The sequence below is a fragment of the Jatropha curcas genome, chromosome 11 (genome assembly GCF_041381405.1).
Source record: "Jatropha curcas cultivar XTBG-Jc1 chromosome 11, XTBG_Jcur_1.0, whole genome shotgun sequence".
NCBI lineage: Eukaryota > Viridiplantae > Streptophyta > Magnoliopsida > Malpighiales > Euphorbiaceae > Jatropha > Jatropha curcas.
In genome coordinates this window covers 24138695-24210783 of record NC_143161.1, presented here as the reverse complement: position 1 = coordinate 24210783, position 72089 = coordinate 24138695, and the positions used below count along the sequence as shown (strand labels likewise).

Genomic DNA, 72089 nt, shown 5'->3' with positions numbered 1-72089 from the left:
TAAAACTTAAGGGCTGCCTCACGAGCCAGCTCGCGAACTAATGAGCCAAGCTCGAGCCCAGCTCATTAAGCTTATTGAAAGAGCTTTTTCCAAGCTGGGCCAAGCCTCCCTTGAGTAGGTCACGAGCAGATTGGCTCATCTACAGCCCAAAAGGTGAGAAAGACATGATATACACAAATGTAGTCAAAACAAATTAACTTTACCAAAGAAAGAAGCTCCGATACTTGAATAAAGAATAACATATGCTCATCTTTAGAAAAATAAAGAATGTCAACAGTTATTTTAGAAAGAAAAGAGAAGTCCAAGTTACCAGAGATGAATTTGATCTTTGTGTCTTTGCTGCTTTCGCAAGATGTGTTTTCCCTTGCGCAGTAGCAGCTTGTGCATTTTCAATATGGGTGCCAATATCATCTGCAATATACAAGAAAAGAGAGTAAGGGGAAGTTAGAGCAGGGAAAAAGAAATTACCCAAAAAGATTAAGCCGTAAATAAAAACAGAGTTCAACCAAAAAAAAAAAAAAAAAGAGAGAGAATGGAATTACCAATCATAGTTCCTTGCTCATGAACGAGGACAGCAAGATCTTTAAAAATTTCATTCACCTCTCCAATTTGCTGCTGAATTTCTTGTATTCCCTGCTCTCTTTCCTCAATGATTGCCTCATTAAAAGCAATCTCATTGTCCAATAGCAGGACCTCCTGTCTGCAACAAAATTCACTTGATGCTAAGTGTATATTGATCATGCAACATATAAACTCATGTTTAATTCAAGAACTGTAAAGATGATCACAATTGTACAAACTCATTCAAACCATCAATTAAATGCATCAGCTATTAAACAAATCTACCAAACAGTATATTCAATAAAGTGTTTCCCAATGCATGAGGTTTCTCCCATTGCAATCTCTAGGACAGATAGGGTTAGATGAATAACACATACCCCTCACATTGCAAGAGAATTTTTGTGTTTGAGTTTTGTGTTTTTTATTTTTTAGGCAGTGACATTTTTAGCAGTGACAACAGTTTTTTTCGGTGTGATCCCTTTGGCAGCAAAACTTTTATTCAGATTAGTTAATATGTGAGCAAGCTAGTTCATGGGTTTAGGTAGAAAGTTAGCTTACTCATAAGTTAGAAAAAGCTAAGTTGTTTTGTATGGTTACAAGTGGTCGCATATGTATGGGCCTGTATTAAGGCCATCCTTTGTGCCTATTCCGAGTAAGCTCTCCTGTATAAGAGTTATAGTAACCAATGAAAATTGGCAGCCTCCGGTTCAATTCCAGAACCTGTTCTGTTTGTAATGTGGCTAGCCTTTTAAATTTCATTTTATAGAGCCTGTGTTTCTCTGTGTGAGAGAGCTGTGCAAGATAGTTTCCTGCCCCACCATTTCTCAACAGTTTTGAACCCATGACCTTAAACTAAGATTAGTTGAATCATATAGCATCATTTTAATACTGAGGAGAAAATATGAATCAATGCTTAAACCCAAATCTTTGCTATACATTTACAGATCCTATTAGGAACTTTCAAGCAAGTATTTACATACATGCTTGTACAATCCCTAAATAAATTGTCTCACTGAGGCCCTGAGAATTTTTCATCTGAAGATGGAATAATAAGTTGCAAACAAAAGAACTTGGGGTGTGTTCACTTGTAAAAAACTGGAGTAATTTTCTCAAAAAGTTTTTCAAGAAAACTGGAAAACAGAGTTTTGTGTTCAAACCAATCAGTTTTCTATTTAGAAAACTAGAAAATAATTTTCCAGTTTTCCAAAATTTTACTAATGTTTGAAAAACAGTTTTAAGTTGTTTTTCATCATTTTCCTTTATAACAAAAGACATGTTTTCCAACTGTTTTTCATTTTTATAAAATGACATTTTCATAATTGAAGTTATAATATATATAAATAATTTTTTTATAAAAATATTTAAATAATATAAAAAATTATATTATGCTTTAATAAGGAATTTTATTATTACAAAATTTTACAAAATGATAAAAATTGATATTATTATTATAAATAATCAATAATAAAAATTCAAAAAATTTAAAAAAAAAATTCTAAAATTATTTTATAATATTTTATTTTAATTATGAAAGTTATGAATAATGTTTGTGAAGTTTTTAAATTAAAATATAACTTTTTTATTGTTACCAAGTGAATGCATTTTCCGTTTTCTGTTTTTTAATTTCCATTTTCGTAGAAAACATAAAATTGTTTTCTGTAAGTAAACACAACCTTAACAACTTTTTGAAAACCAACAAGCAATCCAGGATTTAGAATCTAAGCAACTATTGAATAGTTCCTAATACTATTATTAGTACATAACAGTAAGCAGCACTCACCGTCTTGATTCCACAAGGAGAGCACGTTGCTCTAGATTCCTATCAGCACTTATGTCTAACTCGCTAGCTGTGTAGCTGCAGATATCATAAACAAACAAAAAAATTAGTTGATGTAATGTGAGTACAATTATTCTTATAAACTACAATGTCCTAATGACCAAAAAACCCCAAAAATTTTCAAAATGGGTACAATTGTAACTACTGGTAAAGGTTAGCATAAAATAACCCAGTTCGAGAGATTTGGGTACAGTGGCAATTTTCTGCAAAGGTTTAAGATTTTTTGTGATTAGGCAAACTGTAATGTACACAAAAATACAGATGCTAAGGAAACTTATCTGCAGACAAAAGGGGATGACCAAATCATGGCAAGGACAAAATCATAAGACATGCTAATTCTAGTACTGATATTGCTTTTATTAAGTAGGCCCTTCTTGACATTAGTGCGGACTTGATTACGAATAGAGCAGAATGAAACAAAGGATTCATATATCCGACCTAACTAGTTGGGATTAAGACTTAATAGTTGTTGTTGTATTGTTTATGAAATACCTAATTATAATAGTTAATATGTTATTGATTACACTGTGATTCTACTAATAAACACATCACCTAAAAATTAAAATCTTACTCATAGTTGTGCAAGTGTCATTATAAGTTTTTTAAGTTAAAGATTTACAAATTTTTGGAATTTATTCAAAGTCCATTTACAGACTTAAATAATACATTTGAAAAAACTATTGGGATGAGGAAATAAAAGGTGGAGATCGAAAATAGTAAAAGCAAACTGATTGGGAAGGGAATAACTTATGAGTGGAAAAAGGAATTTTCCCTTCTGAATTGAAAGAATAATAATACTTACAATTCTATCCTTCACATAACTGATATCGGTAAATGGATAAAAGTAGAAAGAATCTTCCACATAAAGGGTTAAGAAAGTAATTTGAGGCACAAAATTACCTTTTCTCCTGCTTTGGAGAGTGAATTTTTTGTGTGCTGGAATGATTAGTTCATAGTGCATATTCAATTCCATAAGTCCGCCAAACAGAAGTAAAGTCCACTCCCCACTCCCGTTTCACTCCCTTCCATTTCATCCCCTAGGCTTTCCACCCTTCCCAAATAAAGGCTAAAGGACAAACAATTATGTGAATTTTATGTACATCAATAAGCAATTTCATTCCACTTAATTGCATTAAATAGCAATCCTGCTTGATATTTCACTATCAATTTAAGTAACTGATGATATTATAAAACAGCCAGCCAATTTAATACCCCAGTTCATCACAAACTCATTTACGAATTGCTAATACCATGACCTCATACAAATAGTATTATTTTGTAATGTGTTTATACTGTGTGTAAAATGGGAGGGGTGGGGGAAAGGGACTTTACCAAGTGTGTTTAATTCATTATTACTAAATTAAGTATTTGTGTGTTGTCTATCATTAAGGATTGTCTGGCAATTCGCAGCACAGATGGCTGGTTAGGGCATGATAAGGTGAATGTGCAACCAGTATATTGAACAATTATTAATTGCTCCAACATCATTTTTTAAGTAACTTCATTAATGAAAAATTATAAATTTGCTTTTGACGAACATGTGAAGGAGCTCTGAAATTTAACTGTACAATTTGAAGTTTGAGAACAATCACCTTGAAGGAAGAACAGCCTGGGGAATAAAAGGGGTATATGCCGTTTCCCTCTCTGCTGCAAGCCGTTGAGCCTTTTGAAATTCTTTTAGAACTGCTTGAAAATCTTTTGCAAGTTTAGCATCAGCAATTTTTTTGCTTTGCTGCAGTAACATTCAAGGAAAGAGACGAATGTAAGATACTAATTATCCAACAAGGTAAGTCTAACACGCACATCCACAATGCAAAAGTAAGCAATTGAACAAAAAGAAATCTAACAAGCATATCAATCAACACTAGAAAATGTTGGAAATTTATGCTCCCTCTTCACAAAATAATAGTCCACATTACTAATAAGGAATATCCTAAATTAATTGTCCACTTTCCAATTTTAGTTAAAATCAACCAGTCCAAAGGTTATTTTTAAAGGTTATTTTGTCAATAATACCCTATAATGACTCATTGATTTCTGTGCCCCTTCCCATTAAAGAAGAAAATTGGTAAACTAACAAAAATTACTCCATGGAAAAGACTCTTCTTAATCTATGTGCCAGAGTCAAACTAGACCATTATTATGGGATGGAAGGAGTTATTTAAGACAGGTCACTGCAAAATTGACTACTAATATAAATGGTACGGACAAGAGCAAACTTACGCTAACTCCAGCATGATGATCTATTTCACTGGCTTGCTTAAGTTTTGCTGAAGTATCCTTCACCAACTGACCTGTATGTAGCCTTGTCTTATGCCTGAAATGCCAGAAAAAAAAAATTTCAGTCTAAGGTCCACAGAGAATATGTATTTACATGACCAATCAATAAGGGAACAAGGGAGAAGGCAAGCAAATGGCCAATTAGTAATCGCCAACACCATGTGGCCTACATCTAGTTTCAAGTTAATCAATAATGTGCTATAAAGCACAAAACCGTTCAATTCAAAAATAAAACAGAACTAGCTAGCTAACCAAACACAATATTAAAAAGGCTGATAGCTACCAAGACACCTATGGAGGATATACAACTACATCATCACTTATTTTCTGCTTGCTTCATTCAGTGCATATAAAAGCTCAAAGTAGCAGTCTCTTATCATTACACAGGAATAACACTGGCAATCACATATAAAAAGGAATCGTAATGTTTCTTTTTCATTTGTAACATATTGTTTGGCGCCAATTATGAATAAAACCTCCAAAATGTCAACACTTCTTTCTACAAGCAAATCCTAAAAGCCATCTAATTTTGGGCATGGGTTTGCCAATGCAAATATAATTACAGCCACAATCAGAATCATTGGTAACTACAAATATTTTCTCTGCAGCTCTATGAGAGAAGAGAGCTACAATATTACACAGAGGACAGTGCAGTTTCGAAACTGAAAACTCCCCAAATCATCAATACCATGACAAATTGAAATTTTTAACAATTAAGCAATTCAATAAAACCAATCCACCATATCCAAATTGAACAATTTCAACGACATTACAAGCAAAATAAATCATCAAAACGACAAACCAACAAAATGAATTAAACTCACAACTTCTCCCGGAGCTCAGGGGTATCCTTGGGAGTACCAAGGGTATTAACGAGTCGCTGAAACGTGGAAACGGCGGTGGTTATCTGGAAGATTCCAGAAACAACAGATTGCGTGGCATCTTTCTTGCCGTTGATCAGGTCTCTCCTTGAAGCCGCCAAAGGTCGTCCGGCCTCGAGATCTTGAAAGCTCATACCTATATTAATATTATTATATAATAATTAACTAAAAAAGCTACAATAAAATTATCAAGTGTCGAAAATCGATCTCCAACCTCCTAGATACTTTCTCGAGAAAATCAACGAGAAAGGAATGGAAAGCGGGTGTTGGATACAAAGGATCAGAGAAGCAAAGGAATCGTAAAACGTTCAATTAGGGTTAAAGAAACGAATGAACAGGCGTGAGAATTCTGACGGGTTAAAGAGAGAGAAAGAAAAAGACGTAATGATTATTGGGGTGTGGTTTGTTTTTTGGGTTTTGAGCTGTGGAGGTTAGAAGGGAAGGTCTGAATGAACTGTCTGCCGGCACGTTGATGTGGACGACAGGTGAAATGGACGCGTGGAAGGTAGCAATTGGATGAAGTTAGCAACCGCGCTTGGAATCCCACGGATAAAATCCCATTTTTGCCCCTAAACTTTGACAGTTTAGTAAATTGAATACTATTTTATTCATTTGTCTGTTTGTTTTTTAAAGGAAGCATCACAGTGAATGAAGGGATTGTTGAAACCGTTCTCCACATGAAAATGAGTAATAAATGATGAACAATTGCTTTGTTAAGATTCATATAAGGAGAACAATTGCTTTGTTAAGATTATTTTGTTCTTTAGAATAAGTTAAATCAATGGTAAATTATATTTTAGTGATATATTAGAAAAAGTGTTTCGAATATTGAACTCAGAAAAGGAAAAATAACATAATGAATAATGGAAAATTAATGCTAAGCGTTTTTACATTGATTGACTAACTAAAGATTAGTTGTCACTTTGATATTGCGTAAATAACCTCACAATTACATATATTTACATATACTTATAGATCTCGATTGTAGTTTTCTTTAATAACAGACTTCACTGATTAAAGGTAAGGATTCATTGAGCCGAAGAGTTCAACTGAATTTTTATATATAACATTTTTAAATATATTTATTAAATAAAATTGAAAGTATATGGAAAAAACTTTAATATCAAATAAAAAAAAACATTGCTTTTATAAAAAGCATTAAAAAGTTAGTAAATAATTTTAAACAAAAAGAATAAAATATGACATAATTTAATACTAAAAAAAGAATTAATTACAATAAAATAAAATATTAATATTTAATAAATATATTAAGAGGCCCACAATTTTAAAAACACTCACAATTTGATAAAAAACCTAGATTTTGAATCGAACCAATTTTTAATCAATTTGGTTCACTGGTTTCTAACCGAATTTCATCTTATTTAGGCCGGTTTTTAAAGTTTCCCGTTTTTCTATGTAATTCAGACTGGACCACTATCTGATTTCCGGTTAAACTAATCAAACCGGCCAATTCGGTCCGATTTTTTGAACCATGCTTTTTATACACAAAAAATTAAAAGAAAGAAATGATAAAATTCACAAATGGACTTTTAATTAGTTCACTCATAATCATCATTAGAACTATAAGTTAATACCTTAACTTTTATCTGCATGATTTTGACTCTCATTTGTAAAGTTGAAATGTGATAAATGCTCTTGAAGTCTTACAAATTCTCTTTTCTAAATGAATTAATTTTAAAAGATTTAATTGACATGTTAACAATAATTGATTATATACACTCTTTATTGTTAGATAGCCACATGCTATTTTTCATAATTTCTTCTACCAAATGCATATTTTGGACCCTGTATTTTTCCAAAAAAATCTTGCAGCCCTCTGCACTTTGCGGGAGCCCCATTAGTTACCTCTATTTTCTTTTTTATATTTAATAAGTACCTTGATTGAGCAAACTAAGAGCGTGAAGTGTAAACAAAATGATGTGGCAAAAAAGCTAACGACATGGCAAAAAAACTAATGACACTGGCAGTCCTCTTCCTACAAGGAAATAATTTTTGACTACGCTATAACAATAAAAAAAATTAAAGAAACCAAAAGATTACCTTCTTGAGTTTTAAAATGACATTTTTCCTCTTTTCTTCCTCTTCAACAGACGGTACTAGTTAGAAAAAAGCTCCTCCATCAGAATAAAGAAAGAAAGACTAAAAACAAAGCCAAGACCAAGAGGAGAAATCACTAAGGGTTTCAACTGATGGGTCTACAATCCTAGAGAAAGGATTAACAAAGGAAGAATCAACGAAAAGATAGCGAGGGACGACGTTTCTATGGTTTTGGTAAGCATTTGCTGCCATGCACACCACACGTCTTTTCCAATGGATGATTTCTGATGGTTATTATTTTTGGAAACATGGAAAAGTGATGAAAGTGTTTGTACTTTGGATAGATCTATAGATCTTAAGCTCCCTTCACGTGAGCAGGAGAAACTATATAGATCTAGGTGCCAACATGGCAATGAAACAAACTTTCACTCCTTTTAAACTCGCGTGGATATTCACACACCACTTCCAGCATGGCGAGGTACTTATTACATACAAAAAATAAAATAAAGGTACCTAATGGGTCTCCCATAAAGTACAAGAGGTCACAAGATTTTTTTTAAAAAGTACAGGATCTAAAATATGCATTTGGCCTAATTTCTACTAATCTATCATAAAAGTTAAATTTGGCTATGTTTTTTTTTTAAAATATTCAATCAGATTTAAAATCTTGGATCAAATTACAATTTAATATTTAAATTTTAAAGTTAGTTAAACATAAGCTGTGAGGAAAAAAAAAAATCATCGCCATTGAAATCAAATTGCCTTTAGCTTTGAATGCGACTCTTATAATAACTGATAGCATAAAGCCCATTAACAAAGCATTATTGTTGGTTCTCATTATATTACTCTCATAAAGAAAATAAAATTTACATTCACCAGGATGTATGAACACTTTACATTTATTATTATTTTTTTATACTCTCACATATTTTGGTCTATAGATTTATTTTCTACTTATAAAATAATCAATTTGGATTTTCATTTTTTATTATGCATTAAAAGTTTTTTAAAAAAAATAGTGGAGAGGTGTTAATATCATTTTTAATGAAAAGAAACATAAGCAAGAAAACTAATAAATTTAAATAAGAAAATATTTTTATTAGGAAAAATGTTCAATTTACCCCTTTAACTTGAGTCAAATGTTCAAATACCCAAAAATTAACTTTTTGATTAATTTACTCCACAACTTAGCAAAAATGGTTCGATTTGCTTATTGTTTAGGTTGATCATGAAGTGTGGTGCACGCATGGTCGATGAAAGATAAATGAAGTAACATATATATATATATATATATATATATATATATATATATATATATATATATATTGACTGTAACGGTTAGTTGGAAGAGTATTATGTTTCTAACCAGTTGATCATTTTGTAATTTTACAAGTACAGTTTAAAAACGCCTTGTAAAACTCTATTGTCCATTCCATATGCTTTTCCATGAAGTTGTTGCTAGATGCTTTTTGCTGGAAAGGCTTATGAGAGCAAGAGACTAAAAATGGAGGAGGATAATACCTATACACATTTTTTGGAAAAGAAAAGTAGAAATAGTTCTTAAAGATAATTATTTCCCTTTCTATGAGCATAAAGATAATTACATAGATATGAAAATTACTAAGATAAAAAGGAATTTAGGCCCCTAATGAATAAAAAAATTATTATTCTCGCTTGATTAGATTTCTTCCCTAGAGCTTGGACTGTTATCCTAATTTATCTTGATAATGTTGGAATTTGAAATCTCTACACACAAAATCTCAATACTTGGTATTTGGGCGTGTTGTGAATTCAGAGATTGACACATCTAAAATGTAATTGTTGCATATATTACAACTTATTATCTTCCTTACATAAGTAGGATCTCATAAGTGAAATTGTGTGTGATAAATCTTTTAACATAAAAAATCTCATAAAAATGTTTTCTGTTTTCAGTTTTGAATTCACCTAAATGGAATCATCATACTATCCCATTCTTCTATATCTCTTTATCTTTGCAGAGAACAAGCTCAGAGGTTCGAGTTCTCAAATGCACTATCATTTGTGAATCTAGTAGAAAATTTTTGTTCTGATTTTCATTGCCTGATGCAAGTTTCATTAGGTAAAAAATATTGAAATAAGAGAATGCGAAAAGACATAATCTATTCCAATGGAAGTGGAAAATCCAGTAAATGTAACATGGGTTAGTGTTAGATGAAATGCTTGTATCATAGTACAATTCATGCTGCAAATAAGGTCTTACTCGCTTATGTCCTTTCCATAGGACCACGCGCGTTAACCAACCCAAATAATGAGCAAATTGAGCCTCTTTTGCTAAATTGTAGAGTAAATTAATCAAAAAGTTAAAATTTGAACATCTGACTCAAGTTAAAGGGACAAGTTGAACCTTTTTCCTTTTTATTAAAATTAAAAAAAATATACAAATTTTTTAACAATATTTTTAGGAACGTCCATTTATTACCTTTGTGAATTTCTCAATAATTGGTTTTGATGCTATAAATCCAGCTCAAAAGAATTTGTTGCCTAAGATATATGTATATAATAAATGGAGAAATGTACTTGAATCGATAATTAATTTTTTGAATAAATAATTAATTCTTAAATGATATTTTATTTCGAGAGCAAAACAAAAGATAAATAATTAAATAACATAAAAAACATAGTATTACCTTTCAAATAAACATACAAAATATTCTCATTGGCATCTTTTTAAACAGTTAGTGGGCAATGGCCGTTTAGGCATCTATTAAAACTTCAATCTTTAGGACTTATATTCTATTATAGGATGCAACAAGGACTTAGAATTTGGCAACTTCGAAATCAATGTTAAGATTATTATTGTTCATTCCCATCTCTTTTGGTGTCTTCACCAATATTTTCGGTCCCCCTCAACATACCTAGCAGTCTCTCTCAAAGTTGTAGTCTCAGTGGAATGAAATTGCAATTGGAATTGGAAAAAAAGATTGGAAAAGGTGAAATTAAACGATAAAAACAGAAGGTAAAAGATGACATTAAATGATGAAAACAAACAATTCAATAATATAAAAAAGGAATTTCCTTTAAGATTGTAAAATAATGATATTTCTAATAAGAAACTAATTCTCAGTTATAAACCTCAACTGTTTGTTTTGGAATGTATATGATTGCCTAATGATAATGACCTATTAATTTCAATTCATAATATGTGAAACTAACTTGAATTCATTCCATGTATAAACAATATGAGTCGCTTGATTCATTAGAAAGGAGTCGATTAAATTTATATCGAAGGCTTTACTCGACAATAACTTTTGAGCTAGCTTTTAGCGTTTTGACTAAGTTGATACTTTATCTCTATTAATTGTAGCATTTGGTAACATAACTTTTAAAGGTTGAGTGAGCTTTTTATAAAACGTTAACCACTCTAACGTTTAGGGTTTAACTTTTAATTAAATTTTTTTGACAATTATATATATATTTTTTTTCGAATTCAGCTAATTAAACTACTAACGTTCTTTTTTGTCATTTTAAGTTAAACAACTAATTAAACATCTATTTTTATTGAACACTTCTAATTTAAATCGTTGTATAAGTATCTATCAGCTTAAAGCTAATAATTAACAGCTAACAACTACTACAATAGCTAATAACTACTAAAATAGTTAACACTGTTGAACATACCCAAAGACTCTCTATAAGAATATGAAACACATGAGTATTAATGAGGAATATAAAACAAAAGGGTTATTAGAATTATGTTGTTTCTCTTTACAAATGAATCTGCAAGTGACCTGAAGAATAAGTTGACAAAATAAAATAGAAAAATATTTTAATCCAAGTTAGCATTTTAAAAATATGAAACTGTAATATGTCAGCAAATTTGCTTTTGTTTTTATAGTTTACATAATCTATATTTTGAATTTCTTTAGCAAGAGGTTTGCAATTATCAATAACCAACTCAAAAAAAAAAAAAAATATATATATATATATATATATAAAGTAATAGACGTTCATCCTTAATAGCATAGATTATATTCAAAGCATCATATTTAATAATTACTTTTTCTCCAACTTTTATATCTGACCCAAATTAGAGCCTCTCTAATGCCAACTGCTTTAACCACTTTTAGAGAAAAGATGTCAATTGTCTTCTTTTGAATTTTCATATCTACCTTAATAAAAGCCTCAAGTGACTTTGTGTGGGCAACTAGCAACGATACTTGTAGTAGCCATCTTTTGCTTTGTACTTCCTTTTCTTTCCTTTCCACTTCTCTTTTTTTGTTTTTGCAGTTTTTTATGTCCTTCAAGGTTGTATCCAGGGTCTCATCACTTTTTGAATAAGATGGATTTATAAATCTACTCTTGTTTTGTATAGATTTGTGCATGGGATATTAACTCGAGCAGTTCTTGTTCATATATTTTTATATGGAGTTCTAGATTTCACTCCCAACGACCAAGAGGTTGTTATAACAACATTGAAAACTGGTGTTTTGGAGAAGTTTCTTTTCTCTTCCTCTATTTATAAATTGCTTAGATAATATTTTCTTCTCTGATTGTTAGCTCTAATCTGAGTTTCATAATTACCTCCTAAGATCTGATCTCCAAATCTAGCAGTGACTAGCGAATAGACCAAAATTTTTCTTAGAGGGGCTAAAATATATTTATCATTTTATGTGATGAACTTATTTATGTTTGCAGCTCATTATATAAAATCATCAATTGCAATCATATAAATATAGGCATTAATTATAACATTATCAATTAATAATTTCAAGTTTCAAGTACAAGCAAAATAAAAGTAAGATAAAAAATAGACTTGATTAAAAATAAATATTTTAAGTTGCCATATTAGTGTCATATATCTTTTCTTAATATAATATTTGTACCAATAAAATTACTTTATAGCATAAGCAAAAGGAAATAACATTTCATAAAGAAATTGTTAAAACTAATATCATAAAATTTATTCAAATGCTTACTTAACTTAAAACATGCATTTTTCATTGCTATACATAAATTTTGCTTGACGTTCTTTTATTGTGCTTAAGTCATCTATGCTTGAATCAATACTAAACTTTATTATAATTTCTTTTTCAATGTAAATAGTTAAACGATCATTTAAGAAATTATCTTCCATTTTGTTGCGAAGTTTTGTCTTCACTTTCTTCATTACTGAAAATGCTTATCCTATAGTTGTTGTTGATACAGGAAGAGTAAGACAAGTTTGATCAATCTATTAATGAGAGGATAAATCAAAGATTTTCTAGTTTTCGTAAGCCCTTGACTCAATTCTTGAAGACTATCTAATCTTTGCATTTCAATATGTTTTGGAACATCAAGTTTAAAGTGTTCAAGTTTTATCCTTAAATGTATCAAATTCTTGCTTTGTGAAATCATTAGGATAGAACTTCAATGAAATCTTGCTAATATCATCAATGTTAAAAGCCTTTAATCCATCTCTAGGCTTTAAAGCATAATTGAGAATAAATAACTCTATTGTATGATAATTGAACCTGTTATTCAATTCTTGCAACTAATAATCAATTGCAGCAATAACCACATCACCTCAATAATAACGTTCAATGTTAATCTCATCTTGTTGGTTTTTAAATCAACCACAACTTGCAATACATCGAGCATTGAAATCCGAGATATCAACTTGGTGTTTCTCACAAATGAACAACAGTACATGGGTTACATGGCTACTCTCCTCATCAAATATCATGCATCATGGAATTTTTTAATTTGTTATTTAAATTTTGTTCACCTAGTCTTTAGTGTTTATTATGATTAGTCCTAGTCTATAGGAGTTATGTTGTGATCTATGTTACATAAGTGTTGGCTAGCAAAGTGGGAAACATGTCATATTCCTTGTCGTGATCCATACCTATGTAAAGGTTGTATTTTGCTTTAAATATATCATTCCAATTTTCAATATATTAATAAAAATTTTCCACTATCTCTTCTAGTGCTCTGTGTCCTCTTTATATATATACACTTTATCTTTTTTTTTTTTTGCCAAGTTTATTCTATAAGGTGTTAACATAAAGCTGTCTACGTGTTCAACAATTTTGGTATCAAAGTCTGGTCTTTCTTTGGGATAATATATTTTTAGTTTTATGTACTTGATAATAGACCTACAAGTTATCGATGAAATAAAGAAGCTCAATAATAGCAACTACAATACATGGTCAACTTGCACGATGTCTTATATGCAAGGACAAGACATGTGGGAGGTTGTTTATAGTAATGAAGTGACACAGTTAGAGGCTGACGATACAAATGGGATGCTACAAAAATGGAAGATAAAAGCATGCAAACCAATATTCGCATTGAAGACAATGGTTGAAGAGGATGAGCTGGAGCACATTCGAGAGAGGCTTGGGATACTTTCTTTAAGATTTTTCAAAGAAAAATGATATGAGGCTCCAACTTTTAGAGAGTGAATTGCTTTCAGTTGTACACACAATATGATGATAGCACAATACTTTCATAAAATGAAGATGCTATGCGGGGAGATTTCAGAGTTACTTTCACAAGCATCAATTGGCGAGACTAAGATGAAAAGGATTATCATTTATGGATTGATGCATGAATACAAGGCTTTATTATTGTCATACAAGGATGGTAGAATAAACTATCTTTCATTGAGTTTAAAGAATGATGACAAGAAAAAAATTCGTCAAAGCGAAGGGAGTACTCATTCGGGGGAGGTTTGAAAGGTCATACCGTGGCAAAAAGTTTGTAGGCAATGCCTCAATTGCAAGAAGAGTGGACAAATGGAAAAAGACTGCAAATCGAAAAAAAAAACTGTGAAAAGTTATGTTGTAACTTTTAAAGTTGCAGAAGAAAGGGATGATGAGGCATTCCTTATTAGAGAAGAAGAAGAATTAGCCTTTATACCTACGATAGAGAATCAAATTAATTATGAAAAAGATTGGACTATTGATTCAGGATGCTAAAATCACATGACAGGTGTAACATCCCTTCCCGGTCCACCCGTAAACCCGAATGAACCGGACCGAGATGCTACAAACTGGTTGACTGTATGGCCTGACATGCTGAAATCATAATGTATATTGAATATAATAGCATGCTGATATTGTTTACAAAAATAATGTAATTTATATTTACATTAACATGATACTAGTGTCAAAATGAAATGGGCCCAACTGAGTGCCCTGTACATGCCATAAAAAGGGTAGACAAAAATACATATCCAGATGAGTAGCTACCCTGAAGACTGAGTCTTCTACAGATGAACTGCAGCAGTTGTAAGCCGACTCTCTATGGTCCAAACTCAAAACCTGCGAGTTAAACAGGTAACTCGCTGAACAAATAAAGCTCAGTGGATATCTCAACATATAAAGAAACAATTAAACACATACATGTATAGAAAGAACCATGTAAACACATATGGCACATATAAGCACACACATCATGATACTTTCATGATACCTTGATTATCTTTTGTACTCTTTATAATACTGTATAATTCATGAAATGTTATGTCAAGATATCGGTATGGCTCCATAAGGTTATAGTGAAACCGAAGTGATAAGAAAAACTGTATGAAACTGGATGAATACTGTATGCTTGGCTGCTATGGCCCATATATAATCATATCCACTCAACGGCCTGTAGCCGGAGTATCAAACTGTATGAGGTGCAGATCTGCTATCCTATGTCGCGACATAGCCTTATCTACATGGTTTCTACCTAACCTCAATGGAGCATAATGTTGGTATGTCAATAATATAACACAACATCGTATTAATAGTTCATAACTTCATAATTCATAATGTATATTTGATTTCACATCATTTGCATGCTTGAATGTTGTTTTGATACATGTTCAAATATTGTATTTGATGTTAAAATGATTGGAGGCATATAAGTGAAGCAAAGGAATACAATTGCATTGAAAAAGAAGTCAAAAAATGCATGAAAACACAAGTCGCGAGCGCGCCTTGCAAGGTCGCGAGCGCGTAAAGCACCAGATGAGAGACAGTGAGTTATCGGGCACAAGTCGCGAGCGTGTACTTGAAAGTCGCGAGCGCGAGAAGTGCCAAATGAGAGACAGTGAGTTTCCAGGCCAAATTCGCGAGCGCACGATGAAGGTCGCGAGCGCTTACAGGCCAAGGGCCAAGTACGCGAGCACGCACTTCAAAGTCGCGAGCGCGAGATGTGCCAAATGAAAGTCAGAGAGTTTTCGTGCACAAGTCGCGAGCGCGTACTTGAAAGTCGCGAGCACGAGATGTGCCAAATGAGAGTCAGAGAGTTTCAGGTGAAAGTCGCGAGCGCGTAGTTCAAATTCGCGAGCGCGAGAAGGCAACGCGAACTCGTCATGCAATTCGCGCGCGCGCTTCCAGCCTGCACTGTCTGTACTCTTTTGGTCATATCTCTCAATATACAACTCCGATTTGAATGATTAAAAAACCCATGTAAAGCTAACACATAGAGGAACAAATAACTCTTCTATGACACTTCCTAATTCCATCATTAAATGGGGTCAAAATCAAGATGAAGTTACTGGTAAAATTTCCAGCAAAACCTGTTTCAACATAAACTCAATATTCACTTCATTTATTCAATACCTCCCCTGTTCTCCCCTGTTTCTCACCATTACCAGTCCTCCCACTCAACATGAAGCAATATATCATCTCACTAGCAACACACCACACAATTCTCATGCAAAGAAAATGGAACATAACAAGAGATATCAAACCTTTACTCCAAAAGCTTGAGCTCCTCTTTAACTTCTTTTGTCTACACTCTTTGAACTCCCTTCACCTATAAATAAGAATTCTTATGAATTCTAAAATAATAGCACCAAATGATTCAATTATGAACTTCAAGAAGGTTTACTTACTTGGATAAAAGAGAAGTTGAAGTTAAGGCTTAAATACCATTAAAATTGAAAGGAAGGTGGAAGAGGAAAGGAAGAAGATGAAGATAAACATGAAAATGGGAAAGTGAAAATGAGTATTACGGGTAGGCCATCAAAAATCAAGGGATTTTATGTAAAACTTCCTAACTGATACCTCAATTGTAAACAGGCTACAACTTAATACCCAAGCTCAATCTTTTAATGCAAATCAATCCTCACCCATGTGCTTTAATCTTTTTCTCTCAATCAAGTAACTCCACTTAATAACCCCTTCTACCCCAACCGGGTTTGGTTCAACTCGACTCAACTCGACTACTCAACTCTATGCTAAGACTCGACTCAGTAGGATGTCACAATTCTCCCCTCCTAAATAAAACTTCGTCCCGAAGTTTACCTGTTGTGAACAATTGCGGATACTGTTGTCGCATGGTGTCTTCAGATTCCCAAGTTGCTTCTTCTGTCTTATGATTCCTCCAAAGAACTTTTACCAATGCTATCTTCTTGTTCCGCAATTCCTTAGTTTCTCTGGCTAAGATCTGAACTGGTTCTTCTTCATAAGTGAGATCCGGCTGAATTTCAATCTCTTCTGCTGATAACACATGTGATGGGTCTGATCTGTATCTCCTTAACATGGATACGTGAAAGACATTATGAATTCGATCTAAGGTTGAAGGTAACGCTAGGCGATAGGCCAATGGTCCTACACGTTCAACAAGCTCATATGGACCAATGAACCTAGGGCTAAGCTTACCCTTTCGTCCAAACCTTAGGATCTTTTTCCATGGTGAAACTTTCAGAAATACCTTATCACCCACTGAGTACTCAATATCCTTTCTCTTTAAATCAGCATAAGACTTCTGTCGATCACTTGCTTCTTTCAGCCGTTTTCTGATGATTTCCACTTTCTCTTCTGTTTCTCTAACCAAATCTGGACCCAAAATCTTCTTCTCACTCAGTTCTGTCCAACACACAGGTGTCCTACATGGTCTACCATACAATGCTTCATATGGTGCCATCTTAATGCTTGATTGGTAGCTGTTGTTGTAGGCAAACTCCATGAGAGATACATATCTGTCCCAACTGCCTTCAAATTCTATGACACATGATCTCATCATGTCTTCTAGAATTTGAATGACTCTCTCTGATTGGCCATCTGTTTGAGGATGAAATGCAGTGCTGAAATGCAATCTCGTTCCTAATGCTTCCTGCAGTTTACCCCAAAATTTCGATGTAAACCTTGGATCACGATCAGATATAATGGATGATGGAACTCCATGTAGTCGGACTATTTCGCTAACATAAATGTCTGCTAACTTGTCCAGAGAATAGTCCATCCTGACTGGTAGAAAGTGTGCGGACTTAGTTAATCTGTCCACGATCACCCATACTGCATCATGCTTCCGCTGCGTCTGAGGTAATCCAGTAACAAAATCCATTGTGATCTGATCCCACTTCCATGTTGGCACTGTTATTGGATGAAGTAACCCAGCTGGCAGTTGATGTTCTGCTTTTACTTGTTGACATGTTAAACATCTTGTTACAATATGTCCGATATCTTTCTTCATGCCCGGCCACCAATAGCCTTTCTTCAAATCTTGATACATCTTGGTACTACCTGGATGCATTGTATATGGACTGTTATGAGCTTCATGCAGAATCTTTTGTCTAAGCTCCCCTATCTGTGGTACAACAACTCTGTCTTCATAGAATAAGACTCCACTGTTATCCAATCTGAATTTCCCACCATGATCTTCTTGTACTTGTTTCACCCATAGTGCTATTTGTGCATCTTTCTTCTGTGCCTCTGCAACTTCCTGAACCCAAGATGGCTGTACTTGCATCTGTGCTAGAATAACTCCCTGTTGTTGCAACTCCATGCTAATTCTCATGGCTCTCAAAGCAAACAATGATTTGCGGCTAAGGGCATCAGCTACCACGTTAGCTTTGCCCGGATGGTAATTAATGACATAATCATAATTAGCCAGAATCTGCATCCACTTCCGTTGTCTTGAATTCAAATCTTTCTGTGTTGGTAAATACTTTAAACTCTGATGATCTGTGTAAATGTAACACTTTTCACTGTACAGATAATGCCGCCATACTTTGAATGCTAGAACAATGGCTGCCAGTTCTAAATCATGGGTTGGATAATTCAATTCATGTGGCTTCAACTGTCTGGAGACATAAGCTACCACTTTCCTGTCTTGCATGAGTACACATCCTAACCCAATATGTGAGGCATCACTGTAAATCTCAAAGTCTTTACCTGACACTGGCTGAGTTAACACTGTTGCTTCAGTCAACTTTTTCTTCAAAGTGTCAAAACTCTGCTGACATCTATCATCCCATTGGAATACAACTGCTTTCTTCAATAATCTTGTTAAAGGTGATGCAATGATGGAGAATCCCTTTACGAACCTTCTGTAATAGCCGGCTAAACCCAGAAAACTTCGAACTTCTATGACATTTCTAGGTGGTCTCCAATCAACAATAGCTTCAATCTTCTTAGGGTCCACTCTGATACCATCCGATGACACCACATGTCCTAAGAAAGAAACTTCTTCCAGCCAAAACTCACACTTACTGAGCTTGGCATACAACTGTTTATCCCTCAGTGTCTGAAGTACAATCCGCAAATGTTTATCATGTTCAACCCTGTTTCTGGAGTAGACCAAAATGTCATCTATAAACACCACCACAAACTGATCCAGATATGAATGAAACACGCGGTTCATGAGATCCATGAAAACCGCTGGTGCATTTGTGAGACCGAATGGCATGACTAAAAATTCATAGTGACCATATCGGGTCCTGAATGCAGTCTTAGCGATATCTTCTTCCTTTATCTGCAACTGATGGTATCCCGACCTAAGGTCGATCTTAGAAAACATACCTGCACCTTTTAGCTGATCAAACAAATCATCGATTCGAGGCAATGGATACTTATTCTTGATTGTCAGTTTGTTCAGTTGCCTGTAGTTAATGCACAGTCTGAATGATCCATCTTTCTTCTTTACAAATAATACCGGTGCTCCCCAAGGTGATACACTGGGTCTGATAAAGCCTTTATCCAATAACTCCTGTAGCTGAATCTTTAACTCTTTTAGCTCTGCTGGTGCCATTCTGTAAGGTGCAATTGATACTGGTGCTGCTCCAGGATAGACATCTATGGTAAACTCCACTTCCCTCCTTGGTGGTAACCCTGGTAACTCTTCTGGAAATACATCTGGATAATCACACACTGTTGGTATATCTTGCACTTCTGACTGTTCTTTCTCTGCTTGTAATGCACATATCAAGTATGCTTCACAACCCTTCTGAATTAATCTCTTTGCTGCCATGGCTTATATCACATTACCCAGAAAATCTCGCCGCTTCCCGACTACTGTAATCTCTTCCCCTGCTGTTGTATATAATGTCACCCTTTTCTTTGCACAATCAACTATAGCCTGATGTCTGGATAGCCAATCCATACCCAAAATAACATCAAATTCTCTAAATGGCAACTCCATCAGATCTCCTGGAAACTCTTTTCCATGAATAACAATTGGACATCCTTCAACCACTGTATGAGTTTTTACTACATCTCCTAATGGATTAGTAACTACCATACCCTGACTCACATATGCAACTTCTAACCCTTTAACCCAAGGTTTAGGTACACTAATGTATGAATGAGATGAGCCAGGATCAATTAAAGCATAAACTGTATGATCACATAAGGAAAACTCACCAACTATTACATCTGGAGCTTCCTCATCTTCCCTTGTTCGCATAGCATAGACCCTGGCTGGACCTCTTGTATCGGGTCTGTCCACAGTCTCTGACTGCTGTCTCTGCCCTCCGGAGCTCTCATCTCTACCTCTGCCTGCTATAAACTGTGTAGGAACTTTTGCCCTCTTCGGACAATCCTTCTTCTGATGGTCTGATGCTCCGCATATCCAACATTTCCCGGTCACCAACCAACAATCTCCACCATGCCATCTGCCACAATGCTCACAAGGTGGAAAAGTATAACCGGCTGACTCTGCACCTCTACTGGTGCCTCTACCAATTCCTCTGCCTGAACCTCGACTACCTCCGGCAGAACTAGCCACAACTGATACCGCTGGCATGTTAGCACCCCTAGCTGTGCCTTGGCTAAAGGAAGGTCTAGCACTAGCTGAACTACTAGCACCTCTGAATCTCTTGCTTTTTGACTGATAGGTACTGGGTGCACTCTGAGTCTGGTCTCTCCTCTGCTGAGACCGCTGGCGTCTGGTACGCTGACTGGCCTGAATGCGCTCTATCTCCTGAGCTGCCTCTACCAAAGCTGAGAACTCTCTGAATCTGGAAGCTACCACTCCCATCTGAATCTCATCGTTCAGGCCTTCCTAAAACTTTTTACACCTCTCGGCCTCTGTAGCCACTATCCCTTTACCATACCTGCTGAGTCTGGTGAATTCTCTTTCGTATTTGGCAACTGACATTCGGTTCTGCCTCAGGTATAAGAATTCTTTCCTTCTTGCATCTAGATAAGCCTCTGTGATAAACTTTTTCTTAAATTCATCCAAGAAGAATTGCCATGTACGCTGCTCTGCTGATACCCGCTGCTGAACAGTAGTCCACCATGTATATGCCTCATCTATGAGCAATGATGTGGCACAAACCAACTTATCCTCTGGTGTACATTGTAATTGTTCCAGAACTCTTGATGTCCCATCTAACCAATACTCAGCTCTTTCTGGACTATCATCCTTGTTAGCACTGAATTCTTTCGCCCCATATTTCCGAAGCTTCTCTAGTGGGGGCTTTCTTTCTCTTTCTACTACTATTGGTGCTTGAGGCATCACCCCTGCAATCTGTCTAAAAGTATCTGCAAGTTGCTTTAACAACACCTCTTGACCTGGTGCTCTTGGAGCCTCACCCTCCACTGCTCTGGAGGCGTGTGACTCGCTCTCACCTTCTTGTGACATCCTCCTAAAAGAACAACAACTGCTTAGTTCATCAGGGTAGACATGGCATGTACACTATACTGACTTATGAATGCAAGTCTGGGGAAACTAAACCTAGGGCTCTGATACCAAAATTTGTAACATCCCTTCCCGGTCCACCCGTAAACCAGAATGAACCGGACCGAGACCCTACAAACTGATTGACTGTATGGCCTGACATGCTGAAATCATAATGTATATTGAATATAATAGCATGCTGATATTGTTTACAAAAATAATGTAATTTATATTTACATTAACATGATACTAGTGTCAAAATGAAATGGGCCCAACTGAGTGCCCTGTACATGCCATAAAAAGGGTAGACAAAGATACATATCCAGATGAGTAGCTACCCTGAAGACTGAGTCTTCTACAGATGAACTGCAGCAGTTGTAAGCCGACTCTCTATGGTCCAAACTCAAAACCTGCGAGTTAAACAGGTAACTCGCTGAGCAAATAAAGCTTAGTGGATATCTCAACATATAAGGAAACAATTAAACACATACATGTATAGAAAGAACCATGTAAACACATATGGCACATATAAGCACACACATCATGATACTTTCATGATACCTTGATTATCTTTTGTACTGTTTATAATACTGTATAATTCATGAAATGTTATGTCAAGATATCGGTATGGCTCCATAAGGTTATAGTGAAACCGAAGTGATAAGAAAAACTGTATGAAACTGGATGAATACTGTATGCTTGGCTGCTATGGCCCATATATAATCATATCCACTCAACGGCCTGTAGCCGGAGTATCAAACTGTATGAGGTGCAGATCTACTATCCTATGTCGCGATATAGCCTTATCTACATGGTTTCTACCTAACCTCAATGGAGCATAATGTTGGTATGTCAATAATATAACACAACATCGTATTAATAGTTCATAACTTCATAATTCATAATGTATATTTGATTTCACATCATTTGCATGCTTGAATGTTGTTTTGATACATGTTCAAATGTTGTATTTGATGTTAAAATGGTTGGAGGCATATAAGTGAAGCAAAGGAATACAATTGCATTGAAAAAGAAGTCCAAAAATGCATGAAAACACAAGTCGCGAGCGCGCCTTGCAAGGTCGCGAGCGCGTAAAGCACCAAATGAGAGACAGTGAGTTATCGGGCACAAGTCGCGAGCGCGTACTTGAAAGTCGCGAGCGCGAGAAGTGCCAAATGAGAGACAGTGAGTTTCCAGGCCAAATTCGCGAGCGCGCGATGAAGGTCGCGAGCGCTTACAGGCCAAGGGCCAAGTACGCGAGCATGCACTTCAAAGTCGCGAGCGCGAGATGTGCCAAATGAAAGTCAGAGAGTTTTCGTGCACAAGTCGCGAGCGCGTACTTGAAAGTCGCGAGCACGAGATGTGCCAAATGAGAGTCAGAGAGTTTTAGGTGAAAGTCGCGAGCGCGTAGTTCAAATTCGCGAGCGCGAGAAGGCAACGCGAACTCGTCATGCAATTCGCGCGCGCGCTTCCAGCCTGCACTGTCTGTACTCTTTTGGTCATATCTCTCAATATAAAACTCCGATTTGAATGATTAAAAAACCCATGTAAAGCTAACACATAGAGGAACAAATAACTCTTCTATGACACTTCCTAATTCCATCATTAAATGGGGTCAAAATCAAGATGAAGTTACTGGTAAAATTTCCAGCAAAACCTGTTTCAACATAAACTCAATATTCACTTCATTTATTCAATACCTCCCCTGTTCTCCCCTGTTTCTCACCATTACCAGTCCTCCCACTCAACATGAAGCAATATATCGTCTCACTAGCAACACACCACACAATTCTCATGCAAAGAAAATGGAAAATAACAAGAGATATCAAACCTTTACTCCAAAAGCTTGAGCTCCTCTTTAACTTCTTTTGTCTACACTCTTTGAACTCCCTTCACCTATAAATAAGAATTCTTATGAATTCTAAAATAATAGCACCAAATGATTCAATTATGAACTTCAAGAAGGTTTACTTACTTGGATAAAAGAGAAGTTGAAGTTAAGGCTTAACTACCATTAAAATTGAAAGGAAGGTGGAAGAGGAAAGGAAGAAGATGAAGATAAACATGAAAATGGGAAAGTGAAAATGAGTATTACGGGTAGGCCATCAAAAATCAAGGGATTTTATGTAAAACTTCCTAACTGATACCTCAATTGTAAACAGGCTACAACTTAATACCCAAGCTCAATCTTTTAATGCAAATCAATCCTCACCCATGTGCTTTAATCTTTTTCTCTCAATCAAGTAACTCCACTTAATAACCCCTTCTACCCCAACCGGGTTTGGTTCAACTCGACTCAACTCGACTACTCAACTCTATGCTAAGACTCGACTCAGTAGGATGTCACAACAGGTGACTTGGACAAATTGCAGAATTTATCAAAGTACAAAGGAGGTCGTGTAATGATGATAAAAAATGACTCAAAACTGTCGATAGCTCAAGTTAGTAGTAAAATTGTCTCTCATCAATTCAGTATTTATGAGGTGTCGCTTCAAAATATATATTATATCCCAGGTATGAAGAAAAATCTTCTGTCGATGGAACAATCAACATCTTCAGGCCAATTTATTTTGTTTGGTCCGCAAGATGTAAAAGTATATCATGATATTAAGATTATGTAAAAGGCACCTATGGAGGGATTAAGATTTGCGTCAGTTTATATGCTATTAGTGACAATAACTTATATCTATAAGGGAAGGAGAAACAAGATTGTAGATCTATTGCATATGTGGCTAAGTCATGTTAGTTATTATAAGCTAGATTAAATGATTAAGAAGTAAATGTTGAGAGGACTTCCTTAAATTGAAATAAGAAGGTACAAGGTTTGTGAAGGCTTTCAGTGTCGGAAAGCACACCAGTTGCCATTTAAGAATCCAAGTTTAAAGTAAAGGAGCTAGTATAGTTAATTCATCTGACGTGTTTGGACTTGTAAGGCAAGCTTCCACTGATGGAATGAAGTATATCACAACATTTATGGATGACTTTTCAAGATATGTATGGGTTTATTTTATGAAAGAAAAGTCTGAAACTTTATGACTTTTATTGTATGAAGTATATGGCGATATTTATTTATTATTTTATGACTTTTCCATGTTAGATTGCTGTATTTTTGACCCATGATGGTTATCTAGTGGCATCTGCAGACTCTAGCCACTTCATCAAAGCTAAAGAAGGAAGGCTAGATAGATATTAGTTTATGTGGATGATTTGATCATCCCAGGTGATTGTGAAGAAGAAAGTCTCGAAACTAAGAAGAATTTGTCAATCTGCTTTCAGATGAAAGAACTTGGACAACAACAGCATTTCCTTGGTTGAAGATCGATCATAACCAAGAAGGAATTCTTCTCCATTAGCAGAAGTATTCCACAAATTTATTGAAGAAATTTGAGTGATCAATTGCAAACCAATCTTAACGTCGATAGAGCCAAATACTAAGATGTGTATTCATAAAGGCAAAGATTTAGAAGATGCAACTATGTATCAAAACTGGTGGGAAGTTTGATTACTTAACTCTGATAAGACCCGACATTGCTTACGTAGTTGTTGTGATGAGTAGATATATGTAAAATCTTAAGCCACATTTGGAAGCAATTCGTAGAATTTTGAGATATGTCAAGGGCAGGGGTGGCCATATTACGGTTCTGGGAACCGGAACCGGTGGTTCGAACCGGTTCGGAACCGTAACCAAAATCGGTGAGAACCAGAACCGGAACCGGAACCGGATATTTTTGGTTCGGTTCCGGTTCCAGTTTTGTTGGAACTGCAAACCGGATGGAACCACGGGGTTCTCTGGCCGGTTCGAACCGGCAGTTCTAGCCGTTAGAAACTGTCAGTTTTTTTTTTAATTTTGTTGTGAAATCTCTTAATTACCCCTCCCAACAACCATAAACGGCTAGTTTCAAGGGTATTTTTGGAAAAATAATTTTTGGGATTTATTATAAATACCTCATTTCATTTCATTTACAAATTCCTCACAAAAAAATCTTTACTCTCTCTATACTATACTACACTCTACTCTATATTATTCTTCTCCACTCTACAATCTCTCTTATTATTCTCTCTAATTTTTTTTATTCAATTTTCCAAATTATATTTTATTATCATATAATGGCAAGTGGAGGAAACTCAAATTCTAGTAAGGACAAGGGAAAGATTGGAGAAACACAATATCCATCTATCCCTACAAACGACATCTTTGATTTCACTCTCAACCAATTTAATTTTGAGGGATATCCAAATGAAAATTTGGAAATTCCAACTCAATGATCTGAATTTAATAATGAGAAATTACAAGAAGAGGAAGAGCAAGAGCAAGAGCAACGTGCACAAATTGTTGGAAGAGTAAGATAAAGTTCCGACATATTCGTCATTCATTTCACGAAAAAAATTCAAAGGTGAGAAAATGTTTGATGTAATTTGCAATTATTGTGGAAAATCTTATAAATTTAAACAAGCGGACGACTATGGATCATTTTGGAAGCATTTGGAGACAAAACATCCAACAAAAATAGGAGTTGATCGGTCTCAAACACAAATTTCCGGGTACGCATCTTCTAACCTTTCTTTATTTAAATATTCTGAAAAAAATACAAAAAGAAAAATTAGCAAAAATGATTTCTATGGAACATTTATCTTTTAGTTTTGGTGAAAAAGTAGGTTTTAATAATTATTGTCAAAAAGTTTTAAATCCTTCTGCTAAAAGAGTGCCAAGAAATACTGTAAAATGAACTATTATTTCTTTATATAATAAAGGAAAAAAAGAGTTAGAGCTTTTATTTTCTCAAATGAAAATTCGTGTTTCAATTTGTTGTGATATTTGGAGTGATCATTGGCAAATGTATTCTTATATGGGCATTACATGTCATTGGATTGATGATGATTGAAAAATTCAAAAAAGAATTATTGCATTTCGTGCTTTTGATGATAAACATACTGCAAATAATATTTATAGAATAATTGTTTCAATTTTAGATGAATATAAGTTGACAAAAAAAATTTTTTCAATTTCATTTGATAATACTTCTGCTTATACTAAATCAATTATTGAACTTAAAAATATTTGTGAACCAAATATTGGTGGAAAATTTTTTCATATAAGATGTGCATGCCATGTTTTAAATTTATGTGTACAAGATGGTTTAAAAATTCTTGAATCTTTTATTTCTCCAATTAAAAAAGTTATTTCATATTTATGGGGACATCCCCAAGTTATGAAAAGTTGGGCTAAATTTTGTAAGGAAAATAATAAAAGACCAAAACGTTTTCCAAGGGATGTCCCAACTCGTTGGAATTCAACATGTGAATTATTAAACGAGTCTTTTTCTTATAAAAAATTATTATACTTTTTTGTTACTAATAATATTGAAGATATTAATTTATATCCACAAAATTGGGATATTTGTGCAAAAATTTTAGATATTTAAAAAATTTTTAATGATGCTACCTATAAATTTAGTGGGGTTTATTATTCCACATTTCGTTTATTTTTACCTATGTGTATTAATATTGTTAGTGCACTCCAAGAATTTGAAAATGATTGTATATTAAAAGATTGTGTTTTTTCAATGAAAAAAAAAATGGTTATCTTATTTTAAAAATATACTACCCCTTTATCTTGTTGCTTTTGTATTTGATCCTAGATGTAAAATTGATGTTTTATGTGAATATTTGACTATTTATTATGAAGTATTAAATCTTGATATAGGAGATAATGTTAATATAAATGTAGTATTGCATGAAATTAAACAAAATATTATGCAATTATATAGTGAATTTGTTCAATTTTCTAGTTCATCTACTTCTAATTCTTCTCCATCTAATATTTAACAATTTCCAACACAAAGGGTAAGGGGTGTTAGTGTTGCTGAACAGGTTTTACTACAAAGACAAAAAAAGACCAAGGGAATCCAGTTCTTTTTCTGAATTTGATAATTATCTAACCATTTCTTTTGAGTTTGGTGATGATTATGCAGATACTGATTTTCCAATTTTAGATTGGTGGAGTCGTCACGCCAATACTTTTCCAATACTTTCTTTAATTGCAAAACAAGTTTTAGCAGCTCCGGTCTCCACTGTTGCGGTTGAACAAGCTTTTAGTCAAGGAGGAAACATACTTGATGAAACACGATCTCGTATGACACCCGATTCATTAGAAGCACAATCATTCGTGGATGATTGGAGCAAGGTCAAACTAAGAGCACAAGAAAATCTAAAAGAAAATGAAGATTTATATGATTTATACGATGGGTCCTCAACGGGAACATCAACCGATGGTGCAAATAGCGAATAAGGTAAAAGGGGTGAAATTGGTATAAGGTAAGTAAGAACTACGTCGGTTTTGATTCCTCTAAACCCTAAGAGGATACGTAGGCAACTTAATTTTTTTTTTTTAAAAAAATTAAGTTCAAGCCCTTTTTTTTAAAAAAATTATGTTCAAACTTTTTTAAACAAAAAATAAATTAGTTGAAGACTTTTTTTAAAAAAAATAAATAAGTTCAAGTCTTTAGAAAAATAAATTTAATTGAAGCATTTTTTAATTTTTTAGATGTATTTTTTTTAGGAATAACTTTCACAAATTTTTTAAATTCTGAAAACTGGTCTTCAAAATTTAAAATTTAAAATTATGCGATTTGCCGGAAAATCGGTCGAAAAACCAATCGAAACCGTCGGTTTTGAAACCATCGACGAACCGGAATCGGAACCGTTCGGTTCCAAACCGGAAACGGCAGCGAAAATTTTCGGTTCGGTTCCGGAACCGGAACCGTGGCCACCCCTAGTCAAGGGTACACTTAGTTATGGTATTTTGTACAAGAAAGGTGCAGATTGCAAGTTGGTTATTGTGATGTTGACTATGTAGGAAATCATGATACACAATGCTCAACTATCGGTACGTATTCATGCTTAGATCTAGAGCCATCTCCTAGTGTAGTAAAAGACAGCCAACTATGTCTTTGTCAATAACAGAGCTGAGTATGGAGTAGTAGCAATGGCAGCTCAAGATAGAATTTAGCTTATGTAATTGCTAAAGGATATGCATCAATTAATGGAATATGCAATTACTTTGTATTGTGACAACCAATCAGCAATTTGTTTGGTAGAGAATCCAGTTTTCCATGCAAGAACTAAACATGTGGAGATATATCATCATTTTATCAGAGAAAAAGTTCTTGAATAAGTTGTGGAGTTAAGACAGATCAATACAAAAAAAATCAAATTGCAGATGTATTTACGAAAGCTTGAGCGACAACTTCAAAAGTTTCAATCATTAACTTGGTATTGTGGAAAGAGTATAAGCTAGTGTTGAGGAGGAGTATTGAATGAACTAGCACCAGTTCGTGGGTTATGTGGCTAGTCTCCTCATCAAATATCATGCATCATGGAATTTTTTTAGTCTGTTATTTAATTTTTGATTACCTAGTATTTAGTGTTTGTTATGATTAGTCCTAGTCTACAGGAGCTATGTTAAGATCTATTACATAAAACGTGTTATATTCCTTGTTATGATTCATGCCTATATAAAGGTTGTTTTATGCTTTGAACATATTAGTCCAATTTCCAATATATTAACACAATTTGTCCATTATTCTTCTAGTGCTCTCTATACTCTTTATGTATATACTTTTCCTTTTTTTGCCAAGCGTTTATTCTATGAGGTGTTAACATTAAAGCTATCTACGTGTTTAACAAAAAAGAGTCAATGTTTTTTCCCACATGTCGAAGAAAATCACATTTTAATCTAACATTTTCTCCAATTGTGAAACCTTCAATAACAAACTCATTTGAATCTGTTCTTCATATGACACTCAATAACTAACAATGTAAGTAAAAGGCAACATCACTAGATGGAGAGTACTCAAAACCAAGATGATACAAATCAAACCAACTAGCACAAAATGATGGATTCATCGTTGAACCTGACGTTGAATACTTTTCAAGTCTTGATTGACAAAGTCCAGCTTTGAGATTTGGTCAACGAATTTCTTCTTATTGATTGACTGGATATTTCCAAATTGGTGGATACTTGCTAGGATCACGCTCTAAGAAAGTAATATTAATTTGTTCAAGTTCCTCTCTTTGAACCTTAAGGATGACCATGAATTAATAATTCAGAATCAAGTTCTACCCTTTGAACCTTAAGAGTAAAGTCAGGATTTGAAACTGCTTGTTCAAGTTCTATTATTTGAATCTTATGAGGATCATCATGAACTAATGTTTTTGGTTCAAGTTCCACTCTTTCTTGAGTAGATGAATCTCCTTGGTTCTCAAATTGTTCAATATTTTTTCTTTCAAAAAAAAATGAATCTAACATTTTTTAATTTTTCCATAACTACAAATGATTAGGTACTTAAAAATAATATAATAAAATAAGAAACTATATATTACATATGATCAAAAAATTTTAATAATCAACAAAATAAGAAAAATGTTCGGTATAGATAATAACTTTAAATAGAAAAGAAATAATGACTTCCTAAAATTTTCATATTAAAATATTACAATTAAAATAACTATTAGTTTTTAAAATTTTAAATATATTGTTGTAATTTTAAAATTTGACTAATTTAATTTCATATTATTTTTTAAAAAATATTAGAAAAGAATCATGAATTATAATACAAAATTCGTCTCTTTGAATTAATTAAATATCATTGTATTTAATAAATTTAGAATTTTAATTCAAGTTCCTAAGTTTAATTAAATAACTAATAATAAATAATTGAACTATAAATTTACAATATTATTATATATTTTAATATTTATGAAATTATGAAATTTTTGTGGATATTCTAAATTTTAATATTTGAATAATTAGGAAATCAAATGTAAAATCAAAACTAAAATCAAACCCAAAATTAAAATTTTTAAAAAATCACATAAAATTAAAATCAAAATCTAAAATTAAAAATAAATTATAAAATTATGATAAGGTACATGTTATTTGCTGTGACAATGAAGTTTCTTTCTCAATTTAATAGTTTTATAGTTTTTTTTATATATAAATAAATTAGGTTACAATCTTAAACCATATTGTGGTTGGATTTAAAGTGGGCTTAAACAAGTGGTCGTGGATTTTAATTATTAAACATTTAAAATATATATATATATATATATATATATATATATATATATATATATATATATATATATTAAAAAGTTCAAACTTGAATTATTTGGCCATGTTGTTAGCAACCAATACCACTGAACTATTAAAAGATTTCTAAAATTTAGTAAACTCAAAATTTTTATAGAAGCCAAGGGTAGTGGCCCTGATCACCCTCCTCTCTCATTGGCAGTGACTGTGGTGGTAGATATGATGGTACCTATGGAGTTTTTTTTATTGCTCTCCTTTTTTGTGTTCGATGTTTTTTTATGGTTTTATAATTTTTCTATATCTTTTACTGTACCCCTACTTTGTAATAAATGGATTTATCTGTTGTTCAACACAATCATGGTTCCTTAAACATCCCAATTTACCTGTCAATCCTCGAATAAAATCACCATTAACCTTTGTTGTTGCATCAACATTTATCTTGATCCAATCTTCTTTTGGTCATTTCCTTTTGCTATTGTTTGATCACTCAGTTCATGTTAATAGTGTTCTCATCATGAGCCAACTTTCACTAATGGAAAAAATGTAAGGAGTTTTATATTAACTAGGTAAAGACCCGCGCATTGCGGGAGTTATTTTTTTATTGTATATTATACTTTCAGTTTTTAATTTAATTTATAATTTATAAGTCGTTTAGTATATATGGTTTTATAGTCTATATAGAATTTTCAAAATTAAAAAAATTAAAAATGGTGACTTCAACAAAATATAAGTTGATATATATATATATACATAAAATTTCACTTTATGGAAAGATAAAAAATATTGATTAATTCAATCACAAAATAAAAGGATTAAGTGAAAAAAATTCAAAAATTAAGATATGGATAGATACTTATTTTAAATAAATAATAATATTTTTTAAATAAAATTATTAATGGCTTGTGATTGATTTCTAATAATGTAGATAATAAAATTAAAAAATTTTAAATTATTAGGCATTTAATTTCAACTAGATTAAATAAACTCTTTACATACAAATACAAGTTAAACTCATTTTATAAAATGATTCTAGAAAATTCGATGGAGATTTAAAATTGTAAAGTTTTTTAAATTTTATTAAATTATTTTATTCAATGTAAATTTAAAATTATTGTATTAAATAAGTTGAAATAGGATTGAAATCCGAGTCCAAATTGAAATATAATAATTAAGACAAAATAAATATAATAATTAAAAAATAGTAAATATAATAATTAAAAAAATTCAAAACTGTTTTGCAAATTTTTGTTAGCTGTAAATTACTGAAGTTAACTGATCTGAATTCAAAACTGTTTTGCAAATTTTTGTAGCTGTAAATATAATAATTAAGAAGAGAAACGATATTATCTATGAATCATTTTTTTTTTTTTGAAAGTAAATAAGATCATATATTTATAATAAATCATGAGAAATAAGATCTGTAATACATTGGGGAGTCGAGTCCCATAGACGGAAACAAGGATCTAAACATGCCATACGAGCAAGAGCATGTGCAGGCTTGTTGCCTTGCCTCCTAACCCAAACCAATTCACTAGATGATATTTGAGAAATCAGTTGTTTAATCTCTTCTAGCACTGGTGCCCAATCGGAATAAGAATCAAAACCAGTAGTGACAGCTTGAAACAGTCGCAGACAATCTGTTTCCACCAGAACCCTATCAATAGATCTCGTGAGCATCCAAGATAAAACCTCCCTAAGGCCGATGGCCTCTGCGATGTGAGGTTTTAGCACCCCCGCAAAATGACTCGTGCAAGCTACCAAGAACTGTCTAGCTTCATTTCGGACAAGGCCAGCATACGATGAATGACCCTCAGTCAGATGGACAGCTGCATCAACATTACGCTTTACAACCCGAGTCCGAGGAGGAGCCCATGTCGGAACTGAAGCCGACGATACAGAGGAATTGCTTCGATCAATCTGCGCGTTCTTCCATTCTCTAAGAAAGCTGGTAGCTGCCATGACAACGTTGTAGGGAGCAATATTAGTTTGTTGCCAAACCCGCCAGTTTCTGTCAAACCAGATAAAGTAGCACAACACACCGAATAACAAGCACTGATCATCACTGCGCCGATCAATAAACCCCAATAGAGTATCACTAAAACTAGTGGATGATCCGTCCAACGGAATCCCTGTTAATGTCCAAAATAATCGAGCATTCTCACAAAGGAATAGCATGTGCATTGTTGTCTCGATTTCGCCGCAAAAAGGGCAACGGTCATCCTCTGTAATCCGCTTGCCAAATAGTATAGATTTCGTTGGTAGAATATTACGACACGCTCGCCACAGCCAGTGCTTAACCTTCGGTGGGGAATCTAATTGCCATAATTTAGCCCAAATTGGCGAAGTTGCAGTTGCTTCAGGTTCCACAAAATTAGGCAAGACAAGTTTGTAGCCTGATTTAACAAGATATTCCCCTGAAGTAGAGAAGTTCCATATTAGTGTATCTGTCTGGGTAGCCCTAGTAAACGGGATGGATAGAACCTGTGACACCTCCTCTGGAAGGAACAGTCCGGTAATTAAATCCACATTCCAACCATTAAACATCCTTAGATTTCCTACGGACATGTTCTCAAAACCAGGGACAACAGGGCTATGTGGGTAGAAATCATTATCATTTGGTAACCACGGGTCATGCCAAATGTTAACGCTTGAACCGTTGCCAATTCTCCATCTATACCCTCTTTTGAGAAGTGACTTAGCCGAGACCATGCTCCTCCATATAAGGCTGGGATTATGCCCTAGGGGCGCATCCAAAACGTTCCCCCCTCGGAAAATATTTTGCTCTGAGAACAGAACATAGAAGAGTATTCAATTCGGTGACAAGTCGCCAAATCTGTTTACCAACTAGGGCAATGTTAAAGGAGTAGAGATGTCGAAAGCCAAGGCCGCCCAAATTCTTTCCCACGCACATTCGGTTCCAACAGAGCCAATGAATGCCTTTACCGCTCGGACCCTGTGTACCCCACCAAAAAGAATTCATAATTCTTTGCAGTTCGTCACAGAAGGAAGTAGGGAGAAGGAAAGTACTCATGCAGTAGGATGGAATCGCCTGAGCTACAGTTTTAATCATTACTTCCTTTCCCGCCGTAGAAAGGAGTCTGTGGCTCCATCGAGAAATGGTCTTTCTCAATCTATCTCGGAGAAAGGAGAAGACCGCCTTCTTGTTTTGTCCAACTAGGGAAGGAAGTCCTAGGTATCTGCCATGGTTTAAGGGTTGAGAGACGTGCAAAATATTGATAATCTGCTCTTTAACCGAGACTTCCACATTAGAGCTGAAAAAAATCCCCGATTTTTGCAAATTCACACCCTGTCCTGATGCTGCTTCGTACTGTTTTAAGATATGTGCAACCGCTGTAGCTTCTTCTGCTTTAGCTCTAAAGAAAAACAGACTATCGTCAGCAAATAAAAGATGAGACAACCTCAGAGCAGCTCGACAAATACGACCCCCATGGACTGACCCTACTGCCTTTGCATGCATAAATAGAGTCAAAAGCCCCTCAGAACATAGTAGAAACAAGTACGGAGATAGAGGGCACCCTTGTCTCAACCCACGAGATGGAGTAATAGGACCAACCCTTTCACCATTAACAAGTACATGATACCTGACCGATGTAACACACATCATAATCACCTGAATGAACTCGGAACGAAACCCAAGTCTTCTCATTATAGCTTCTAAATAGGACCAGTCAACTCGATCATATGCCTTACTAATATCAATCTTTAAAGCCGCTGTTTGTTCTTGACTCCTCCCACGGTTTTTCATAGAATGTATTGTCTCAAAGGCAAGAATTACATTGTCCGTAAATAGCCTCCCAGGTACAAAAGCGGACTGAGATGGGGAGACAATTTTCCTCAAGACATGCTTCATCCGATTAGCTAAAACCTTTGCCACAATCTTATATAAGACATTACATAGGGAAATTGGCCGCAGATCTGTCACAAATTCAGGTTTATCAATTTTTGGGATGAGCACAATATTGGTCTCATTCTTCAGATTAGGAAAAGAGCCGTGTGCAATCCACCGTTTACAGCTAGTAGTAACATCTGAACCCACAACTGACCAAAATTTCTGAAAAAAACACGGATTGAACCCATCAGGGCCAGGACTCTTGTCCGGGTGCATTTGAAATACTGCCGATCGAAACTCCTCATCAAGAAAAGGGGCCATAAGACTGCCATTATCAGATTCAATGACCCGAGAATTAACATGTTCAAGAACAGGACTAGACTGAACAGGTGTGGCTGTAAATAGTGTAGTGAAGTATTCTAGAAACACAGTATGCATATCCCTCGGTTCTTCCTTCCAGTCACCTCTCGAGTCCCGGATTCCTGGAAGATAGTTTAATTTTTTACGTGAGGAAGCTGAGGAGTGAAAGTACCTGGTATTTTTGTCCCCATGAGCAAGCCAAAATATTTTTGATCGCTGTTTCCAATACTACTCTTCTTTAAGAAGCAAATCACCAAGCTGCTTTTGTATTAAAAGGTACTCCTCTGAACTGTCACTACGCTGGTGGACTCGAAAACCATTAAGTCGGGTTTTAAGCAATTTAATTTCTTTAAGGAACTTGCTACGTAAGTCACGTCCCCAAATTCGCAACCCAGCTCTGCATGCTTGCAGTTTACCCATCACATCACCGTGGGCTCCTCGGGCCCAATTATGAGTAACAGTCTCATCAAGGTTAGGCTCCCCAATCCATGCATTTTCAAACCTGAAGCTAACTGGTCTTTTAGTCCTTAGGTCAGTGCCCAATAAAAGCAATAATGGAGAATGGTCTGATGTGCCACTAATTAAGTTGTGGATCGAAGCATTTGGGAAAAAGCAAGACCATGTATCTGAAGCCACCATTCGGTCCAATCTTTCCTCAATTTTATTACGTCCCCTACTAGACCGCCATCTGAATGGATACCCTACCATACCAAGATCGGAGACCCGACACACCTCCAGCGCTTCTCGAAATCCCTCAAGATTACGTAGCTCATAAGGATGGCCCCTATCTTCTCGTCATCTGCAAGTAGATTATTAAAATCGCCCATTAGAAGCCAAGGAAGGCTGTGCTGACTAGCTAGAGTTTTAAGGACAGTCCAAGTGTCTGGCTTCCTATAATGTTCAGGGAACCCATATACACACGTCATTCGCCAAGTATGCGGTCCATAAGTTATTTGCATATCAATGTGATTTGGGGAGTAGGAATAAAAATCAACATTCAAATTGTTATTCCAAAAAACAGCTAAACCACCACTTCGACCAACACAATCAACTGAAAAAGAAGAGGAAAAACCACACTGCAAACTTAAGCTTTTAACATAAGAGGAAGCTACTTTTGTCTCCATAAGGAAGCAGAACATGGGCTTGTTGGCACGAACAAGATCCTTTAGAGCACTCACTGCTCGAGGGTTGCCCATCCCTCGGCAGTTCCAACATAGGAACGTCATAGCTCTCGGCGGCCCTGAGTACTAGGGTTCACCGCTTTAACTGAGATGCTAAGTAAATATGCTCCATCACTGCTGCATACGTTTGCATCAATTTGCATGGCTGAATGAGAAGGTGGTAAGGAATCAATACTGTTTTGGGTTTGAGTTGTTGGTAGAAGAGAGAGTGCTGAGTGATATAATTGCGCTCATGCAATTGCAAGAAGTTCAACATGCATAGCGCAAGAGTGTTATAGAGGAGTATATTTATTTGAATTGAGTCAAAGGACCAGTGAGACAGCTGGACATAGGGAGGAGGTCATGCTTTGATGCTCTCCATCATTCAGTAGTTCTTTTGTTTTAATTGCCCGACACAAAGAAGAAACAGATTCCCAAAAAATGGCCCACAAGACTAGTCGTTGCAGTTGTGTAATCGATACAGAAGGACACAGTGTCAAGGTCAAGCGTTGATGCTCTCCATCATTCCTTTTTTTTTATTTTTTTTATTTTTTTTATGATTGACCGACACAAAAAGAAGGAAAGTCTCAATATGGGCCCACCATGAGGGCGAGTCGATGCAGTGGAGCTCTATCCGGCGTTAATCTCGCTTCCCTGTCGTCGACCCCGGCGGCCTTCCTTTCCCGTTGGTTCTTGTCATGTGGCGGCGTTACTAGCATCTCATTAGCTGGATCTGCCGGAAGATGACGTGATCTTGCTTGAATGTGGACTGCCAACAGGGAGCTTGGAGCATAACAAGAGATAGGCTGCAAGATCAAGATGCAGGTTGTTGTTTTGTATCACTTCGAACCCGCTTAAACCTAGGTTCCCTTCTGCACTTCTCTCACCACCTTCTAGCTAGAGTGACACATCACAACTAGCGTTAGGTCAACCATTAAAGCCTTCAGTTTGAGCAGAGCTTGTCAGTTATGGAGCGAGAATCAGGCGAAGCAAAAAAAGGACACAGCCCCTTTGGCCCTAGCCTGCGTTTTTTATGAACCAGTTGTTGATCTGCTTTAGTTGCAAACCTGTCTCCTCCACCAGTTTTGCCTTGTCATCTTCGGTTGGGTAAGGCCACTTGGAGTGTTGCTGCTACCAATTTTTAAGGACTGTGGTTGTATCACCTGGAAGTTTTCCAGCCCTTCTTTTTCTCAAGATTTCTTCCTTCACATCTTCAATTCTTGATTTAAAACCCAAATCGATGAAGCACTCGTCCTGTTTTGTTATTTAGTTCTTCTATTATTCGATTTCAATTCCCTTTAATTCCCCTCAACTCCATTTCCAACGGTGTTTTGACGTTTGATAATCAGAGTGTTTTGCTGTCGTATTCAGCTTTTGACGTCGTTTTTGTGAGTTCGAGAAGGTCTAATAAGCAAGCATCCATTTAACAAAATTGCAAATTTGCAACAAGAGGATCTCGTCTTCCATTTACGAATTTATCAGTTGCCGTCTCCTCTCGATCTAACCACCTACACTTCAATTATTCCATTCGACGAATTTAATGTTTTAACACTCTGTTTCATCATCCTTTTGAATTCATGTTAATGCGTGCGTGTGTCTAAGAGATCTAATCGGAGAGGAATTAGTTGATTCTGGATTTGGCATGCAGATGGCGGGGCAACCTCAGGGACCGAACATGGATCAATTCGAAGCTTACTTTAGGAGAGCAGATTTAGATGGAGATGGCAGGATTAGCAGAGCTGAAGCTGTGGCTTTCTTTCAAGGATCCAATTTGCCCATATCTATACATATCTCAGAGAAATACTCTCTCTCTCACATGTTGATATTCTATGAATCAATTGATTATGAAGCATCTTGAGGTGCAAAACCAAATTTGCCATAGTCACCTAGGGTTCCATCAACATGAAAAATTCATAGTAAAATCCCCAAGTAGGAAGATTGCGAGAGAAAAGAATACCCAAACACAGACAAATAAACAATAAAAAGGCCAAGAAGGAACATGGAATTGAGCGTTTGGTGGAAGAGAAACTCACTGGATTTCGACTTCTAACCATCTTAGAAGTTCACTGGATTTCGACTTCCAATCAATCTTATCTTGCAATTTTGATGCTAATTTTGTGAGAGAAAAAGGGAGAGAATAAGGTTCAGAGGGCTTTGAAATCTTTACAATCAAAGTTCTTCGCTTCCTTCTCCATTTTGTATGCAATTAAAATTCTTGTCTCTGACAATGATTTCGCTTAGAGAAATCATAGAGAAAATTCTGAAAAATCATGTCACCCTCAGTGTTGACGAGGCTGACTAGGGGAAGACGAAAGAAGTTGAAAGTGAAGGCAAATTTAAATGTGTGATTTCTCAGTATTTGCTATGTCATTTATTACTTTTAACTAGTCAAGGATGATTTGTCATGTCACCCTCGGCAAATTTGTCATGCCCTGTCAGCATGTGACTAGGTTGAAGTGAGACCCACTGTATGCTGATTCATATTTTCGGTATTCAATTCATCGGTAGGCACCTAATTGTAAGTTTTAAAAGGTTCAGATACCCAATTAAAAAATCTTTTCATTCAGACATCAAATTGTAAAAAAAGTAAAAAGTTCAGACACCAAATTGTAACTAATTAAAATCTCTACCTCCTATAACCTATTGTAACAATAATAATGATTTGGGATATTGGAGTAGAATTAATTATAATAATGGAGCATTTCTTATGATTAATTTTTAGGGGAATAATTAACTTTATTTTGAGAAGCAAAGGCAATCGGAAAAGTTTCAGTGGTACCAATATAGTGATCTTCTTATTTATTTAATTTTCAATAAATTGGATAATTTGAGTTTTTCATATGTAAAAGGTAATTAAGTAAATATATATCAGTTACTTTATATTAATAAATTTAATTTAAATTAAATTATTATTTAATTTAAATATGTTACTAAAAACTAATTAAGTTTAACCTCTAAATTTAATATAATTCCTTTTTACGAGATGGTATGGTAAAGGGATGAAAATTACAATTACAATTTAAACCCGTAAAAAACAAAAATTAAAAATTAGACCCAAAAAAGAGAATTATGGCCATGTTTAATATTTCAAGAAAAACATCAGTAATTACTAATTACCAATAGTCTAAACAAGAGCAAGCTCCATTTTTAAAATGGTGGAACCTATTCAGTTCTCTTATAATAATTTCCCTTGTATAGATTCTGGAAATGAACTTGGTGTAAGTGTGACAGTCATTACACATCCTCACGTTCCTACTTATTCTAATGGGAATCCCCTGAGATGTATTTATCAATGCCAAAGCAATAGCTAATTTTTGACTATGAGCTTTCAATCTCTCCCTCTTCTCTTCTTCATCCACATCAAGCAATATTTCTGATGTATCTGGAGAATAGCCTTCAAATTTCAGTTGCCATTCCGTCTGATCAATCATCTCATATATTTGTTCACATTGAGGGTATGACTTGTCCTGTGAAACAAACTTATAAACTTTTCTATTCACCTCAACTGAACAAAATCCTGTTGTTTGAATGAAGCTCTTATAGGCCATTTCTTTTCGAATCGTCGCTGTCTCCTCCCATCGTTTAGCTTTTGCATATATATGAGATAACATCAGCAAGTCACTCGAATTTCGCGAGTTCAACTGCAACAAGCTTTTAGCTGCAATTTCCCCAATTTGAATGTTATGGTGTGTCCTGCAAGCACTAAGAAGGCTTCGCCATAAGACATCATTTGGCTCGATAGGCATGTTTCTAATAAACTCTAAGGCCTGATTGAGCATTCCAGCTCTGCCCATGAGATCTATAATGCAGCTATAATGTTCATTTGTTGGTTGTATCCCATACTCAAATTTCATTCTGTTAAAATACTGCAGTCCTTCCTTAACAAGTCCGGCACGACTACAAGCACTCAAAACACACACAAAGACAACATCATCTACCTTCAATCTTTCTTCATCTAGCATTTCAGAGAAAATTTCTAGCGCTTCTTTACCTCGCCCGTGCATTGCTAGTCCCGATATCATCACACTGTATAAAAACTGGTTCTTCTTAGTGATCAATCTTTGAAAAAGGGATAAAGCTTTGTCTACACAACCACATTTCATGTACATGTCAATCAGACAAGTTTGTACTGTTAAATTGAGCTCGATGTCAATGTTCCTCAACAATGATCCATGTACACACCTTCCAAGATCAAGGGCACCCAAATGAGTGCAAGCAGAGAGCATACTAACTAATATGCTCTCTTCAGGCCTATAAGAAGATCCTTTTTCACCACTCATCATCATCTTCTTAAAAAGTTGGAAGCACTCGCACCACATGCCCAAATTAGTATGCGCTGCTATAATGGCACTCCAAGAAGCAATACCCTTTGGATTCATTTGCTCAAAAACAGCATAGGATAGTTTTATCTTTCTACACTTCCCATACATATTAATCAAACTGCTTTGCACATATAAATCTCTTTCAAGTCCAAGCTTTATAGTATGCCCATGAATTTGCATACCTTCCTCAATCGCCCTCAACAAGGCACATGCCTTTAAAAGAGAGGGATAGGTAAAATTATCTGATTGAACACCCTTCTCCAGCATCTCATAATAAACAAATACAGCATTTTCCATGTTATAATCATCTAAAACATATCCTCTAATCATTGTATTGAACTCAAAAGTACCTGGTTCCTCAATTCGCCCAAAAATGCAGCGCGCATAGTCCATGCTTCCCCAATTTGAGAGAGCACAGGTGGCCAGAAGATTGCTTGCACAAAAAGAACGGAAAAAGAATCCCCATTTGAGGATCTGGGCATGGGCTTGTTTGAATTCTTCCATGTTCTTGCATCTCCTCAAAAGGGACAAACATTCTTGGTCTCTTAGACTAACTTGCTGTGACAAAAAAGGGGTTTGGTGAAGGACCGTTGTCCCTATCATTGATTACAATAGTCATTTACATGTTTGCAAAGCAAAGTTAAATATGAACTCAACTGGGTATTGATCAAAATTGGTTAAAGAAAGTGTTTGAGAAAATGGAGTAACCTTTGAAGATGAGATTAGCAGGCAACAAATTAAAATGGCGTCACTTCATGGGACGTGTAGATTCTGGATAGGATAATGTTTTGGGTCACACTTCTGTTACATAAAATAAAGACATGGGACCATCGGCACGGCCGCTTTCACGAATTGACTGTTTCAACCCGGAAAACCTAGCATGTGTAGTTTGTTTATTTAAGGATAAATGCTAAATTTGAAATTTAAATGTTTGCTGATTATTTAGTTTGATTCAAAATTAATTTCTTATTAATTTAATAAAAAACATAAATTGAATTTAATCCATTTTTAAAATAAAAAAAAAGTGACTATGAAAAAAAAGTGAGGATAAAAACTAATTTCTTTCAATTTTCACATTTTTTTTTAATTTTTGATTATTTTAAAATAGTTATAAAAAATGAAGTAGATTAATCATAAACTCAAAATTTATATCCTAAACTACTGAAAAATAAATTTTCAACTAAATGGAAGATTAGGTAAAATTCAAAGACTAAATTGAGTGTTACCTTCAAGAAGGAAAAATAAAAAGACTACATTGAGGGTTTATTCTTTAATTTTTTATTTATTTACATTAATCACTTCATATATTATTTTAATATATTTAAATTAAGTTTAGCTGCAAGATTAAAGTCTGAAATCACAATGTTGGAAAAGTTTTACTTGAATATCATTCTTACTTGGAAAACTAGTGTACACAAAAAAAAAAAAAAAATGTCAATATTAGGGGTGGACAAATAGAGTAATTGCCAAATTGAGGTTATTTAGTAAAAGCAGTTCAGTAAAATGGTAAATGGTAAACAGTATGGTAAATTATTTGAAGAGAATAAGATATAGGGTAAATAATTCAATAAAAATATCCAAAAAAATCAGAATTCTCGAATTCACCAATTTTCTCAAAACGGAGTTGTTTTAAGTTTTAAGTTAAATCAAATTCACCAAGTTTTAAGTTTTTTAAAAAAGCCCATCTTAATATAGTAAATGGTAAAAATTGATTGATAAATAGTAAAATTCCATTGGTAAATCAATAATTCTCTAAATATGTAAATCGATTAGAAAATGGTATCAATCTGTAAATGCAAATTCAATAAACGGTTAGACAATGAGTCCTATGGTTTAGCTTTTCATTATAGCTAATATCTAGTGGTTGATAATGCTTATCTGATGAATTTTGGTGTTTGGTAAAATTTTGGTGATAGTTACTGTTAAAATTTAAAATGTCCACTGAGGATATAATTCTATATTATGATGTATAATATAATTGTTTATTTTAAAATGAATATGTTATTTTTTATTTTAATGTGCTATATAAATAAATTGGCTTAACTATAAATTTAGTGCCTGAACTTTCGAAAAATTTATATTTCAGTGTTTCAACGGAAACCATTTATAATCAAGTGTCTGAACCGATAATTTTTTTAATCAGGTGTCTCAGTCCTACGTAACTTGCTGGAAATATGAATAGAATTTATAGATCCCACTTAATATTCAAAATAACGTTGAATAGGATGACAAATAGCTTGATATGTTGGATTTGACGTGTCAAACAGTGGAGTGTAAAAAATGATTGACAAAATTGCCCCTTAGCCAAAAAAAAAAAAGATTTGCAGGCTTGGCAAAAATGAATGCAACAAAAAAAAGGGAACCCACCTAATCTCAGTAGGAGAAGACTGTCTGTTAGAGGCAGAACAAGTAATGGAGGAAGCCTTCTGCTCCTTAGAGTGAACAATGTTGTGTATTTTGTTATTATTAATGCAAATGAACAAAGTCTGCTTATGATTGATAATTTGAGTACTAAAACTGAAATATTTATTGTTATTATTATGGTAAAAGTAGTTACAAGGTCCAATACTAATTAATACTGCAGGAAACATGCGCCATCATAGAAATAAAACACTTGTACACGAAATTAGTGAAAATGTACATGCATGTAGTGGGTGCGTTGTTGGATGATGGTTATAGCGCCACACTTTGTTGATTTTCTTCAAAGGACCCGATCATGGGCCGAATCTTTAACAGCTCGTAAACAATAACCCTTTTTCTTTCTTTAGTCAAAAACACATGCATTCAATTTCTCAAAATCATCAACCATCAACAACAAAGGCATCGACTTATTTAAAATCAAAAAAAAAAAAAAAAAAAAAACAAGCACAAAAATGGATTCGTTTTATGAAATCAGTTAACAATCGACATTAATCTTCATCGATGAATATGATTATTTCTTTCTTCGACTCTTCTTCTATGCTATTCATTTGGTATGATTTCAACGAAATTTTAGGAAAGGCTTCAATTTGTTTGGTGTTAGAGTTTGACTGTGGTCGGATTTCTTTCTCTCTATTTTGGGATGAGAGTGATTTCCAATTGAACGGCAAGTTGACTTTTCATTGGCTACAGACAATTTTGTCAATCATTTTTTACACTCTACTGTTTGACATGTCAAATCCAACGTGTCAAGCTGTTTGTCGTCATACTCAGCATTATTTTGAACATTAAGTGGGTCTTACATGTCCTATTCATGTTTTCAACAAGCCACGGAGGACGGAGATACCTGATTAAAAAAAAATTATCAGTTCAGACACTTGATTGCAAAGTTTTCCTTTGAGACACTGAAATAGAAATTTTTCAAAAGTTCAGACACTAAATTTATAATTAAGCCTAAATAATAATACTATTTGATAAAAATTTATTATTTTTAAATAACTATAAGTAAGACAATCTAAAAAATATTAATTTGAAAAATATAATTTTATTAATAATTATTTTATAAGGTTAATGAAACCAAATATAATATAATATAAATCAATTACCAGTAAAAAAACTCCAAAAAACGGTTAATGGAATCAACAACTAACTGTCAGTAGGGGTGATGATAACTTGCAAATCCAATTTTCTTTTATTGTTATATTTGTGTTAATTTGGTGTCATTTTGAGCTTAAAAGAGTGGTTTAACTTGATTTATTGTTTTTATGCTAGGAAAAGTTGGGTTTGATATGAATGAAGCAAAAAGGAGCACAATTGAAATGTTTTGGAGCAAGGAAGGAGCTGCTGGAATTTTGGAACACAAATACAAGCTGTTAGGCTCTTAGCCTTGGGCAAGATTAAGCAGGAAATGAGACCAGCGGACTGATTGTGATATTATTGGCTGGTCACGACTTCTTCAACTGATTCCAGCACGTTTTACAGCCACATGATGATATTAGACACAGTTTTTAGTGGGTATTTTTATTGTATTAGTTGGCCCCACTTTCTAGGGGGTATTTAAGTCAAAATTAGGTCTTTTTGTGGAGGATCTTTTGCCTCCCTTGGGTTGTGACGAATTTTACAGAATTTTTGAGAGATTACTGCCGAACTTTCAATTCTTTTGATGATGTTTTCTTCAATAGCCATGTGTGGCTAAGCGTTCTGTTCAGTTAAGGCTAAACCAAGGTAGAAGTTTGATTTCGATTGTGAGATTATATTGAACTTAATTGAATTTCTTTATTCTATTGCATTTATATCCTTTCTGTGATTTATTGAGAAAATATATCCCCTAGTGAAATTCTATTGAATGGTTTAACAGGGCCCGTTATGTTGATTGGTAGAAATTTCCATAGCTATTCGGCGTAATCAAATCCGTAATTGTTTGGTTAGGTTGATGCAGTAGTAATTAATATAACTTAATTGGGTAGAACTTTTTAGGTTGTATTAAGAAAGAATATAATTAGATTTAAATGGATGCTCGTAGTTTCTGTTAATCTAGGCAGGGTTCTATTAGATTTTAAAGCTGTTAACAGTTAAATCCTTCGTCGTACTTAGAATTGCTAGTTAATTAGGGGTTGTTATTAGATCGTATCTTAGCAACCTATTCCTACGGTAGAGTTGGTTGGGTTGACGTTCTTCCTGGCTATAACTTGTCTGTAATATGAATTAAGGAATTAATCTTGAGTCAATGATCAATTGAATTAAATCTTCAAACCGCGGTATGCCTTGGCTGAATTTACTCTCAATTGTTCAGGTTCAATTTTTAATTTTATTGCATTTATTTCTTTGATTTAATTTTAATTCGTTTAGTTCGATTATTAAATTCTCCCGTTTCAATTTCTATTTTTAATTTTATTTTCAGTTCTGGTTTATTGTCGACAAAGCTAATCCTTAGGGTTCGACCCTTCTCACCATGTTTACAAGTTTTATTTTGTAGGAGAGCAGGTTAATTATTTTTGGTGGATTCGACGCCCGCCAGGTGAGCAAAGTTCAGTTAAAATTAAAAAATAATCTGAACTGATCTAGTTTGGCTTTTTAGTTCGATTATTTAAATATTCAGTGAGATTTTGGTTTGAAATTTTAGATAATTTTGATTTCGATTTTTAGTTCAGTTATGCAACATATGTGATTTTCGCCCAAAACTAATCGAAATTAACTGAACCAATGAATTTGTTTTGGTTATTTGGATATTCAGTGTGGTTTGAATTTAAGAAAAATGAGAAGTTTGATCTTTATTTTTGTGATTTGGTTCAGTTTGAAACCGAACCACAATTTAACACCCTCTAACTATCAACAATCAATCGCTTATTCAAATCTTTCATAAAAACATATAACCTAGTTGTTGGGTATGTGTTAGCTATCAACTGCATGAATCAACTGAACCAAGCATCCTCAATATTAGCTATTCTACTAGGTATTAGTTGTGGTATTTGTTACTTGTCTAGTAATTTTAGTTGTTAGCGGTTAGTTGTTGTCACGACCCGATTCCATGGACCGGACCAGCACTAGGGTCCAAGTAAGCTTAAGGCCCCCAAGGCCCGTAGTAAGCCTGAAACACCAAAAATTTACTATCTCAATATAATTTTAAACATTTAGCCCATATTTATAGGAAAATGAATCTCAAGATTTTATTAAATCTCTGCCAAAATTTATCAGCTACAACATTCCACAGTTCGGACCCAATTAACAATACATTACATTTTTAATATGGGCTCACATAATTATATTGTCTATGTTAATACACGACTAATTGTACGCAAATTCTACAACTGCGAAGTCACTAACTGTTTATATAATTACATAGTAAAATAATTATGGAACTGAGAAAATTTTCTTCTAGCTCGCGGCAAAAGAACATAACTTAACCGAATTAAAGAGAAACTTATTTCCTGAAAAATTAAACAAGATATGTGAGCCTTCTAAGAATTAATACTTATTGCACCGCACACGCATTCACACAAATGTATAAATATATCAATCTAGTCATCCGACTAGTTATATGCTCATTCAGCTAGTCACACAAATGGCATATCACCAGCACTCACAATTATTAACATCTTCACATAATCACATCACGTGGAAATTGGTCAGTGGCGTCACCAAACCCTCGATGAGCCGTCCTCCCACATGGCTCATCCACTCACATGTGCACCAGGGAGCCAATCCCCCATTCTGGCCGACCGATCTAATCCTCACACGACCAGTCATCTCATTGTTTTTCCAGTCTCTCTTTTCTTTTCCATACCAACAGGAGGCAACCCGGTCGTCTCCATCAAATCTAGATCATCAGGGGCTCACAACAGGAGGCCACCCTGCGGGCTGCGATCAAATCTAGATTATCAGGTGCGCCCAATAAAGAAGCCAACCTGTGGTTTTCCATATCATACAGATCATAACAGTAGGTGCACACGGGGGCATCGATCTCCCATTTACGGCTAACGGTAATCATAATTAGGATCCATATAACGGTAACGGTAATCATAATCAGGATCCATATAACGGTAACGGTCTCACAAACCCATGGTGACCCACTTCATCCCAATTCCACTCAAACAAAGCATAGCATTATCACAACACAATTAATCAAACATTGCAATTAAATGCAGACATATTGATCAGTTGAACATCGTAATGCAATGCACAATTAGACATCCATTCTTAAATGCAAATAAATAATTAAATAAATAATCTTAACAATAAACAACAACAATAAAATAAATAATAATAATAATAATAAATGATAATGAAAATAAATAAATATTTGAATAATTAAATGAATAATAATAATGATAATGATAAAATAATTAAAGCACTTTATTTATTATATATCAAATTATAGAATTGATCTAAATAAGCTTATTTATTATGTTATTAATTAAAACTAGTCTAGGTTCTATCGAAATTTCAGCAAAACCTCCCCTAGAAATATGACTATCTACCTGTTTAAATATCACAATAATATTATATATTTATCAATCAATACACACAGCCCATCCGTCGGGCATTCAATCAAATCGAATATCCGTCCTCCTTTAAACATCAGTATCGCCATTTATCATCCATGACAACTTACATAAGCTTAGTTCATAATCTAAATAACATCATATTTACTTTATGTAAAAACATAATTGTCAAATCCCAAGTAAATTCTTTGAAACTCATACTAAATCAACTACTCTTTGCATGATTAAGAAGTTTTCATAATTCCTATTGACTTATCATAAGCTTGCTGCCATTTCAAAATAAACATAAACCTTCATCAAGCCTTACAATAGCATAACAATCCCTTCAATAACTCTTAAGGTGCAGGTTTAGAATTCTAAATATTTTTAAATCTAAAAAATTAATATCAATATAAGATTATACATGTAAGAATGAAGACGAATGAGTGAATTTCAATCACTTCTCTCCCAATCACAATCACTTTTCGGCCATTTGAAGAGGGAATCAAATTTCTATATTAAATTCATAGTCTAGATGTTATATATCCATTATTCATCAAGAAATAGACATACTACATCCTTTGCCATCTCATTATAGATATTTGTACATTACCATTCTTTTCATATTATAATGTAACTCGTACAGATAGCCAGGTTAGTTGCTGCCCTATTGAGAAGTCTTTGATTTCCTTACTAAAATTTGCAATAACTAGATAAACCCTTTATTCCTTATATGTAATTTCAGTTCATGTTTTCAATTAGAGGATAATATCAAATTTTCCCATGATAATGCGCATAATCAGTACTTTTAAAAATCTAACCTCTTCACAAAAACATAATACAGGCTTAAATCCTTCAATTTAGTCGAAATAATTCATAAAACACAAAGAATGGAGCAGGAAATTACTTACTCAGCTGGAAAATGTCGAAAACTTGAAGGTGAGAGCAGATAACGCGACTGTACAGATCGCGAGCCATGATCGCAGCTCCGCCAGCTTGCTGCATCAGCCGGAACGGGAGAGGAGGGAGCACAAAAAAGGAGACCCAAGCTTCTTCGTCGAAAGAGAGAGGCTGGTGTCGTCAAAAAATCGAGGAGCAGGAGGCTCGACGTGACTTTCCTATTAAAGGATGTCGCGGCTCTCCTGCGCTTTCTGCGTACGCCAAAAACGAAAGAAAGGAGAGAAGGGATGCCGGAATCCGCTGCGGCGAGGAGGCGACTGCAAGGTGTGGCACTGGTCTCCAGTGATCGGAAAATGAGAGGAGGAGAGGGCGAGGGTGAGGTCGACGCTGGAGAAAGAAGAAGAAAGGAGAGAAAAAAAAGAAAGAAAGTAGATCGGTTTCTAGATCATTCCGGTTCGATTCGAACCGGTTTGGTCCAATTAAGTGATTCGACTCGGTTTACGGATTTTCACCTAGTTTTTGAAAAACTCAAATTGGTTTAGGGGTCCGATTAGGCAATAATAAAATACTAGGTGGTATAATCTCATTGGTTGAAATAAAAATTTAGTTTTTAAATGAAAATTCTACGAAATTAAATTTTCGGGTCGTTTCAGTTGTTTAAAACAAAAGTGTTTGGTAAAAAATAATTAGTTAATTAGACGTTGAATAATTTTAAATGCTAAATGTTTGGAGAGGTAACATTTCATGAAATACTCTCTTAACCTATAAATGCTAATATAAATATTATGCCACTGAAGAGTATAAATAATAAAAGTAATGTTTTATAAAAGTAATGTAAATACATCTCAATCTATAACTGTCGATAGAGGTGTGCATGGGTCGGGATGAGTGGAAATTACATAATTTCCAGTCCCAATTCTAAAATTTTGAAACATAAAAAATAAGGATAATGTTAATTTTGATGCTTGAACTTATCTCTTTTTTTTTTTTTCTATTTTGATGTCTGAAGGAAAAATAGAGACAATTGAGTGCCTGGACTTGTAATTTTTTTCAATTTAGTGTGTCTCCTGATGAGGTGGACAATTGGATTGTCTAAAGGGACGAAGTGGGGTCCACATTTGCCCATGTGTCCGCTTACATGACCTGACTATTAATCCACGTAAGTTGTCTAACGTGTAAAGAGGGTTAAATTACCACACTCACAATGATGTGCTATCAATATAAACTAAAATTTCTAAAGCGATAGATCTATAATTGAATCAAATTGACAAACAATTCAAATAATTTCAATGTCATAATCAAACAAAGAAAATTAAGAGGAATCATGGAAGAAATGCTTTACATCTCTGCTTCTATTTAGTAAAACAAGGCAAATCAAGTTAGATTTGTTGTAGAAAGGGAATGCATCTTCAGTCGCTTCGTTATAAATTTTATCTCATCCAAAATCAATTTGAATATGCAAAAATCACCATGAAATTAACAAATTGATCTCCAAAAGGAAAAGGATTAGGAACACAAGTTGCATATAGGACTTAGACCTTTAGCAATGTATTAGATTTCACAGGCGAGATCATTCAAAAGGAACCATTTGGCGGTCTCTTTCTTTTGCTTGTCACTGAGTTCTACGTCAGGGTATTCTTATTCTTTTGCCATTCTTAATGCATCGAAGAAGAAATGGTAACTATTATTAAGGATTTTGAAAAGGAATTAGAGAGAGAGAGAGAGAGAGAGAGAGAGAGAGAGAGGATTCAAAATGTTGGATGGATAGGTGGGGTCAAAACTTTAGTTGATCGTGACCGTTAAATTGTAAAACTAGATATGAACCTTTTGCAATAACGTTTTATGAAAACGATAAACTATAATAAATGAGGTTAAATAAATAATTTAACCCTCTTTGCCACGTTGGACAGCTTACATGGATTAATAGTCAGGTCATGTAAGCGGACACGTAAGCAAATGTGTGGCCCACTTAGTCCTATTAGGCAATCAGGCTGTCCACTTTATCAGGAGACACCAAATTGAAAAAAATTATAAGTTTAGGCACTCAATTGTCACTATTTTCAGTTTAGACACTAAAATAGAAAACAGAGATAAGTTCAGACACCAAAAATAATATTGTCGCTAAAAAAATATAATCTCAATCATGTCCCAATAGATCAGTGGTCCTTTCCCATCCTTTTATTTGGGACAAGACAAGATTGGGTGAATAGGATGGAAAGGAATGGGTTGGGTTGAAAATTAATCGGGATTTTCCATATTAAATATTTATAATATTTTTATCTAAAATAACATATATGTTTAAATTTGTTTCGTAGTCATAACAAGGAAGAGTATATTGTAATAACTATATAGTAATTCATATGTAGTATGAATATGAAACAAAGAAAAAAAAGCTATAAGTTAATTAAAATTACAAATACTTCTTTAACTATTGAAATTTGTTCTAAACAATTTGAAACATAATAATAATATTATTGTTAAAAATAAAACACCGTTAAACTTCACATTAAAGATCAAAACCTATTCCAAACCTATAGGTCTCCCCTGCGCACTCATCCAAAGTGCCTCAATGTTAAGTAAAAAAACTTGGATTAACATCACTAACAATAAATCATTAAGAAACAAATGAGCTTCCCTCCATATCATTAAATTTGTACCTATTCAACTACCATCATCTCAGATGAATCTACTTTTTTATTTGAGAAAAAAAATCTTGTGGAACATACTATTGAAAATACCAAAAAAAAAAAAAAACAAAAGAAAATATTCTAAGAGAGAGATTAGTATCCTGCAGGAGTAAAATATGAAAAAGTTGAAAGTATGAATAAGATTAAACTATGTTGCATAGACACCTTAAATGGTCTAACATACCCATGCTGTACCTATGTCGGACACTGACACTCTTCGGACACTTCCAAACACGTGTTAGACACTTTAAAAAATGTGTTTGATTATTCTTTTAATTTTATTAATTTCGAATACTTGTAGGACACTTTAAGGATACTCTTTAAAATTTTATAAACTTTTAGGGTTTATAAAATTTTTAACTTAAAGTTATTGTAGATCTAAAGAAGACTCTGAAGTCTACTACGGGCCAATTAGATTAAAGTAGTGACTTAGAGTGATGTGTCACCTGCTCTTCCCTCATGTGTGGAGGTTGGTGCCTCTCTTCTAATTAGTGAAGAATTGCATCAGTGCCCATGGGAAGTTCGAGACTGGTACCCTAAAATTTTCTGTCATTCTTGAAAGCATAATCCACTTCTTCAATCCTAATAACTTGTCTACCAGCGGGTGATAAGATAACAATAGATCCAAGAGTATAATACTTCTCAAACATAAGTTTCATCATTTCTAAGAGAGTCTCTATCCACTTATCTAGGTCTTTCTTTAAGATTTCAACAACATAGCATAATTAAAAGATACATGAACCAACTTACTTGCTCCTAGTTATGCGCACAACAAAGGTATATCCAGTTTTTGTGGATTTGGGATTGAGAGTTTGAATTTATTCTTCCTCCTTAGGATTAGATCCTCCTTTAACATATTCCATGTTATATGGAATATGGGAGATCTACTGTATTAGTCTCCTCTTCTGAGTCTTGGGACCTGTTGACGCGTGTCTTTATGCCCCCGACTAACCCGATGAGGATACGAGGACGCGGAATAAAGGATCATGGTTGACCGGAAGTCTTTAAACCCAAGGATTGATTTAAACCAAATAGAAGGTGGCTGATTTATAGTAGAGTTGCGTCATGCAGTTATAAGGTGCGTGCGGCACTGATAGTTGCGTCACGCAACTCCAATTAAGGTGACGTCATCTTGAAAGCCGACAATAATGGTTTTACATTCTGTTTGGATACGTGGCAACGGTCCAGAAAGTGAGCTGCGTCACGCAGCTCTCGGGTCCGTCACGCAACTGTTAGCTGCGTGACGCAGCTATCCTCTGTTGCCCTACCCATATAAATACTGCATTTTTATCTTAAACAAGGGAGAATTTTGGAGAGGAGAACTTGAGGAGAGGAATTTTAAGAGTTAAAAAAATACACCGACGGCTGAGGTTTTCTGCAAGAACTCTTCTGAGTTATCTTGAAGAAAAACAGCCTTAGAAATTAATTAGGTTGAAAACAAAAAAATCACACAAAAAGAGAAAAAGAGAGAAAAGAAAAGAAAAATAGATTTTTGTTTAAACTTGGTGAACAAAGACTTCTAGGACCTTGAAACCTTACTCCTAAGACGTTCAGATTGTGTACAATCCTCAATCTGAGGGTTAGGTAATCATCTAAACTGTTCTTGGTATTTTTTTTTAGTTATTAATTCGTTATTGTTTATTTTGTTGATGATTTAGTAGTGTGATATTGATTAAACTGTATCTTGCCCATTATTGGATGTTTCTGAGTTATATTAAAACAAGTTTTGATAAAAAGGAAACGTAAAAAGGGTTGTTTGAAAGGTAGTTGCGGACCAGAGTAGCTGCATCACGCAGTTACAAGTTGCGTGACGGAACTGTTCATGTCCAAGATATAGTTATATGGCCCCGATTTGTTGCGTGACGAAACTGTTCATTTTTATGATTTTACTTCGCTTTTATTTTCTGGTTTAATCTTGTATTTGAAATAAAACAACTGATGAATCTAAAGGTTTGTCCAAAGTCATGAACAGCTGCGTCACGCAACTATGAGATCCGTCACGCAACTGTTCTTCCATAGAACAGCTGCGTGATGCGACTGTTCTAGGGTTCCAGGAATAATTTTTATACTTTTTAAAAATAATAATTCTGTGCAATCAAATAAATATTCAACTCTTTTTATAATTCAAGAAACAACCAATTATGGGCAGGTTGCGGTTTAATTAAGCGCATTAATTTACTATTATGCATGATTTCGAGCTTATTAGGGTTTCGTGGATTTAAATTGGGTAGAATGTATTTTTAGATTTGGTTTGTGGCCTGACTTTAACCATAAGGCAAGAGCGGGTCTTTTGTTTATTTGATTTGACTGCTATGGGTTGAATGGTTGATGTGGTTTGAATGATTATGAATGCAATGAATGAAGTTATTTGGGACAATTAAATAATTTTCCGCATAAGAACTCGGTTCGACTTATTCGGGTTGGGTTTGTGTAAATAAATTGGCTTTTCTAATTAAAATAAATTAGAAATTGTAGGTTAAAAAAGGCCGATTTTCCGGGCGTCGGTTTCCAATGGACCGACGTACCTAATCCCCTTACCCAGAATCGCACTTGGTGCGTCTGACCAGTCTTTTAAAATAATTGGCCTTAAATAAAATTGGGTTAAATGAAGTCACTTTTAATTGGAAACGGTCCCATTGTAGAAAAAATGGGTGGCGACTCAAATATTTTATAAGATCGATTTATCGGCATTTCATGCAATAAAAGGTTTTGTCACTACTTGTTAAAAATAAAGATCACCCTTTTCCAAATCAAAAATAAATAGAGCGTTTTTCGGGTCGCTCGGGGGCGGTGCGAAAACAGATTGGCGACTTCAGTGGGGATTTGCATCCACTAATCCCCAGTTATTTTTAATAACTAGATGGTTGCAATTAGGAATTGACTCTAAAGCCTACTTTTTCTAAATAAAATTGATTAGAAAGCCGTTGGAAAATTCTTTAATCGTCCGTATGTGCTTATTTGCTTTCTTTTAGGATCTTGCATTCACACTGCATTTCTCTCTTCTCACCACTTTCTACCCATGTTACCCTTCGGTGTTTTTGTTAATTTCGAAGGTAGATCCAGCCTAAACCTCGCGTTTTAGGTACATCTACCCAAGAATTAGCAAATATACCAACTGCAAGCCTAGTACATCTAAAGGTGCGTCAAAAAGAGTAGGCCCATAAAAAAGCCCGAATCCTGTTTGTGGAACCCAAACTTTGTAAGCCTAATCGACTAAAGCCCATGCATATAGTAAAAAACCTTAGTCACTTCCCCTAAGGAACACCTGGTTCTGTTTGCTATTATTTTGCCGCATTCATTCCGAGAGTTTATTTCGTCAATCTCAAAACCCCCTGTTGGTTGTCGAGATTAGACCCAAATCCTAGGAAACAGATGTTGGAATTTTACCAACGGAACTCGTGTGTGGGAGAGATAAGGTTGGAAGGCATGCATTTCCTAACTCCCGTTCCCCTGTATGTTGTAAACTGTTCATATGTTGTGGCATTCATGCACCATGTAATACTTTTCGTTTCAGCCATGCATTTAAGAGTTGATTTTCGGTATGGATGTTTGATCTTGATTTTGAGACTGGACCTCAAATTCATTTTGAATAACATAATGCAATCATTTATAGTGAATTTATACCCAAAAGAAAAGGGAGTTATAAGGGGGTTGCGATTCCTTTGTATTTGCACATTTCTTGCATTATCTGAAAGTAAGCGAGAGATTACAAAATTTGTAACAAATCAAAGTGAGATCCTGCTTGGGACCATATGTTCCAAGGCAAAAAGTAAGGATACAGAGATAACAAATGTAAAAAAGTGTTCCGCTTGGAAATTCTTTCACTCTAAGGCAAAAGTTAGGAACCTGAGAGAAAATAGCCAACTGTAAAATCCAAAAGGAACAGTCGACGACAGATAATGCCAGAAATGTTTGAATACAAAATAAGTTATTGCCATGTTATTCACACCAAATTTTGGGTCCAGTTGTTGAAATCGAGATCTTATTTCCATACCGATCATTAGCACATTAGAACTGCATTCCTCATTCTATGTGCTGTTATTTCTCATGCATACATGCATGACCTACTTTAACTCAGGTGTTTCTATCTATCAGTCAGAATTGATTCATCCCGGGAAATCGCTTCGAGAGCTTGGCACCGACGCCCTGGTCAACGTTTGGTCAGAGTGTCCCCAATCCCCGAGCCTGCTACGGTTAGTCCTGTGATTTGTTCAAGGTCATCGGATTCAGCTTCTGATTCAGATTTGGTAGAAATGGCTGATAATACTGTGAATGAGACTAGTTTCTCTCCAGCCCACCTGAGAACCATCACTGAGATAATAGCTGCTGCGTTCGCCCAAGAGAGGGCACATAACCAGGTTCCTCCGGCTTCAAGCAATCAACCTATGGTTGAGAAAAGGGAAATTCCGGAACCCAATTCAGATAATCAGGCCTCTGCTGGTAATCCAGTCCCAGTTGAGAATGATCTAATCAAGCAGCTTGCTGAGCTAAAAGATAAAGTGGAGAAAATGTCCGTTGCAAAAGAGAAGGACCCAGTCACTAATTTCCACGTGATTGAATATGTCTTGCATCCAACCAGTTCCACTTCATTCAAGACTTTCAAGCATACTGTGTTTGAGGGAGACAATGACCCACGATCCCATCTATCTGAGTTCCTCCGGGTCTCCCAAATGAATCGATATAATGAGGAAGATGTTTTACGGGCATTTCCTCAGACACTACACAAGAGTTACCGGAGATGGTATGATGGCTTGGACATGGAAACACAAAGAGATTGGGTTAAGTTACAGACTGCTTTTCTTAAGCACTTCAAAACGGATGACAGTGATGAGTTCGGCCTGCGTGACTTGGAGAGCTTGAGGCAGGAAAAGGATGAAAGCTTCTCGGATTATTATAGGAGATGGAGGACAAAACTGTTCATGGTCCAGACAAGGCCGAAGGACCAAGAGCTGATCAGGATTTTCAGTCGAAGTCTCCTACCTTTCTTCAAGGAGAGGATGCTGGCCCAACCTCTCACCGATTTTGCTCTAGTTCAAAGGGTTGAGTTGAATATCGAAGAGCTGTACAAAGATGAGAAGAAGAAGAACCAAGGGTTTGGTAACTACCGGTCCTCGTACACTGATAGAAATGCTGGAACTAGTTCTACAAACCAGTCAGGGAATAGTAACACGGTTGGAGCTGTTAACGAGAAAGTAAGAAGGGAGTTCACTGACTTGGGCAGACCTTTAAGCACGGTCATGAGATCCTGCATAAAAAATGGTGTGCTGTCTAAACTACCAGTTAACCCAGCTAAGCCTGTCCGGGGTAGGTTTATGGATCAGGAATGCGAGTATCATCAGTGTAAGGGGTCATGCTACTGATGACTGCTTCAAGTTAAGGCATGACACACAGGATCTAATAGACAGTGGGAAGATTACCAAACCTTTTGAAAGGAACAAGCCGAGCACGAAGAATAATCCATTGCCACAATACCAGTACAACTATCCACCCCACGAGTCTCAAGCGGGTGGATCGGTTAATGCAGTTGGGAGTGGTCTGCCGGAAGAGCTAGTGTTGGCAGAAGCCGAATGGGAGGAAAGGATGTGTGCCATGTTGAACATCTGGGATGATTGCAGCAGTGAGGAGGAAGAAGAGAAGAGGCCTGTGAAGATTGAAATTGAGAAGAGCATCACAGTTAAGGTGGGTGAAGTACCAGAAAGTGAAGATGAGCAGATTCACGATCAAGCAGACCAATGGTACTATAGCAGTGATGAGGATGTAAATGAAGTTGGCATCCAGAGCTTAACCAGAAGTGGTCGCGTGTATAATCCAGATAACAATGCTCAGTTTAAAGGAAAGGGAGTTGCCACCGATGGGATGGAAAAGAAAGCAACAGATAAGGGTGAAGAACACCCTAAGGAAAAGAAGAAAGAAGATGAAGTGGGAAAGGTGCAGCGGAAGGCTTCTGAAGTGGGTGAAAGTAGTCAAAACAAAATACCAAGCGGCGTAATAGCAAATTCAGTATTGAGCCAGTTACAGAGGACCAAGGCGGATATCTCACTGTGGGATTTACTGATAGCTTCAAAGGAGCACAGAGAGTCTTTGTTAGAAGCTATGACGTTTGTTAGAGTTCCTGCCAGAATCCAAAGCGTGGATATGATCAATGTGTTACAGCGTAGGATTGGCGAGATCACCTTTTTTTATTCCGATCTCCCTCCGGAAGGAAGGAATCACTTTAAGCCTCTGTACATCCAGGTTGCTGTTAATGGGTGTGAAACCCGCAATGTGATGGTGGATAATGGGTCGGCCTTGTGTGCATGCCTACTGAAGATGCTGTCCAAATTCAAGATTGAGGAGTCGGAACTTGAACCGTCTAACATGGTAGTGAAGGCCTATGACAATACCATGCGTAATGCTAGGGGAACTTTCGGGCAAAGATTTCGATGGGGACTATAGAAAGTTGGGTAGATATAGTCGTCTTGGATATTTTAGCCAATTATGCTCTACTATTGGGAAGGCTATGGATTAATCCTCTGGGTGCAATCCCTTCCACACTGCACAGAAAAGTTAAAGTTCCCTAGGGCACTGATGTGGTAACTATCAATGCACAAGAAGATTTGAATGTGGCGGCTGTAGAAAGTTGGGAAGCGGTAGTGCCTTTGTCTAGTTTTCAGGTGGCCATGATTGATGAAGTAATTATTGAAAACAAAAGTGCAGTCAACAGGATGAGCCCTTTTTCTCGTAAAATGATCAAAAAGATGCAATGGCAATATGGCAAGGGACTAGGCCGAGACTTACAAGGAAGGTTTGAACCTATGTCATCATCACATGGACAGCAAGGTCGACGAGGGCTGGGGTATTCAGAGAGTAGAAAGAAGGAGAATTATGAAGTCCAGTCTCCAATAAGAGAGCCAGGTCTGAATAAGATTTTCTTTGTCCCAGAGGCTTCAGGGGAATTTCAGAGCAGAGGAAAGACCTATCCTGGTATTGAGATCTTCATGACAAATTTTGATGAGCAACTGATCAAGTCTCCTGAGCCTTACTTCGAACAGTTGGTGGAAGGCACACAGTTCATGGTTGGTGTGGTTCAAACAGGCAGTGGCACAGAATGGTCACAGAAGATACCTGAGTTTGAAGATTTCCTGGGGATTGGGGATGAGGCTTCAAGAATGGTGCAGGAGCAAAAGGCTAAGGCAAGGATCCTCCAGTCAATACTAGCAGCTGAAGATGCTGAAGAAGCAGAGAGGAAGGTGATGAAGATGACAGAGCATGAAGAGCTTGCCCTAGAAGCAGAGGAAGCTCCAGACGCTGATGAAGTGATTCAAGCAATAAAGGACAGCTGCGATGAATGTATCGAACAAGTTATTAATCCTGTTTTTTGCTTTTCTGATTATTGTTTTGAGAACAATTTGGATGGATTCTCTTTATTATTTCAATCAATGGAAGTGAATTTTGACTACTTGTTTTCTTGTTTTCCTGATTGTCACGTTCATGGCATTCATTATACCACGCGCATATTTGACATAAATGCATTGCATCATTTTGCATTTAACCTAAGCACCCAAGAATGTCTTAAGAAGAATTCAGAGGTATTCGCCTGGAGCTATGCCAACATGCCAGGAATCGACAGGTCAATCGCAGAACACTTCATTCCTACTGACCCGAGTATTAAGCCAGTAAAGCAAAAGAGGAGGCGGGTCATACCAGAGTGGCAATACAAGATCAAGGCTGAGGTCCAGAAGCAGTTAGATGCAGGATTTTTAAAGGTAGTACATTATCCTGAGTGGCTGGCCAACATAGTCCCTGTGTTGAAGAAGGATGGGAGAATAAGAGTTTGTGTTGATTACAGGGATCTAAACAAAGCCTCGCCCAAAGATGACTTCCCACTTCCACACATAGATTTTTGATTGACAGCGCTGCTGGCATGGGATGTTATTCTATTATGGACGAATTCTCTGGATATAACCAAATCTTGATGGCCTTAGTGGACAAGCACAAGACTACCTTCACTACTGACTTTGGGACTTTTTGCTATAGGGTGATGCCATTCGGATTGAAGAATGCCAGGGCAACATATCAGAGAATGGCTACAACATTATTTCATGACATGATCCATAAAGGATTAGAGGTATATGTGGATGACATGGTGATCATGACGAGAACACAGGAAGAACACACGGAGATGTTAGAAAGTTCTTCGCACGGATCAAGCAGTACAACTTAAGACTTAATCCCAAAAAGTGCGTGTTCGGAGTAACGAAAGGGAAGTTGTTAGGTTCTGTTGTAGGACCTAATGGGATTGAGGTTGACCCAGACAAAATAAAAGCCATTCAGGATATGGAATCGCTGAGAATAGAACGTCAGGTGAGAAGCTTCTTGGGTAAAATCCAGTATATCAGGAGATTTATTTCTAGGCTATCCATCACATGCGCTCCGATCTTCAAGCTACTTAAGAAGAATCAGCCAGTTAAATTGAACGAGGACTGCCAGAAAGCCTTTGATCACATAAAGAAGTATTTAATGAATCCACCGGTGCTGAGTTCTCCTAGACCAGGAGAGCCTCTGATCCTGTATTTGTCTATAGAGGATGAGGGAGTTGGAGCAATGTTGGCACAGCCAGACGCTGCTGGAGTAGAAAAGGCCATCTATTACATCAGCAAGAAATTACTGCCTATCGAGGAGAAATATAATTTGGTAGAGAAAACGTGTATGGCAGTGGTATGGTCGATAAAGAAATTGAGGCCTTACTTTGATTCCTTCAGGGTCACTTTCGTTTCTAAAATTGATCCTATAAAGTATCTTCAACGAACACCTACTCTAGAAGGACGACTGTCCAAATGGCTGATCCAGATGTCCAGTGTGGATGCAGAGTTTGTCACAAAGAAAACGGTCAAAGGTAGGGTTGTGGCAGAGTTCCTGGCTGAAAATCCCATTGTAGATGACGAATCATGGGAATTGGAATTTCTAGATGAACATTTGTTGTGTGTTGAAACAGGGTTTTGGAAATTGTACTTCGACGGGTCAGCTAATAGAAATGGAGCCGGAGCTGGTATTGTGATAGAAGCACCCAACAGAGAAGTCACAACAATGTGCAAAAGATTACTGCTCCCAACCACTAACAATATGGCCGAATATGAAGCATGCATCATGGGAATGGAGGCTCTTCTTGCATCAGGCGCTAAGGAAGTTGAAGTGATAGGAGATTCACTATTGGTTATCGAACATGCTAACGAGAGATGGAAAGTGGAGGAAGAAAGGTTGAAGCCCTATGTTGAGTACTTGTTAAAGAAGGCTGCGCTCTTTGACTCGATCACTTTCACTCACATAGGAAGAATTCATAACAGAATCCCAGATGCTTTGGCAAACCTGGCGTCAGCTTGGCAGGATTTAAGTAAAGTCCCAAAGAAGCCATTTATCATTACCGCGGCAAATATCTCGTGCTATGAAGAACATTTTGTGAATCAGGTGGAGTCAGAGGAAGAACCCTGGTTTACGGATATCCTGCGGTACATGAAAGACGGAACCTTTTCTGACGATGCAACAAAGGAAGATCGTTCAGTTCTAAGAAAAATGGCTTTGAATTATGTCCTGGCTGATGGTGAACTCTATAGGAGGGCTTGGGACGGGATGCTACTAAGATGTGTAGGTAAAAAGGAAGGGGAAGAAATAATGAAGAAAATCCATGAGGGCGTCTGTGGTACTCATTTGAGCGGCATGGGTTTGGCCAGAAAAATCATGAGGCAAGGTTATTTCTGGGTGCAGATGGAAGGTGATTGTGTCAACTATGTTCGCCATTGTAAAGCTTGCCAGTACCATGATAATAAAAACCACTTGCCTGCCGCTGAACTCCATCCAACAGCTCCTTCTTGGCCTTTTTCAGCATGGGGTATAGACATTATCTGCAAGATTACGCCAGCAGCATCGAATGGTCATCAGTATATCTTGGTTGCAGTAGATTACTTTTCTAGGTGGATTGAGGCCCAATCCTACAAAACTTTGACCGCCAAACATGTGGCTAGATTCATTGAACAGAACATTTTCTGTCGCTATGGTGTTACCCATCACATAGTTACAGACGATGGGTCTCATTTTCAAGCAGACGTGGGTCAGTTACTATATAGATATAAGGTTGAGCATCACCGTTCTTCTCCTTATCGACCTCAAGCTAATGGTGCAGTGGAAGCCGCGAATAAGGAGATTAAGAGAATCCTATCCAAGATGTGCGAGAAGTATAAAAGCTGGGCTGAGAAACTTCCTTTCGGGCTCTGGGGGCATCGCACTACATTCAAGTCAGTGAATGGAGCTTCTCCCTTTGAACTTGTATACGGGATGGAAGCAGTGTTACCTGTAGAGCTCGAAAAGAAGTCTCTCAGGGTTCTTGTAGAAGCTGGTCTGACCGAAGAAGAATGGGTCAAGAAAAGGTTTGAGGATCTGGCGCTCTTAGATGGAAGAAGATTGAATGCCCGATTCCAGGATCAGATAAGAAAGAGAAGGGTTGCTCGTTTCTACAATAAACGGGTACACCCAAGAGCTTTGAAAAATGGGGATTTAGTATTGATCAGGTTGCTGGACCATGAATCCCAGAGTCATCCTGGAGGGAAATTCAGACCTAACTGGCATGGACCATTCAGAATTCAGAAGCTATTAGCTAAAGGTGCCACTGAGTTAATCACCATGGAAGGGAAGCCTGTTAATCGGATTGTCAATCAGGACCAAATGAAAAGATTCTATGTTTGAAATGATGATTTCGATTAAAAAAAAAAAAGCTAGGTTGAAAACCCGAAAGGGCGGCCTAGGCAAGAAATGAGCTCGCTAGGTTGAAAACCCGAAAGGGCGGCCTAGGCAAAAGTTAGAGCATAAAAAATAATAAAATAAAAAAAACTTTTGGGATTAACGCGTGGTGCTTAGTTTAAATGCGAAATCTATGTCATGCATTCATGACAGATTTGTGATTGGTTGCTCAATGTCATCAACTTGATTAGAAGGAGAATAGGTAAATGAGTAGTTAGAATAAATGACCATTGTATTAAAATAGTTTTCTTTACTTCTGTATAATGTTTAAAGAAGTGGGATTAATAAAGAGCTGGAATTTTAAATTTATCTTCCTTTTGTTTCGGGGATATGATTAAGGAATGCAAGACCTTCCTCTCTGCTTATTTGATCAAGACTTGCTCATCTATTTTGAAAATGTTCTGGCTGCTAGTCTTGCCTGAGTAATGAGTTATTAAAAAATTTTTGATCAGGAACAAATGCCATCTTCTCAGTGATTTCCTTGGAAAGATCGAACCTTAGCACTCAGCAGGTTCATGCATACATAAAGGAGTTGCATAAGTTATTCTTGTTTGATTATTACAGGTGATAAAGTGGTCACCTCATCTTTTTAATTCCAACTGTCAATTTCCGTCTTTAGTAAAAAAAGTTTACTTTTACATGGCTTTCATTACTTAATCCAAGGGCAGGAGGCCCAAGTGCTAACTCAGCAAATCATTTCGAAAGAAAAGATCTGTTGCTTTGTGTCACCTCTATGTGCAGAACGCAGGAAATAATAAAGACAGAGCTATCAGAGTCAGCCATTGAAAGAGAGGGAATACATTAATCAGAAGGTCATGGCCCTGGAATACAAGAAACTGAAAAGAAAAAATAGCAACGGCATTTATTCCAATGGGTGAATCATCAGACGCCAATCCCGTCAAAACCTAGTATCATCACTGGGTGTAAAACCAGTCGACGTACTCGGGTGTTACAGTGTCCTGCATCACCCCCTGACCCAGGTACCAAGTGTTTTGGTTTCACCAACGGTCATCCAAATTGGTCAACAGACTCTGCGTCATGGGACCACTCTCAAAATCATGGATTCTGGGAACGCACTGTATCATACCGTATTGACGGTTGGTCCTGTCAGGGAAATAGGCCATGGAACGGCCAAGACTAGCATATAACACGTAGCTGAGATTCATGCTCCCAGCAGTGACCAGTCTAATCCTCCACCAAGGACAAGTCCACCGAATCACAGGATTATCCCCAAAATCAAAGTGTCCCCGGGACCGAGGTCGAAAATAAGCAGGGCCATAAGTTGGAATGAAACGGGCAGGGACTGGAGGAATCAGGTTCAACTTGTCTAGAGCCCAGGCTTGCAGCAGCATTGGGCACCCTCGATGGTGAACATTGAAGTTGGTGACATGAAGGGCAATATCCCTAACCCAACACATTGTTTCTCCCATGATCATCATAAAGACAGTGCGACGATACACCTGCATGTCACGGACAACTGTCAACAGTCGAAAATCTCCAATTCCAAGTTGGCGATTCTTCATGGCATACACATTCAGCAACAGGAAACAACAAGCTCGAACCCAAGAAGGGTCTGCATCCATGGATAGAACCCTACTCAGAAAAGGCTCTAAGGGAAGGCCTTGATCCGGGTTTATGCCACTAGGAAGGTAAACCGGGCATAGGGCCGCAATCTCGGCTAGATCATGTCTAGGACCTGGGGGCAAAGCTGGAGTTTCATTTTGTTCAGGGTGATGACCCATCACAGCACACATTTCCTCGTAGGTCGGGGTTATTTCGGAAGCTTCAAATCGGAAAACCATGGTGTTAGGATTGAAGTATGTGACGAGCCAAGATAGGAAACCGTGATCAGGTTTTAAGTCTTTGAAATATTTCAGCCAGGTGAGTTGGTTCATAGGGTGAATCCGCCACAGGTCGTCGAGAATGGATTGGACGAAGGACGAAACTTGGTTTCTAAAAGCCATGAAAAAGGGTTATTTAAGAAATGGAATTGTTTTGAATGCTGGGAGTGAAGAAGACACAGAAGGAAGCCTCCATTTATAGAAGTGTAAAGGGTTTAGTGAATAAGGCGCTATCATTATTTGACCTGGTACTTACTGTCGATGGTGGTTGGATAAGCATTTATGCATAGACCCCTCCGGTATTTATGCCTGCATTAATAAGATGGACAGCTTGTACAATAAGGTGGTTGAGCCTTTATGTCCGCATTAACCAAGTGGGCCGCCATGTCAGGTAAGTATTACATGTCATTTTTTTGTTTTTGTTTGGTTCTTGTTTTATTTTATTATCCTTATTTTATTTTAGTCTATTTCCTTATTTACAATAAATTGGTTCGATTGAGCACTAACGAGGTGGGCCACTCTTGTGAATAAGTGGGACGCTTCTATTTTGCGTTTTTTTGTGTGTTTATATTTTGCTTATGCAGGAATAAAATTTCACAAATTGTAAGTAATAAATATGTAAATGATACTGTAATAAAAGCAAAAATACTGTAATAAAGAAAATGTAGATAATATTGTAAAATAAATGTAAAAACACTGAAAATGTATTCCTACAAACTACAAAAATGTCCCAAAAAGGCGATCAGAACGGAGAAGACCGGCTAACGTCGCCTCTGGCTGGGACCAGCTGCTGCCTGAGAGGGTGGAGGTGGTGGTGCATCGTCAGATGAGGAGCCATCATCATCCTCCTCCTCGTCCTTGGAGAAGTCCAATGGAATCCCCTCCACCTCTAGCCTAGTCCGGAGTCGATCCACCTCCATCTGGAGTCGGGTAACAGCGCCGGATTGGCGGGACTGGTGCCTCCGCAGCCTCCCAATCTCCAAATCCTGTAAAAGCAGAAAGAGGTAAGAGGGGTATGCAAAGAAGACAGGAAAAAGGTAAAGCATATGAGAATCATACCCTCTCATGGAGCTCAGAATAGAGCCGGGCGATGTACGACCGAGCAAAGCCAAACCTCTGGCAAAGCTCCTGGTATCTCTGAGCAGGCACCTGCAAGCACAAAAAGATATTCAATAAGGAATCATCCAGGTAAAATATCTATTACTTAGTGAATTCATTTTTCTACTTACATGTGTGGCATGCTCAGGATCCAGCTGCAATGGTGGAAGTGCCTGCCTGAGGTCAGCAGGCATGATGATGGCCGATCCGAGGCCTAGAGTAGGGTCCAGCGCAACCTCCATGCCCGGTGGAAAAGGGACATCGCCCAGCACAGCTCCTGCAGGTCCAGCCGGAGCAGTAACCTCCGCCTCTGCCTCCGCCTGTGCCCTGTAGTAGGCAGGCGTCCGGTGCTTCTTCCTATCCTGCAACAAGTCAAAGACAAATATACTTAGTCGCTTGGCCAAACAGTTGAAGAAAAAATCATAATTGAAGACAAAAGAGTCACCTGGATGTACTCTCGAACCTCCGGCAGCCTGGCCTGCAGACGGGTAGAGAAGTATGTGGCATAATCACCAGCCGACATAGGGATATCAGCAGGAGAGCCATCATACTCCTCCTCCAGGTCCTCCAGGGTCATACCTTCGAGCAGGCACATGTGGCGAGGAGGAGCATCGGGCACTCGCCTCTGTGCCGTGGCAACCTAGAGCTCATAGATCCTCTCCCCCAGGAAGTACCGGTCTAACCAGTAACCCCGTAGCAGGAACCTGGACCGAGTATAGGCCTCTGCCACCTCGCGAGCGGGATAGGTCCTCCAGGCCTCTCCCTCGCAAGGAGTCAGAAGGAGCTGCAAAACAGAAGAGTCAGCGAATACACGGTAAAAAAGAAAAGGAGGCATGTTATTCAGAAAATTCTTTGCACTTATATCAGATAAGGCTCTATCGTTAAGATAGCACCTCCAGTAGTGTGGATCCTCGGAACTGGAGAAGGTATGATGGCAGTGCGCCAGATACCGAGGAATCCACCGGGTATCAGCTGAAGCATCACCCCCCGGACCACTAGGGTAAATCCGGTACTCGTAGGCCCACACCTGTAGCAAGATCTTAACAAGTTCAGTATAAATTAGAGCAGTGGAAAAATAAAAGAAGAAAGTGAAGGGAATAAGAGTCTTACCTCGAGTGGGCGGAGGAACTGCCAATTCGACTGACCACTACCCCTGGTCCATACGTCTAGACCGTGAGAGAGGTGAGCCAAGGCGAGAGTGGCCCAGTCATAGGAACCAACCCGGCTCAGATCCCGCAGACATGCCAGTACAGCAGGATCTCCCTTATTCTGGGAGGTGCATAGCAGCTGCGAAGAAATGAGGTAGAAAAGGAAAGATCATGCTGCCTGGTCTCTCTCCTCTCTAATGTATGCCGGGGCTGCAGGCCGAGCATCCTCGGGCAACTCTCTCCAAGCAGCTAATCTCGTCCGAATGCGCTCGGCCCAGAACTTATACACTACCTCATAGGAGACATACGCCTGAGCTGTGTACCTGGTGCGGGTCAGCACACCAAGTAGAGTCCTCACAAGCTTAGCTCCTAGGTCGGCAGTTTGGTACCGAGCATCTAAAGGAGCAATCGGACCATCGAATCCAAGCCCCGTGATAGCAGTATAATCGACTGGAGTCAGGGTCATCTCTCCGAAGCCGAAGATGAATGTGTGAGTGCAGTCATTCCACCGCTCCATCAGCGCATAGCGCATGGCGGGTGGAAATCGGGGCTGAGTGCGAGGAAGCCCAGCAGCATAGTCGCCGAAACCAGCAGCAACGACTCTGGACCACATTGGGGGTCCAACAAATCCCATAACGCAGAAGCATCGATGGAAGATCCGCCAGCACGGGCCTTGCCCAGATCAACCTGTGTAAGAAAAATTTCAATTCAAAATAAGAATTAAACTAACAGTTGTTTATTTTTGTTTTATGGCAGGAAAATAAAGTATTCAAGCTTCGGGCCAAACACAACTGCGTCACGCAACTACAGCTGCATCACGCATCTGCGAAGCTGCGTCACGCAACTTGCCAAAATTGCGCCTCCTGACAAACAGTTGCGTCACGCATCTCAACAGCTGTGCCACGCAACTGTTCAAGGCATTCTATCCTTGACGCACAGTCGCGTCACGGAACTGTTCTTCCATGGAACAGTTGCGTCGAAGGTAAGGCAGAAGTTAACCTATCTTCAATCTATTCATGTTTGTGCTTTTTCTATGCATTTTCAGGGTCTAAGTACGTCGCATGGGAGATAAAATCAATTCTCAATTAACAAATAAAGTGTTAACACATGCCAAGAGGTAGATTAAAAGAGTTCAGAAGCGCTAGGGTTCGCGATGCTTCGAACAGTTGCGTCACGCAACTATTCACCCAGAACAGCTGCGTCACGCAACTGTTAACACAGGAACAGTTGCATCACGCAACTCCCTCCTGCGTGACGCGACTTCCGACGCACAAACAGCATACAATTTCAACAATTCATCCAAAATGCATCAACAAAAACAAGAAATTCAAATGCAAAGTTACTTACCTCGGTCTGGAAACTGCGCATCGTGCCGGTCTCGTGTCGAATCGGGAACTCGGTGCCCGGCAACGGGAGGAGCTGAAGCGGTCGTGTCCCGGGAGTCAGGGCATTACAGGCTAACCGGTACCCACTCACCCTCGAAAACCGGGATGTCCGGGATCGCCCCCAGAGTGTTCATCTCCGGTGTGTAGGCAGAAGCTGGGATCTCGGGAAGCTGAGACATTTTGGCTGAAGTTCAGAGTGTTTTGGGAAAGCTTAGAGTTTTGAAAAGTAAAAATGAAATGTTTAAGAAGCTTACTTATAGTAAGCAATGGGCCCAAACCCATTAACACACCTTTAAGTCCAGAAAAAAGGGGGCCCATTCACCACTTCAAGCCCACAACAGCCCATTAAAAGCCCATTTAAGCCCACGAGGACCCATTCAAGCAATTTGACGTCAGTGTGCGGTTCGTATACTTCAGCAATTTTGTCTACTCACTGCACAGGGGGCAGGAGCATCAAATTACCCTCAGGTAAGTTTTCTTTCAAACACTGCATCAGGAAAGGTATACCTGAGAATTCAGGCTTAAAATTTTTCTGGCCTAAAATTTTTGCTAAATTTTTGCAAAACTTTTAAACCAAATTTTGACAATAAACATTAAAGGTCTGCCTAAAAAGCTGATATTTTTGGTCCTAGGTCGGAATTCCGGACTGGGGGAAAAAGTATAATCTTTTGCCCTGATGCAAAATTTCAAACATTTATGATTATTAATGCATGGGGGCATGTGACGTCCTAACATTTTTTTAACAAAAGGCAAGATCTGTTTGTACACAGAAATTGCTCTTTTTCTCTTGAACAATTTTTCAGGCCAACCGGTGATGGTTTTTCGAAGTCGATAGGCCCCACCGAACAGTGATGGTATATTACGAAGCTGTTTGGATCGTTTTTCTCGATTAGTGATGGTGTATTGCGAAGCTAATCGAGTCAATCCTCTTACTGATTAGTGATGGTGTATTGCGAAGCTGATCAGGATAATTTCAATGACCAAGCAGTGATGGTTTCTCGAAGCCGATAAGGTATCACCAAACAGTGATGGTGTATTACGAAGCTGTTTGGACTCTCTTCCTGGTTAATGATGGTGAATTGCGTGACGAAATTGTTCATGTCCAAGATATAGTTATATGGCCCCGATTAGTTGCGTGACGAAACTGTTCGTATTTATGATTTTATTTCGCTTTTATTTTCTGGATTAATCTTGTATTTGAAATAAAACAACGGATGAATCTAAAGGTTTGTCCAAAGTCATGAACAGCTGCGTCACGCAACTATGAGATCCGTCACGCAACTGTTCTTCCATAGAATAGCTGCGTGACGCGACTGTTCTAGGGTTCCAGGAATAATTTTTATACTTTTTAAAAATAATAATTCTGTGCAATCAAAGAAATATTCAACTATTTTTATAATTCAAGAAACAACCAATTATGGGCAGGTTGCGGTTTAATTAAGCGCATTAATTTACTATTATGCATGATTTCGAGCTTATTAGGGTTTCTTGGATTTAAATTGGGTAGAATGTATTTTTAGATTTGGTTTGTGGCCCGCCTTTAACCATAAGGCAAGAGCGGGTCTTTTGTTTATTTGATTTGACTGCTATGGGTTGAATGGTTGATGTGGTTTGAATGATTATGAATGTAATGAATGAAGTTATTTGAGACGATTAAATAATTTTCCACATAAGAACTCGGTTCGACTTATTCGGGTTGGGTTTGTGTAAATAAATTGGCTTTTCTAATTAAAATAAATTAGAAATTGTAGGTTAAAAGAGGCCGATTCTCCAGGCATCGGTTTCAAACGGACCGACGTACCTAATCCCCTTACCCAGAATCGCACTTGGTGTGCCTGACTAGTCTTTTAAAATAATTGGCCTTAAATAAAATTGGGTTAAATGAAGTCACTTTTAATTGGAAACGGCCCCATTATTGAAAAAATGGGTGGCGACTCAAATATTTTATAAGATCGATTTATCGGTATTTCGTGCAATAAAAGGTTTTGTCACTACTTGTTAAAAATAAAGATCACCCTTTTCCAAATCAAAAATAAATAGAGCGTTTTTCAGGTCGCTCGGGAGCGGTGCGAAAACAGATCCAATAACTTCCTTTCTAGAGTGTCTTTTGGGGCATTAATAGAGCTCAACAAAAAAACACAAAAAAATAAGAGAACTAAAAGTAGTAGCAATGATGTTCCATTGGGCGTGTCATAATTGTTACTGTAAAAACAATTAAGATTGTCTCATAGCTTGAGCATGTCAGGTACTGAAGTCTACTAAATGTATAAATAAACGATGCTATCTGATCTCCTAATCAAAGGTTTGCAAAGTGTTTGGCTCCATGATAAAGCACTTCACTGATTGCTAAAGTTAAATATATAGTGTAGAAAATAAAAATTGCAAGAAGGCTATGTAGAAAATTAATATTGTTTTGAAATTAAAAATGATTGTATTGATGAGGATCGCAATTATAAAAGAAAAATTAATAGTACTTCGAAAAGAAAATACAATGAATTGAAAAGAAATTGAAAATGCTTAAAATTTTACTGTAGTTGAATTGACCTTTGAGTTCGATTGATTAATTGTTAGAGTCGATTGTTAGAGCCTTTTCTTCATGTCTGAACTTGTCAGGAATGAGACTCCAGGCCCAAGGCTTTATCTGGTTTATTCTAGAAGAAGCAAAGCCAATGAGAGGAGCAGGTTTGGCAATCAAGAAAGGGGAGAGACACGTCACACAATTAATTAGCCTTTGTTAATATTTATAGAGCTTCTTTTGGATAGTGGGGTATCTTTTGTAATGAGTATCTTTTTGGGCAAATTAATCTGCACAGGCTTTAGCCTGGGGTTGATTTATCAGCCAACTATCCTTTATTTCCTTATCAATAGTTTTGTTCCTTCCTTCCTTATTGATTGTAATTTTCAGATTTAGCAGTAATACAAGTATGTTCTCTCCTAATTCTACACATCCATTCTTCTATGTTATTTGATTTCTGGATTGAATTATTTACAATGTTCATTTCTCTATCACTGGTCTGACCTGCTGGATTCATAAATGCCCAAAACCAGAATGGATAACAGAACTAATTCCTTAGAGAAGAACGTTGCCACAATTGATGAATCCCTCTCTTCCCTTAAACTTGAAAACCAATGTCAGTTCAATGAAAACCAACGCCAATTTACTGAACTCCATAATGGTTTCAATGAGTTGAAATCAATCCTCCTAAAAGCAAATATCCACAAGAACCCATGACCACAGATAGCTCCGAACCAATTTTGCCACACAACATAACCCAACAAACCCCATATCACAATCACCTAACTCATCCCTCCACCAATCTTCATCGGACAAACCAAACCCATTTGACAACAGCCAATTTATTATTAAGAAACTAGATATGCGTACCTTTTACGACCTTGACCCAATTGGTTGGGTAGCCCACGTAGAGCAATACTTTGAACTCCACCAAATCCTATCTCATCTCCAAGTGTCCTTAACTCCCGTTTGTATGGAAGGACATCCTCTCCATTGGCTGAGATGGTTTCATCAACAAAATCCTAATATGGATTGGGCTTAATTAAAGCAGGAGCTCACCCAAAGTTATGGTGGCAATTTATCGGTTAACCCTTATGAATATTTGGCCATGACTAAACAAATAGGATCTATTTCAAAATGCATCAACGAATTTATTTCGCGTGCGGCACAAGCACCGGACCTATCAAATCGGCAGCTTCTGGGATATTTTTTTGAGTGGGTTGAAAGACAAAGTCAGGGTTAGTTTTTGTTCCTCTAACATAGTTGATCTTTATAAAGCTATGAGAATCGCAAAAGAGATAGACGCAAGATTGTTTAGTCCATGCAACACCGCTCCTCCCATCACATGGTTTCCAGCAAGCCATTTTATTCTAATAGATCTGGGCTTGGCCTAAGAACCATCTCCCTAATCTCTATCTAGACCTAGGCCTTAACCCAATCTCCTACCCAACCCAACACCGACACCCACACCACAATCTAAAACCACACTCCAGAATACCTAAATTGCCCTCTGCCCCTTCTAGCTCCACTGACCCACTTGTCTACTGAACCCACACGAAATCGCGGTGTGAGACACTACTCCTATAAAGACTATCAGGTTTTAAGGGCTTAGGGATTATGCTTCCGCTGTAAACAGCCCTATTCACCATTACATGAGTGCCCAAATAAATCATTTAAGCCCATCATCGCCGGAGAAGATGAGATCGTATTTGATGAAGATAGTCAATTCCTAAAACTTGATGGCGATCACCCTACTATTATGCCGTTGGAGATGGATGAAGCCCATTTTTTCCAACTCGATCTGCCCTTATTTTCGGTGGGTGGCATATCTCAGCCAAAGACCATGAAATTCTCTAGGTTGTTGGCCGAACAGTCTGTTGTTATCATGGTTGACAGCAACGCCAGCCATAATTTTTTCTCTTCGCAATTGGTGGAGGTGCTCAAACTAACTGTTGAATGGACTCCTACTTTCTTTGTCCAATTGGTAGACGACAATAAGTTGAAATCATTCGATGTCTGCGTAAATTGCAGTTTAACTTGAGTAAGATGCTGATCACTGGAGACTTCTATGTCTTTCCTCTTAGAGGAGTTGATATCATCCTAGGAGTTGCATGGCTCAAAACTTTGGGTGAAGCAAGCTCACAATGCATATTCAACATTTAGATAAGGAATTGCTACTCACTAGGGACCCATCTCTAATTAAACAACCAATTTGCAGCAGGCGTGTTTTGAAAATTAAGGATACTGTATTTTCTAATTTGCTAAGGGTATTATCTATAGATTCCTCCCTAACTTTCCAATCCGTATTAGTATTATCGTCACAACAACATGAGCTCCAGGAGAGTCGCTCTCAATTTCAAGATGTCTTCTCTGAGATATCATTCCTCCCACCTTATATGTCAGCTGATCATCAAATAATCCTCCACCCGGCCAAGGCCCAGTTTTTATAAAGCCATATCTGTATGGACATCACTAGAAGAATGAGATTGAAAACTGGTTTAGGATATGCTTAATGCCAGCATAATTAAACCCAGCTCAAGTCCTTACTCTAGTCCTGTTTTACTAGTTAAGAAAAAGGACGGCAGT

The 72089-nt window shown here is 36.6% G+C and overlaps 3 protein-coding genes across 3 annotated transcripts in view; 1 reads left to right on the top strand and 2 right to left on the bottom strand.

Moving 5' to 3' along the window:
* The window catches only part of ATSYP24 (syntaxin), a 7228-nt gene extending 1224 nt beyond the window's left edge, over positions 1-6004 (bottom strand). Inside the window, exons 1-6 of the mRNA XM_012225661.4 lie at positions 5503-6004; positions 4622-4715; positions 3991-4130; positions 2342-2416; positions 543-700; positions 311-411 (exon numbers count right to left, since the gene is read on the bottom strand). Coding sequence (XP_012081051.1) covers positions 311-411; positions 543-700; positions 2342-2416; positions 3991-4130; positions 4622-4715; positions 5503-5693 — 759 coding nt within the window. The 5' untranslated portion in view covers positions 5694-6004. The remainder of the gene's footprint in view (positions 1-310; positions 412-542; positions 701-2341; positions 2417-3990; positions 4131-4621; positions 4716-5502) is intronic.
* Positions 6005-38986: 32982 nt separating this feature from the next.
* LOC105641176 (Tetratricopeptide repeat (TPR)-like superfamily protein) lies at positions 38987-41034 on the bottom strand. The gene has a single exon (XM_012225660.4). It carries the CDS (start codon positions 40861-40863, stop codon positions 39052-39054), a length of 1812 nt encoding a protein of 603 aa, XP_012081050.1. The 5' UTR covers positions 40864-41034; the 3' UTR covers positions 38987-39051.
* A 13965-nt stretch (positions 41035-54999) lies between these two features.
* Positions 55000-57181, top strand: LOC149492783 (uncharacterized). The gene is made up of 3 exons (XM_089715950.1): positions 55000-55938; positions 56027-56328; positions 56536-57181. The coding sequence occupies exons 1-3, from the start codon at positions 55000-55002 to the stop codon at positions 57179-57181; spliced, it is 1887 nt and encodes a 628-aa protein (XP_089572076.1).
* The last annotated feature ends 14908 nt before the right edge of the window (positions 57182-72089 follow it).

Coding starts and splice junctions, on each gene's coding strand:
- LOC149492783 (XM_089715950.1), top strand. CDS start 55,000: ATGGCTGATAATACTGTGAATGAGACTAGTTTCTCTCCAGCCCACCTG. Junction 55,939..56,026: donor TTGGAGCTGTTAACGAGAAA/GTAAGAAGGGAG, acceptor CTAAACTACCAG/TTAACCCAGCTAAGCCTGTC. Junction 56,329..56,535: donor GCCGAATGGGAGGAAAGGAT/GTGTGCCATGTT, acceptor GAGCTTAACCAG/AAGTGGTCGCGTGTATAATC.
- LOC105641176 (XM_012225660.4), bottom strand. CDS start 40,863: ATGATAGGGACAACGGTCCTTCACCAAACCCCTTTTTTGTCACAGCAA.